The 72,089-nt window shown below is 41.4% G+C and overlaps 1 long non-coding RNA gene across 2 annotated transcripts; it reads right to left on the bottom strand.

Moving 5' to 3' along the window:
- Positions 1 to 18,823: 18,823 nt before the first annotated feature.
- Positions 18,824 to 45,150, bottom strand: LOC310872315. 2 transcript variants are annotated; one of them, XR_014570366.1, is made up of 3 exons: positions 44,943 to 45,150; positions 44,401 to 44,906; positions 18,824 to 19,002 (listed from the first exon to the last, which is right to left on the bottom strand). It is a non-coding gene; the product is annotated as an uncharacterized lncRNA (long non-coding RNA). The 2 variants fall into 2 exon arrangements; XR_014570367.1 differs by lacking the exon at positions 18,824 to 19,002 and having other exon boundaries at positions 44,398 to 44,906.
- Positions 45,151 to 72,089: the final 26,939 nt, after the last annotated feature.

The raw sequence follows: 72,089 nt of genomic DNA, 5'->3' as shown, positions 1-72,089 counted from the left end.
ATCGCACATCATCATTACCTTCATCTCGCTGGCTTGCCACTCTGAGAAGAATTTCTTTGATATTAAAATCACTGATGCTGATTTAAACCCACATGATTAGGATTTGACCTTGATGTGATTTGAACACGCAACCTTCTGATCTGGAGTCAGACGCGCTACCGTTGCACCATAAGGCCTACTGATCACACATCATCATTACCTTCATCTCGCTGGCTTGCCACTCTGAGAAGAATTTCTTTGATATTAAAATCACTGATGCTGATATAAAACCACATAAAGAAGATCGTAAATGTCCGAGTAACAGCTATGGCTTACTTTGAGAATAGCTGGGGTGCATCTTCGAACATTAATGCTCTGACCTTGATGTGATTTGAACAGGCAACCTTCTGATCTGGAGTCAGACGCACTACCATTGCACCACAAGGCCTACTGATCTCACATCATCATTACCTTCATCTCGCTGGCTTGCCACTGAGAAGAATTTCTTTGATATTAAAATCACTGATGCTGATTTAAACCCACATGATTAAGATCTGACCTTGACATGATTTGAACACGCAACCTTCTGATCTGGAGTCAGACGCGCTACCGTTGCGCCACAAGGCCTACTGGACTCACATCATCATTACCTTCATCTCGCTGGCTTGCCACTCTGAGAATAATTTATTTGATATTAAAATCACTGATGCTGATTTAAACCCACATGATGAAGATCGTTAATGTCCGAGTAACAGCTATGCCTTACTTTGAAAATAGCTGGGGTGCATCTTCGCACATTAATGCTCTGACCTTGACGTGATTTGAACATGCAACCTTCTGATATGGAGTCAGGCGCGCTACCGTTGCACCATAAGGCCTACTGATCACACATCATCATTACCTTCATCTTGCTGGCTTGCCACTCTGAGAAGAATTTCTTTGATATTAAAATCACGGATGCTGATATAAAACCACATAAAGAAGATCGTTAATGTCCGAGGAACAGCTATGCCTTACTTTGAGTATAGCTGGGGTGCATCTTCCCACATTAATGCTCTGACCTTGACGTGATTTGAAGAGGCAACCTTCTGATCTGGAGTCAGACGCACTACCGTTGCACCACAAGGCCTACTGATCTCACATCATCATTACCTTCATCTCGCTGGCTTGCCACTCAGATGAATTTCTTTGATATTAAAATCACTGATGCTGATTTAAACCCACATGATTAAGATCTGACCTTGACGTGATTTGAACAGGCAACCTTCTGATCTGGAGTCAGACGCGCTACCGTTGCCCCACAAGGCCTACTGATCACACATCATCATTACCTTCATCTCGCTGGCTTGCCACTCTGAGAAGAATTTATTTTATATTAAAATCACTGATGCTGATTTAATTCCACATGATGAAGATCGTTAATGTCCGAGTAACAGCTATGCCTTACTTTGAAAATATCTGGGGTGCATTTTCGCATGTTAATGCTCTGACCTTGACGTGATTTGAACACGCAACCTTCTGATCTGGAGTAAGACGCGCTACAGTTGCGCCACAAGGCCTACTGATCACACATCATCATGACCTTCATCTCGCTGGCTTGCCACTGAGAAGAATTTCTTTGATATTAAAAACACTGATGCTGATTTAAACCCACATGATTAAGATCTGACCTTGACGTGATTTGAACACGCAACCTTCTGATCTGGAGTCAGACGCGCTACCGTTGCGCCACAAGGCCTACTGATCACACATCATCATTACCTTCATCTCGCTGGCTTGACACTGAGAAGAATTTCTTTGATATTAAAATCACTGATGCTGATTTAAACCCACATGATTAAGATCTGACCTTGATGTGATTTGAACACGCAACCTTCTGATCTGGAGTCAGACGCGCTACCGTTGTGCCACAAGGCCTACTGATCTCACATCATCATTACCTTCATCTCGCTGGCTTGCCACTCTGAGAAGAATTTATTTTATATTAAAATCACTGATGCTGATTTAATTCCACATGATGAAGATCGTTAATGTCCGAGTAACAGCTATGCCTTACTTTGAAAATATCTGGGGTGCATTTTCGCACGTTAATGCTCTGACCTTGACGTGATTTGAACACGCAACCTTCTGATCTGGAGTCAGACGCCCTACCGTTGTGCCACAAGGCCTACTGATCGCACATCATCATTACCTTCATCTCGCTGGCTTGCCACTCTGAGAAGAATTTCTTTGATATTAAAATCACTGATGCTGATTTAAACCCACATGATTAGGATTTGACCTTGATGTGATTTGAACACGCAACCTTCTGATCTGGAGTCAGACGCGCTACCGTTGCACCATAAGGCCTACTGATCACACATCATCATTACCTTCATCTCGCTGGCTTGCCACTCTGAGAAGAATTTCTTTGATATTAAAATCACTGATGCTGATATAAAACCACATAAAGAAGATCGTAAATGTCCGAGTAACAGCTATGGCTTACTTTGAGAATAGCTGGGGTGCATCTTCGAACATTAATGCTCTGACCTTGATGTGATTTGAACAGGCAACCTTCTGATCTGGAGTCAGACGCACTACCATTGCACCACAAGGCCTACTGATCTCACATCATCATTACCTTCATCTCGCTGGCTTGCCACTGAGAAGAATTTCTTTGATATTAAAATCACTGATGCTGATTTAAACCCACATGATTAAGATCTGACCTTGACATGATTTGAACACGCAACCTTCTGATCTGGAGTCAGACGCGCTACCGTTGCGCCACAAGGCCTACTGGACTCACATCATCATTACCTTCATCTCGCTGGCTTGCCACTCTGAGAATAATTTATTTGATATTAAAATCACTGATGCTGATTTAAACCCACATGATGAAGATCGTTAATGTCCGAGTAACAGCTATGCCTTACTTTGAAAATAGCTGGGGTGCATCTTCGCACATTAATGCTCTGACCTTGACGTGATTTGAACATGCAACCTTCTGATATGGAGTCAGGCGCGCTACCGTTGCACCATAAGGCCTACTGATCACACATCATCATTACCTTCATCTTGCTGGCTTGCCACTCTGAGAAGAATTTCTTTGATATTAAAATCACGGATGCTGATATAAAACCACATAAAGAAGATCGTTAATGTCCGAGGAACAGCTATGCCTTACTTTGAGTATAGCTGGGGTGCATCTTCCCACATTAATGCTCTGACCTTGACGTGATTTGAAGAGGCAACCTTCTGATCTGGAGTCAGACGCACTACCGTTGCACCACAAGGCCTACTGATCTCACATCATCATTACCTTCATCTCGCTGGCTTGCCACTCAGATGAATTTCTTTGATATTAAAATCACTGATGCTGATTTAAACCCACATGATTAAGATCTGACCTTGACGTGATTTGAACAGGCAACCTTCTGATCTGGAGTCAGACGCGCTACCGTTGCCCCACAAGGCCTACTGATCACACATCATCATTACCTTCATCTCGCTGGCTTGCCACTCTGAGAAGAATTTATTTTATATTAAAATCACTGATGCTGATTTAATTCCACATGATGAAGATCGTTAATGTCCGAGTAACAGCTATGCCTTACTTTGAAAATATCTGGGGTGCATTTTCGCATGTTAATGCTCTGACCTTGACGTGATTTGAACACGCAACCTTCTGATCTGGAGTAAGACGCGCTACAGTTGCGCCACAAGGCCTACTGATCACACATCATCATGACCTTCATCTCGCTGGCTTGCCACTGAGAAGAATTTCTTTGATATTAAAAACACTGATGCTGATTTAAACCCACATGATTAAGATCTGACCTTGACGTGATTTGAACACGCAACCTTCTGATCTGGAGTCAGACGCGCTACCGTTGCGCCACAAGGCCTACTGATCACACATCATCATTACCTTCATCTCGCTGGCTTGACACTGAGAAGAATTTCTTTGATATTAAAATCACTGATGCTGATTTAAACCCACATGATTAAGATCTGACCTTGATGTGATTTGAACACGCAACCTTCTGATCTGGAGTCAGACGCGCTACCGTTGTGCCACAAGGCCTACTGATCTCACATCATCATTACCTTCATCTCGCTGGCTTGCCACTCTGAGAAGAATTTATTTTATATTAAAATCACTGATGCTGATTTAATTCCACATGATGAAGATCGTTAATGTCCGAGTAACAGCTATGCCTTACTTTGAAATTATCTGGGGTGCATTTTCGCACGTTAATGCTCTGACCTTGACGTGATTTGAACACGCAACCTTCTGATCTGGAGTCAGACGCCCTACCGTTGTGCCACAAGGCCTACTGATCGCACATCATCATTACCTTCATCTCGCTGGCTTGCCACTCTGAGAAGAATTTCTTTGATATTAAAATCACTGATGCTGATTTAAACCCACATGATTAAGATCTGACCTTGACGTGATTTGAACACGCAACCTTCTGATCTGGAGTCAGACGCGCTACCGTTGCGCCACAAGGCCTAATATACTCACATCATCATTACCTTCATCTCGCTGGCTTGCCACTCTGAGAATGATTTATTTGATATTAAAATCACTGATGCTGATTTAAACCCATATGATGAAGATCGTTAATGTCCGAGTAACAGCTATGCCTTACTTTGAAAATAGCTGGGGTGCATTTTCGCACGTTAAAGCTCTGACCTTGACGTGATTTGAACACGCAACCTTCTGATCTGGAGTCAGACGCGCTACCGTTGCACCATAAGGCCTACTGATCACACATCATCATTACCTTTATCTTGCTGGTTTGCCACTCTGAGAAGAATTTCTTTGATATTAAAATCACTGATGCTGATATAAAACCACATAAAGAAGATCGTTAATGTCCGAGTAACAGCTATGCCTTACTTTGAGAATAGCTAGGGTGCATCTTCCCACATTAATGCTCTGACCTTGACGTGATTTGAACAGGCAACCTTCTGATCTGGAGTCAGACGCGCTACCGTTGTGCCACAAGGCCTACTGATCTCACATCATCATTACCTTCATCTCGCTGGCTTGCCACTCTGAGAAGAATTTATTTTATATTAAAATCACTGATGCTGATTTAATTCCACATGATGAAGATCGTTAATGTCCGAGTAACAGCTATGCCTTACTTTGAAAATATCTGGGGTGCATTTTCGCACGTTAATGCTCTGACCTTGACGTGATTTGAACACGCAACCTTCTGATCTGGAGTCAGACGCCCTACCGTTGTGCCACAAGGCCTACTGATCGCACATCATCATTACCTTCATCTCGCTGGCTTGCCACTCTGAGAAGAAATTCTTTGATATTAAAATCACTGATGCTGATTTAAACCCACATGATTAGGATTTGACCTTGATGTGATTTGAACACGCAACCTTCTGATCTGGAGTCAGACGCGCTACCGTTGCACCATAAGGCCTACTGATCACACATCATCATTACCTTCATCTCGCTGGCTTGCCACTCTGAGAAGAATTTCTTTGATATTAAAATCACTGATGCTGATATAAAACCACATAAAGAAGATCGTAAATGTCCGAGTAACAGCTATGGCTTACTTTGAGAATAGCTGGGGTGCATCTTCGAACATTAATGCTCTGACCTTGATGTGATTTGAACAGGCAACCTTCTGATCTGGAGTCAGACGCACTACCATTGCACCACAAGGCCTACTGATCTCACATCATCATTACCTTCATCTCGCTGGCTTGCCACTGAGAAGAATTTCTTTGATATTAAAATCACTGATGCTGATTTAAACCCACATGATTAAGATCTGACCTTGACGTGATTTGAACACGCAACCTTCTGATCTGGAGTCAGACGCGCTACCGTTGCGCCACAAGGCCTACTGGACTCACATCATCATTACCTTCATCTCGCTGGCTTGCCACTCTGAGAATAATTTATTTGATATTAAAATCACTGATGCTGATTTAAACCCACATGATGAAGATCGTTAATGTCCGAGTAACAGCTATGCCTTACTTTGAAAATAGCTGGGGTGCATCTTCGCACATTAATGCTCTGACCTTGACGTGATTTGAACATGCAACCTTCTGATATGGAGTCAGGCGCGCTACCGTTGCACCATAAGGCCTACTGATCACACATCATCATTACCTTCATCTTGCTGGCTTGCCACTCTGAGAAGAATTTCTTTGATATTAAAATCACGGATGCTGATATAAAACCACATAAAGAAGATCGTTAATGTCCGAGGAACAGCTATGCCTTACTTTGAGTATAGCTGGGGTGCATCTTCCCACATTAATGCTCTGACCTTGACGTGATTTGAAGAGGCAACCTTCTGATCTGGAGTCAGACGCACTACCGTTGCACCACAAGGCCTACTGATCTCACATCATCATTACCTTCATCTCGCTGGCTTGCCACTCAGATGAATTTCTTTGATATTAAAATCACTGATGCTGATTTAAACCCACATGATTAAGATCTGACCTTGATGTGATTTGAACAGGCAACCTTCTGATCTGGAGTCAGACGCGCTACCGTTGCCCCACAAGGCCTACTGATCACACATCATCATTACCTTCATCTCGCTGGCTTGCCACTCTGAGAAGAATTTATTTTATATTAAAATCACTGATGCTGATTTAATTCCACATGATGAAGATCGTTAATGTCCGAGTAACAGCTATGCCTTACTTTGAAAATATCTGGGGTGCATTTTCGCATGTTAATGCTCTGACCTTGACGTGATTTGAACACGCAACCTTCTGATCTGGAGTAAGACGCGCTACAGTTGCGCCACAAGGCCTACTGATCACACATCATCATGACCTTCATCTCGCTGGCTTGCCACTGAGAAGAATTTCTTTGATATTAAAAACACTGATGCTGATTTAAACCCACATGATTAAGATCTGACCTTGACGTGATTTGAACACGCAACCTTCTGATCTGGAGTCAGACGCGCTACCGTTGCACCACAAGGCCTACTGATCACACATCATCATTACCTTCATCTCGCTGGCTTGACACTGAGAAGAATTTCTTTGATATTAAAATCACTGATGCTGATTTAAACCCACATGATTAAGATCTGACCTTGATGTGATTTGAACACGCAACCTTCTGATCTGGAGTCAGACGCGCTACCGTTGTGCCACAAGGCCTACTGATCTCACATCATCATTACCTTCATCTCGCTGGCTTGCCACTCTGAGAAGAATTTATTTTATATTAAAATCACTGATGCTGATTTAATTCCACATGATGAAGATCGTTAATGTCCGAGTAACAGCTATGCCTTACTTTGAAATTATCTGGGGTGCATTTTCGCACGTTAATGCTCTGACCTTGACGTGATTTGAACACGCAACCTTCTGATCTGGAGTCAGACGCCCTACCGTTGTGCCACAAGGCCTACTGATCGCACATCATCATTACCTTCATCTCGCTGGCTTGCCACTCTGAGAAGAATTTCTTTGATATTAAAATCACTGATGCTGATTTAAACCCACATGATTAAGATCTGACCTTGATGTGATTTGAACACGCAACCTTCTGATCTGGAGTCAGACGCGCTACCGTTGCGCCACAAGGCCTAATATACTCACATCATCATTACCTTCATCTCGCTGGCTTGCCACTCTGAGAATGATTTATTTGATATTAAAATCACTGATGCTGATTTAAACCCATATGATGAAGATCGTTAATGTCCGAGTAACAGCTATGCCTTACTTTGAAAATAGCTGGGGTGCATTTTCGCACGTTAAAGCTCTGACCTTGACGTCATTTGAACACGCAACCTTCTGATCTGGAGTCAGACGCGCTACCGTTGCACCATAAGGACTACTGATCACACATCATCATTACCTTTATCTTGCTGGTTTGCCACTCTGAGAAGAATTTCTTTGATATTAAAATCACTGATGCTGATATAAAACCACATAAAGAAGATCGTTAATGTCCGAGTAACAGCTATGCCTTACTTTGAGAATAGCTAGGGTGCATCTTCCCACATTAATGCTCTGACCTTGACGTGATTTGAACAGGCAACCTTCTGATCTGGAGTCAGACGCACTATCATTGCACCACAAGGCCTACTGATCTCACATCATCATTACCTTCATCTCACTGGCTTGCCACTCTGAGAAGAATTTCTTTGATATTAAAATCACTGATGCTGATTTAAACCCACATGATTAAGATCTGACCTTGACGTGATTTGAACAAGCAACATTCTGATCTGGAGTCAGACGCGCTACCGTTGCGCCACAAGGCCTACTGATCACACATCATCATTACCTTCATCTCGCTGGCTTGCCACTGAGAATAATTTATTTGATATTAAAATCACTGATGCTGATGTAAACCCACATGATGAAGATCGTTAATGTCCGAGTAACAGCTATGCCTTACTTTGAAAATAGCTGGGGTGCATTTTCGCACGTTAATGCTCTGACCTTGACGTGATTTGAACACGCAACCTTCTGATCTGGAGTAAGACGCGCTACAGTTGCGCCACAAGGCCTACTGATCACACATCATCATGACCTTCATCTCGCTGGCTTGCCACTGAGAAGAATTTCTTTGATATTAAAATCACTGATGCTGATTTAAACCCACATGATTAAGATCTGACCTTGACATGATTTGAACACGCAACCTTCTGAACTGGAGTCAGACGCGCTACCGTTGCGCCACAAGGCCTACTGATTGCACATCATCATTACCTTCATCTCGCTGGCTTGCCACTGAGAAGAATTTCTTTGATATTAAAATCACTGATGCTGATTTAAACCCACATGATTAAGATCTGACCTTGATGTGATTTGAACACGCAACCTTCTGATCTGGAGTCAGACGCGCTACCGTTGTGCCACAAGGCCTACTGATCTCACATCATCATTACCTTCATCTCGCTGGCTTGCCACTCTGAGAAGAATTTATTTTATATTAAATCACTGATGCTGATTTAATTCCACATGATGAAGATCGTTAATGTCCGAGTAACAGCTATGCCTTACTTTGAAAATATCTGGGGTGCATTTTCACACGTCAATGCTCTGACCTTGACGTGATTTGAACACGCAACCTTCTGATCTGGAGTCAGACGCTCTACCGTTGCGCCACAAGGCCTACTGATTGCACATCATCATTACCTTCATCTCGCTGGCTTGCCACTCTGAGAAGAATTTCTTTGATATTAAAATCACTGATGCTGATTTAAACCCACATGATTAAGATCTGACCTTGACGTGATTTGAACACGCAACCTTCTGATCTGGAGTCAGAAGCGCTACCAACGCGCCACACGGCCTACTGGACTCACATCATCATTACCTTCATCTCGCTGGCTTGCCACTCTGAGAATAATTTATTTGATATTAAAATCACTGATGCTGATTTAAACGCACATGATGAAGATCGTTAATGTCCGAGTAACAGCTATGGCTTACTTTGAGAATAGCTGGGGTGCATCTTCAAACATTAATGCTCTGACCTTGATGTGATTTGAACAGGCAACCTTCTGATCTGGAGTCAGACACACTACCGTTGCACCACAAGGCCTACTGATCTCACATCATCATTACCTTCATCTCGCTGGCTTGCCACTGAGAAGAATTTCTTTGATATTAAAATCACTGATGCTGATTTAAACCCACATGATTAAGATCTGACCTTGACGTGATTTGAACACGCAACCTTCTGATCTGGAGTCAGACGCGCTACCGTTGCGCCACAAGGCCTACTGGACTCACATCATCATTACCTTCATCTCGCTGGCTTGCCACTCTGAGAATAATTTATTTGATATTAAAATCACTGATGCTGATTTAAACCCACATGAAGAAGATCGTTAATGTCCGAGTAACAGCTATGCCTTACTTTGAAAATAGCTGGGGTGCATCTTCGCACATTAATGCTCTGACCTTGACGTGATTTGAACATGCAACCTTCTGATCTGGAGTCAGGCGCGCTACCGTTGCACCATAAGGCCTACTGATCACACATCATCATTACCTTCATCTTGCTGGCTTGCCACTCTGAGAAGAATTTCTTTGATATTAAAATCACGGATGCTGATATAAAACCACATAAAGAAGATCGTTAATGTCCGAGGAACAGCTATGCCTTACTTTGAGAATAGCTGGGGTGCATCTTCCCCCATTAATGCTCTGACCTTGACGTGATTTGAAGAGGCAACCTTCTGATCTGGAGTCAGACGCACTACCGTTGCACCACAAGGCCTACTGATCTCACATCATCATTACCTTCATCTCGCTGGCTTGCCACTCTGAGAAGAATTTATTTTATATTATAATCACTGATGCTGATTTAATTCCACATGATGAAGATCGTTAATGTCCGAGTAACAGCTATGCCTTACTTTGAAAATAGCTGGGGTGCATTTTCGCATGTTAATGCTCTGACCTTGACGTGATTTGAACACGCAACCTTCTGATCTGGAGTAAGACGCGCTACAGTTGCGCCACAAGGCCTACTGATCACACATCATCATGACCTTCATCTCGCTGGCTTGCCACTGAGAAGAATTTCTTTGATATTAAAAACACTGATGCTGATTTAAACCCACATGATTAAGATCTGACCTTGACGTGATTTGAACACGCAACCTTCTGATCTGGAGTCAGACGCGCTACCGTTGCTCCACAAGGCCTACTATACTCACATCATCATTACCTTCATCTCGCTGGCTTGCCACTCTGAGAATGATTTATTTGATATTAAAATCACTGATGCTGATTTAAACCCATATGATGAAGATCGTTAATGTCCGAGTAACAGCTATGCCTTACTTTGAAAATAGCTGGGGTGACTTTTCGCACGTTAATGCTCTGACCTTGACGTGATTTGAACACGCAACCTTCTGATCTGGAGTCAGACACGCTACCGTTGCACCATAAGGCCTACTGATCACACAACATCATTACCTTTATCTTGCTGGTTTGCCACTCTGAGAAGAATTTCTTTGATATTAAAATCACTGATGCTGATATAAAACCACATAAAGAAGATCGTTAATGTCCGAGTAACAGCTATGCCTTACTTTGAGAATAGCTGGGGTGCATCTTCCCACATTAATGCTCTGACCTTGACGTGATTTGAACAGGCAACCTTCTGATCTGGAGTCAGACGCGCTACCGTTGCGCCACAAGGCCTACTGGACTAACATCATCATTACCTTCATCTCGCTGGCTTGCCACTCTGAGAATAATTTATTTGATATTAAAATCACTGCTGCTGATTTAAACCCACATGATGAAGATCGTTAATGTCCGAGTAACAGCTATGCCTTACTTTGAAAAAATAGCTGGGGTGCATCTTCGGACATTAATGCTCTGACCTTGACGTGATTTGAACACGCAACCTTCTGATCTGGAGTCAGACGCGCTACCGTTGAGCCACAAGACCTACTGATCACACATAATCATTACCTTCATCTCACTGGCTTGCCACTCTGAGAATAATTAATTTTATATTAAAATCACTGATGCTGATATAAAACCACATAAAGAAGATCGTTAATATCCGAGTAACAGCTATGCCTTACTTTGAAACTAGCTGGGGTGCATCTTCGAACATTAATGCTCTGACCTTGACTTGATTTGAACATGCAACCTTCTGATCTGGAGTCAGACTCGCTATCGTTGCACCATAAGGCCTACTGATCACACATCATCATTACCTTCATCTCGCTGGCTTGCCACTCTGAGAAGAATTCCTTTGATATTAAAATCACTGATGCTGATATAAAACCACATAAAGAAGATCGTTAATGTCCGAGTAACAGCTATGCCTTACTTTGAGAATAGCTGGGGTGCATCTTCCCACATTAATGCTCTGACCTTGACGTGATTTGAACAGGCAACCTTCTGATCTGGAGTCAGACGTGCTACCGTTGTGCCACAAGGCCTACTGATCTCACATCATCATTACCTTCATCTCACTGGCTTGCCACTCTGAGAAGAATTTCTTTGATATTAAAATCACTGATGCTGATTTAAAGCCACATGATGAAGATCGTTAATGTCCGAGGAACAGCTATGCCTTACTTTGAAAATAGTTGTGGTGCATTTTCGCACGTTAATGCTCTGACCTTGACGTGATTTGAACACGCAACCTTCTGATCTGGAGTCAGACGCGCTACCGTTGCGCCACAAGGCCTACTGATTGCACATCATCATTACCTTCATCTCGCTGGCTTGCCACTCTGAGAAGAATTTCTTTGATATTAAAATCACTGATGCTGATTTAAACCCACATGATTAAGATCTGACCTTGACGTGATTTGAACACGCAACGTTCTGATCTGGAGTCAGACGCGCTACCGTTGCGCCACAAGGCCTACTGGACTCACATCATCATTACCTTCATCTCGCTGGCTTGCCACTCTGAGAATAATTTATTTGATATTAAAATCACTGCTGCTGATTTAAACCCACATGATGAAGATCGTTAATGTCCGAGTAACAGCTATGCCTTACTTTGAAAAAATAGCTGGGGTGCATCTTCGCACATTAATGCTCTGACCTTGACGTGATTTGAACACGCAACCTTCTGATCTGGAGTCAGACGCGCTACCGTTGCGCCACAAGACCTACTGATCACACATAATCATTACCTTCATCTCACTGGGTTGCCACTCTGAGAAGAATTAATTTTATATTAAAATCACTGATGCTGATATAAAACCACATAAAGAAGATCGTTAATGTCCGAGTAACAGCTATGCCTTACTTTGAAAATAGATGGGGTGCATCTTCGAACATTAATGCTCTGACCTTGACGTGATTTGAACATGCAACCTTCTGATCTGGAGTCAGACTTGCTACCGTTGCACCATAAGGCCTACTGATCACACATCATCATTACCTTCATCTTGCTGGCTTGCCACTGAGAATAATTTCTTTGATATTAAAATCACTGATGCTGATTTAAACCCACATGATGAAGATCGTTAATGTCCGAGTAACAGATATGCCTTACTTTGAAAATAGCTGGGGTGCATTTTCGCACGTCAATGCTCTGACCTTGACGTGATTTGAACACGCAACCTTCTGATCTGGAGTCAGACGCGCTACCGTTGCGCCACAAGGCCTACTGATCTCACATCATCATTACCTTCATCTCACTGGCTTGCCACTCTGAGAAGAATTTCTTTGATATTAAAATCACTGATGCTGATTTAAACTCACATGATTAAGATCTGACCTTGACGTGATTTGAACACGCAACCTTCTGATCTGGAGTCAGACGCGCTACCGTTGTGCCACAAGGCCTACTGATCTCACATCATCATTACCTTCATCTCGCTGGCTTGCCAGTCTGAGAAGAATTTCTTTGATATAAAAATCACTGATGCTGATTTAAACCCACATGATTAAGATCGGACCTTGACGTGATTTGAACACGGAACCTTCTGATCTGGAGTCAGACATGCTACCGTTGCGCCACAAGGCCTACTGATCTCACATCATCATTACCTTCATCTCGCTGGCTTGCCACTCTGAGAAGAATTTCTTTGATATTAAAATCACTGATGCTGATATAAAACCACATAAAGAAGATCGTTAATGTCTGAGTAACAGCTATGCCTTACTTTGAAAATAGCTGGGGTGCATTTTCGCATGTTAAAGCTCTGACCGTGACGTCATTTGAACACGCAACCTTCTGATCTGGAGTCAGACGCGCTACCGTTGCGCCACAAAGCGTACTGATCTCACATCATCATTACCTTCATCTCGCTGGCTTGCCACTCTGAGAAGAATTTCTTTGATATTAAAATCACTGATGCTGATTTAAACTCACATGATTAAGATCTGACCTTGACGTGATTTGAACACGCAACCTTCTGATCTGGAGTCAGACGCGCTACCATTGCGCCACAAGGCCTACTGATCTCACATCATCATTACCTTCATCTCGCTGGCTTGTCAGTCCGAGAAGAATTTCTTTGATATTAAAATCACTGATGCTGATATAAAACCTCATAAAGAAGATTGTTAATGTCCGAGTAACAGCTATGCCTTACTTTGAAATATCTTCGCACAATAATGCTCTGACCTTGACGTGATTTGAACACGCAACCTTCTGATCTGGAGTCAGACGGGCTACCGTTGCGCCACAAGGCCTACTGATCTCACATCATCATTACCTTCATCTCCCTGGCTTGCCACTATGAGAAGAATTTCTTTGATATTAAAATCACTGATGCTCATTTAAACCCACATGATGAAGATCTGACCTTGAAGTGATTTGATCACGCAACCTTCTGATCTGGAGTCAGACGCGCTACCGTTGCGCCACAAAGCGTACTGATCTCACATCATCATTACCTTCATCTCGCTGGCTTGCCACTCTGAGAAGAATTTCTTTGATATTAAAATCACTGATGCTGATTTAAACTCACATGATTAAGATCTGACCTTGACGTGATTTGAACATGCAACCTTCTGATCTGGAGTCAGACGCGCTACCGTTGCGCCACAAGGCCTACTGATCTCACATCATCATTACCTTCATCTTGCTGGCTTGCCAGTCTGAGAAGAATTTCTTTGATATTAAAATCACTGATGCTGATATAAAACCTCATAAAGAAGATCGTTAATGCCTTACTCTGAAAATAGCTGGGGTGCATTTTCGCACGTTAATGCTCTGACCTTGACGTGATTTTAACACGCAACCTTCTGATCTGGAGTCAGACGCGCTACCATTGCGCCACAAAGTAAACCATCTCAGTCTGGCCTCTCTGGCTTTATCTCCAAAACATCTTAACATCCACTGTCCCTCTGATGTAATTCCCAATCCTATCCATCTTTGTTACTCCAAGAGAGAACCTCAAAATGTTAGTCTCTGCTACCTCCAACTCGGTTTCCTGCCTTCTCCTCAGTGAGGCCCTGATTCATCAATTGAGTGTAAAATCTGCCCCAAATTCGAGTGCAGGTTTTGTAGTACACCCACGTCGCCACGGCATTTATAAAGTGATCGCAAATAGCTTATCCTTCCTTAATTTCGTTCTGACGTTAATAAATGTGACGGCTTAAATCTATCTGGCACGCCCTATGAAATCAAGCCTCGCCCTCGTTTTTGCGACATGAACAACTGCAATACGTTTCCTGAAACCATGGTTACAGGGGGAAAAAAAGTTTCTCCCGTGCCTTGCTGCCCACCTCACCCCCCTCTCTCATACACACACACAGACGCACAGCACGCACACGCAACTTGCAAGCCCAACTAACTGGTGTGTTGTTAAATAAATAAAGAACACCTGCATGAATTAAATAAAGTTGTAGGCCTGTAGTTGTAGGTCTGTTTCCCTCTCACCTCGCTTGCCTTGCTGTCATGCACTCACGCACGCACCTACATGACACATCAACATCGCATCGCCATGAATGGAATACGTTTGTAGGCTGGCCTATATTAATTTTACCCATTCGTGCGCAGTGCACGGCGAAGGCGTGAGACGCACTGATGATGTGATAAGTCCTATCTGTGGGTGAGTGATCATGAGAGATAGGCTATCATGTCGTCAAGGCAGTCATAATCAACGTTTATGTAGTGATTTGATCATTGATGAACGAATCATAAACATATGAATGAAGGCTTGCCGCTTGCATGTGTGCTGGTAGGCTATGTGTTGGCGACGCACGCCGCGGTCCCGTCCTCCCGTCCCCCGAAAATGATCTTGCTTTTATCTGAACTGTCAAAGCACTAAATGGTGAATGATTAAGCCCCTTACGCCTATAGCCTGCTACAATTGCAAATAGGCAAGCTGTTTGTTTGTCATTGTCACTTGGAAATAGAGGCGTGCAGTCCATTTATGCCTTTTTTTTATAATATCACAGTAGGCTACAGTGATATAGGCATCTGATGTCATGCCGCATGCGCTCCCAAATCATTTCACAAGTGCACTCGCATAACAAGGCCAGTAAAGCACTGTTAGATTAAGCACAAACTAATACATTGTAAACATGTTATATTGTTTTTAATTGCACAAATTTAATTACTTGTAAAGTTGGAAATCTCTCTTTTTCTATTTCTTTTTTTTTACCTGTATATACATAGTTTCATATTAGATGCCTGTGACAGCGTGTCAGCAGTTCAGGCAATGCTGCTCCGCTTGTGTACGACAGAAAAACAGCCGAGGACAAAGCGTACGACAGCTCCCGACCAGACGTGACTTTTTGTCCTACTCAAGTTCAATTTCAAGCTTTGGCGGAAATGGTAAATGCCGACAATTGCGGGAATTTCGGCGTGCACCCATATTTTGACGTACGCACGGTTGATAAATGAGGGCCTGAGTGTCTAAACCAGTGTTGTTTTTGGCAGAAAATTGTTTTTTCATAGTCTCTTGAATAATTGTAATCACATTTTAGTCACCTGGAATGTTTTAGTGTTTTCATTTTGCTTGGGCAAAAATAATTAATAGTGCTAAAAAAATAAATGGTTTTGGACATTCATCATTCAGCAATGATGTGTCTTCTTATAGCTATTCTAGGCTTCATACATTTTTCAATAGTGCATAATGAGACGATTTACAAACCAGTATGGACACAATGGATGCTTAATAGCAGGCATTGTATTGAACTGTACTTTACTGTGCTTGTCTTTGGAAACTCTTAAAGTACGTAATCCAAAACCAATATTATGATAGAATCAATCCGTCATCTTCAGACACATGAGGTGTCTGCTGATGGACACTAGATGGCGTCCAAACAGCAGCTGATGTACACAGTGTTCCATCACTACAGTTCACACAACTTATTTAACTAATCACATGAAGGTAGCACACACATTTGCATGCCTATTACTTTCAATTACTCAAGTGAAGTACTTTTTGTGCCCTTTGTTTTTGAGAAATCTGTCGCTATGATAACGCAGAACACCAAGAAGTACACAAGAAACAAAACTGCAATTTATTTTCAAATGTAATTAAGACCTGATCAACATTCAAAGAGTGCTGTGACCATTCAAAAGGTGAGAAACAAAACCAAACAAAAATCACGTTTTACTGATTCACTATTTGCCACTATTGGGCTAACCAGACAATAAAACAATACAATTCACCAATTGCATTCTAAAGCAACATTTTGACAATTTTGATTTGTTACTGGGTTTGGTACAGGATATCAAAAGCGCTGAGATTTTCTCCTTGGAAATGTTTAGGGAAATGGTTTTCCACTCAACCAAAACTAAACCCAATTGTGAATGTTTAGTAATTTTCAGCATATCTTTGGCTCGGGAATTGAAAGAAATTAGGAATTTCTGAAAAGGTTTGTGAGAGAAAGTCCTTGTTGGCAAGAGAAGTTGGTTCATTGGTTAAGATCTGTACCCCAATGATTGTTACCAGGCAATAGGCATTATTGAATACTCATTACTCGTGTCATCTCATGAATATGTAAAAATATGCAGCTTTGCACATTGACCATAGAAACTTCAAAATAGCAAAGTATTGACAAAGTAGCCTGAATGTATATAAATGCTGTCCATGTGGACAGTAAAAACATGTATGTGTTTTATGTTGGCTGAAGCAACACTGAAGGCACACTTATACAATGCCTAGAATAGTTCTGGTTCTCAACCTGGGGGATCGGGACTCTTCAGAGGGTCATGCTAATTTATGAAATCTGAATATATATATATATATATATATGTCTAATATACAAATGTATTGTAGTGGCTATTTGTCAACAACAATAAAACTCAAAAGGCCACTGAGACACCGGGTATAGTGGATCTTACACAGGGATAAATGAGTCGATGTCCAAACAGCTCTTGCAGGTTGGTGATATTTAATTATTCCATTTCTTTCACAGACAAATATGACGAACATGATGGAAATAACTGCTTTGCTAGTTTGCTTTGACCCTGTCACCCTGTTAAAAACTTGTGCACCTTCCCAGTGCCAAACTGAAATCTGAATGAGTGCCTGTCTGATGACAGTTAAATAGATTCACCAGTGCACACCAAATTTCCCAATACCTTCAAAATAAAAGCCTTTAACAGGAACACAAATAAACTGAAATAATGCATACAATAATTCTACCAAACAAATGTGAAATACAAAATAGTGAATAGCGTATTATAAAACGTATTATCTTCATATCTGACTGAGAAATACAGGTAGCCTATATGCCCTCAGACATTGTGGGTAAATTAAACAGTTGTAGCTTCTACTGTAGGTGTTTAAATAATATTCAAGCAACTTAGAAATAATTCTCATGTGATGTAACAATTTCACTGTTCTGCGTCTGTATAGTTACCCAGTGATATTTACAGGAATGACGATGATGGCAATATCTGCTCTCTGTGAGTACACATTCAATCCTCAGTCTTAAATTAACTAAAAAAAGAGGACTCAAATGAATGAAAAGGGTCCGTTTTGGTGAATTTTCAGCTACACAGTAACTGAGGCTTGTATTGTGTATTTAAATGTAGGCTATGTCAAAATAATCCACAATGGTATATCTCAACAGACAGTTAGCTAAAACATTGTATACACAATACACTATGAATTAAATTTAAGTTAAATTACAAAAAAATAATTGTGATTTAGATTCAACCTAGAACTTTCCTCAACCACATATCCTGGGCAGCATTCCATTTTTGGTTTATAAGTAGCCGATCTACAAGAGCGAATACAGGATGTCGCTGTAGCATGCTGCAAGCTGGATTTGTACTCTGCTACCAGGGAAACTCTATTTAGGAGTATATGATATTTATCTGTACTCTGCTACCAGGGAAATTCTTTTTAGGAGTATATGATGATATTTATCTGTACTCTGCTACCAGGGAAACTCTATTTAGGAGTATAATGATAATATTTATCTGTACTCTGCTACCAGGGAAACTCTTTTTAGGAGTATATGATGATATTTAACTGTGGCGACTCCAACCAAGATCTGAATCCACACACTCAAATCAACAGATGACTTCATGAATAGAATGTACAGTATGAATGTATTCCTTTTAATATACAAACCTAGTAGAACAACAAGAACCACAGCGACCTTAATTGACAACATTTATTTTAAATTATGTTTTTATCTTAATTGTCCAGTACAAACATTTTGAATCATATTGTACATTACATGTTATGTAACAGGTGTGAATTTATCAAAAACATGCGTCATGTTATGACTTCTCCTGGTCAGATGCTCATCGATATATTTCCAGTACTCAATCATGACCAAAGTGTCAACATTTTATTTTCATTCAAAGTGCAAAAAAATAAATAACATACAGCTTTTTAGAAAAGAAAGACTAGGGAGGCGCTTTCACATAATTACACTTGTTTGATTTTTTTCTTCCTGAGTTCTAAGTGAGTAAGACAGTTTTTATATTTTGTAAATATCATGAGTTCTCTCAATCCATTTTTCAACTGTAGGCTGCTGTGGTTGTAGCCACGTTCTCGTGATAGCCTTCTTGCTACCCACCAGGAGGAACAGAATTATATTTTTTTATCATTGCAGTCCAGTAAGTCATAATCATGGGAGGTTGCCTATATATAAAGTATCAAACTGGAGGGGGGTGATAATTCCAAATACAGCTTCCAAATGTTTGTGAATTTCCTTCCAATATGGATTCAGGACTGAATGAAAGTGGCAAAAACTATCCCAATTTTCAAAGCTGGCAATTTAACAGCATTTCACTAACTACAGACCAATTTCTCTGCTACCACCAACTCTCAAACATATTAGAAAAGATACTTTTGGTCAGTCTGGATGATTTCATCAAAAGAATACAAACTGTTGTCTGAAAATCAGTATGGCTTCTGAGCAAACAGATCACCTTCATTGGCACTAATCAATAACAGAAGACATAACAGACTACATAGATAAATAAAATCTAAATCTAAAACTACACAATTGGAGTATTCAATGACCTTAAAAAAGCTTTTGTCACCATACACCACAACATACTCAGCAACAAGCTGGAGCAGCATCTAAATGGCTGAGGAACAGACAACAGTATGTACAACTGGGAGAATGTAAATCAAATCTTCAAAATATCACGTGTGGGGTACCGCAGGGATCAATTCTGGGACCGAAACCATTGATCATGTACATCAATGACCTCTGTACAGTATCAAATATATATTTTTTAAAGTACTTTGTGACACAAACATCTTGTGTACCAGAGAGGATATCCAGCAGCATATGCAAACCATAATAGCATTGAGTAAATATAAGCAGTGGTTTGAAAACAATAAATCTTTAAACTTAACAAAGACAAAGTTCATGGTCTTTGGCAACCTTGCAATCGCTACAGAACTCAAGCTTAAGATAGACCACAAGAACGTGTTTACGAAAAAATGGTGTTTACTTGCACCACAAAATCTACTGGAGACCTCACATAAGGCATGTGGGAGTCAAGATATCAAAGAGCATTTCTGTTATTAACAAGGCAAAACACATCCTCAATCCCAAATCACTACATATCCTGTACTGCACCATGATATTACCATACCTCTCCTATTGTGTAGAAATATGGGACAGCAATTCACTCACTTTCCATCCTACAAAAAAAGAGCCGTACGAGTCAGACAATACTGGATAACCTGAACACACAAAACATTCTCTTCTATAATTCTCGCACCCTAAAGTTACCAGATCTAGTAGAATTCAAAACAGCCCAAATCATGAGCAGAGCAAAATATAAATGACTTCCATCCACTGTACAAAATAGATTTCCAGATACTATGACCTAAGAAACCCATTGGACTTTGGGCTGGTCTGAACTACCCTCAAATTAATGTGGGTTTTCTTGCAGTGTCACTGTGGAGCGAGCAGGCTGAGGATGTAGATAATGTAGATCTCATCTAAAATAATTATATAGATTATACCACTAGTATTATACAATGTATTATTCTAGCATTATTCATTAATTCCATACATATCTAATTATCGTATAGATTAAATTACTATGGTATTACATCATTGTAGCTATGTCTATACCAATTATTATACCATTAGCAACAGTAAGACGCCTGAGAAGGTTGACAAAATCAACACTGGTAGTTCATTTCTGTGAATGAATCAACACGTCGCAGGCAACACTGAGCTTGTAGAGTGGCTATTTTGGGTGTTTTGTTGGTATTTTGGGTAATTTCAATGTAGATGCCTAAATATTACATGGTATTTGTCATTGCATAGGATATAGCCATGTCCACTAACTAATCACTGGTTGTGAAAGATTATTCAGCCCAGCACCGCACTAGGCCCCAGCACCGCACCACGCCCCAGCAAATCAGGACGCAATTTCACCACAAGAAGCCATCCCCTCCCGCCCCCTTCAAAGATTGGGGACCCACATAGGCCAGGCCTCTCTGGTCAGCCATTGCTGTGCATTGGAGTGTACTGTACCATACTGTTCTACTCACACAGAACCATATTGTGTACTTTCTTCCTCAGGCATCCCCCCACCCCCCCCTTCAAAAACTGGGGACCCACACAGGCCAGGCCTCTCTGGTCAGCCAACCAGCCAGGCCTGACCTGTGTGTGTAGGAACCAGCTGAGGATTGCCTTGGAGGAGAAGACGGCGCTTTGCACCAAGAAAAGCACCGTCATAAAGGAGAAAAGCGCCGTCATAAAGGAGAAGGAGGAGAATGAGAAGGAACTCATTCGAAAACACAAGGTGAGGCACAAACACAACCCCTCCAGGATCTCAGGAAGGAGAGAAATTGGGCAATTGCCAAAAGGAATTCAAATAAGGCAAGATTGGGGACGGCCTTGACAAAGGTACTTTTGTTTCATGGTTGTCTCACTGTATTTCAAGCAATACTACCACATATCTTGCTAATCCAGCCTGTGCACATGTTGTGTACTAGGCAGCACCATTTTAGACATCAGAATGCACTGGTGCAATTTGGCAGCAAAAACCTGATGGTGACGCATGATTTGGAATCCCACCGCTGTTCCAGGATCCCACCGCCGTTCCAGGACGGTCCGGAACCGTGTTTCTGATTGGCTCCCGGGCAGGCATGTTTTACTGAGGTTATAGGGTTAGGTTTCTGGTTTAAGGACTTCAGTGTTCTGTACCATACAATTGTATAGGCCTAAGTACAGAATAAAGAATGTTTGCTTTCGCGATTTATGTTTTAGTCTTACTAGAATTACTAAAAGTTTCTAAATCTTAGATTTAGTCTGGCTTAATCTAGTCACTTAGAAGATTTGAGAACGGATTTTATCGCATTTGAAATATCAGTTTTGCTGATTAGACAGTTTCATCAGAGCAGCAGCAACATTGGCTCGAGAATGGAACAAAAAAAAACAATTAAAATAATAAATGTCATTTTCCTCCTGTGTTAATAGCTGAATAGGATGGGGCAGGTCTACGCTCCCCTATTTGTATAATAATCAGTTGGTGGTACATGGAGAGCCAGATATATTCTGTAGTGGTACTTGGTATAAAAAGGTTGAAAACCCCTGCCCTGGAGTATCCATCTCCTGTAATTGAGAGCAATTTAGAGGTTTAAGTTTAGGTTTAGGCATAGTTGCAAAAACGAGAACTGTCAATCACAGCGACTACTGGCCAATCACAGTAGGGGTTCCTGGAGCTGAGGTGATTCCAAATCACGCAGTGGTGACTCATTGCGAGTTGGGCCAGATATCATTATGCAGTGCTCATGTCTATGCCGACCACACTGAAAATCCTAGACGGCTGTGGGGGGTTGCACTGACACTTTTGTTTTGCTTTTGTTTCAGAATAGAATTTTAATACAACAAGCTGGACAGAGAAAATCAGGTACGCCATAGCCACTCCTGTAAGAAACAAGCATCTTACTCTGGAGCCAAGTCTGATGTGTGTGTGTGTGTGTGTGTGTGTGTGTGTAGGAACCAGCTGAGGCGAGCATTGGAGGAGAAGAGCCAAGCATTGGAGGAGAAGAGCCAAGCATTGTAGGAGTTGGAGGCGCGTTTCAGCAAGCAAAGCGCCGTCTTGGAGAAGAGGACGGCGCTTTGCACCAAGCAAAGCGCCATCATAAAGAAGAAGGAGAACGAAAAAGAACTCCTTCGAAAACATAAGGTGAGGCACAAACACGTGCTCCGAAAACCTACTCTGGTTGTGCAAGACTGTGATTGGCCAGTAGCCACTTGGCTACTGGCCATAGAGTCCATAGAGTAATATATTTAGGTCTAGTCCGTAGAGTAATATATTTAGGTCTAGTCTATAGAGTAATATATTTAGGTCTAGTCTGTAGAGTAATATATTTAGGTCTAGTCCGTAGAGTAATATATTTAGGTCTAGTCTGTAGAGTAATATATGTAGGTCTAGTCTATCCACACTTTCCCTGGGCTGTGTGTGCTCCAGTTCCTGTTGATTTCATAGGATATCATTGGTCATCTGACCAGTTTCATTTCCTCTCTGGTCAGCCATTGCTGTGCATTGGAGTGTACTGTACCATACTGTTCTACTCACACAGAACCATATTGTGTACTTTCTTCCTCAGGCATCCCCCCCCCCCCCTTCAAAAACTGGGGACCCACACAGGCCAGGCCTCTCTGGTCAGCCAACCAGCCAGGCCTGGCCTGTGTGTGTAGGAACCAGCTGAGGATTGCCTTGGAGGAGAAGAAGGAATTGGAGGCCGCCTTGGAGGAGAAGACGGCGCTTTGCACCAAGAAAAGCGCCGTCATAAAGGAGAAAAGCGCCGTCATAAAGGAGAAGGAGGAGAATGAGAAGGAACTCATTCGAAAACACAAGGTGAGGCACAAACACAACCCCTCCAGGATCTCAGGAAGGAGAGAAATTGGGCAATTGCCAAAAGGAATTCAAATAAGGCAAGATTGGGGACGGCCTTGACAAAGGTACTTTTGTTTCATGGTTGTCTCACTGTATTTCAAGCAATACTACCACATATCTTGCTAATCCAGCCTGTGCACATTTTGTGTACTTAGACATCAGAATGCACTGGTGCAATTTGGCAGCAAAAACCTGATGGTGACGCATGATTTGGAATCCCACCGCTGTTCCAGGATCCCACCGCCGTTCCAGGGCGGTCCGGAACCGCCTTACCGTGTTTCTGATTGGCTCCCGGGCAGGCATGTTTTACTGAGGTTATAGGGTTAGGTTTCTGGTTTAAGGACTTCAGTGTTCTGTACCATACAATTGTATAGGCCTAAGTACAGAATAAAGAATGTTTGCTTTCGCGATTTATGTTTTAGTCTTACTAGAATTACTAAAAGTTTCTAAATCTTAGATTTAGTCTGGCTTAATCTAGTCACTTAGAAGATTTGAGAACGGATTTTATCGCATTTGAAATATCAGTTTTGCTGATTAGACAGTTTCATCAGAGCAGCAGCAACATTGGCTCGAGAATGGAACAAAAAAAAACAATTAAAATAATAAATGACATTTTCCTCCTGTGTTAATAGCTGAATAGGATGGGGCAGGTCTACGCTCCCCTATTTGTATAATAATCAGTTGGTGGTACATGGAGAGCCAGATATATTCTGTAGTGGTACTTGGTATAAAAAGGTTGAAAACCCCTGCCCTGGAGTATCCATCTCCTGTAATTGAGAGCAATTTAGAGGTTTCTAAGTTTAGGTTTAGGCATAGTTGCAAAAACGAGAACTGTCAATCACAGCGACTACTGGCCAATCACAGTAGGGGTTCCTGGAGCTGAGGTGATTCCAAATCACGCAGTGGTGACTCATTGCGAGTTGGGCCAGATATCATTATGCAGTGCTCATGTCTATGCCGACCACACTGAAAATCCTAGACGGCTGTGGGGGGTTGCACTGACACTTTTGTTTTGCTTTTGTTTCAGAATAGAATTTTAATACAACAAGCTGGACAGAGAAAATCAGGTACGCCATAGCCACTCCTGTAAGAAACAAGCATCTTACTCTGGAGCCAAGTCTGATGTGTGTGTGTGTGTGTGTGTGTGTGTGTGTGTGTGTGTGTGTGTGTAGGAACCAGCTGAGGCGAGCATTGGAGGAGAAGAGCCAATTGGAGGAGTTGGAGGCGCGTTTCAGCAAGCAAAGCGCCGTCTTGGAGAAGAGGACGGCGCTTTGCACCAAGCAAAGCGACGTCATAAAGGAGAAGACGAAGATCATAAAGAAGAAGAACGACGAAGAAAAAGAAATCCTTCGAAAAAATAAGGTGAGGCACAAACACGTGCTCCGAAAACCTACTCTGGTTGTGCAAGACTGTGATTGGCCAGTAGCCACTTGGCTACTGGCCATAGAGTCCATAGAGTAATATATTTAGGTCTAGTCCGTAGAGTAATATATTTAGGTCTAGTCTATAGAGTAATATATTTAGGTCTAGTCCGTAGAGTAATATATGTAGGTCTAGTCTGTAGAGTAATATATTTAGGTCTAGGCCGTAGAGTAATATATTTAGGGCTAGTCCGTAGAGTAATATATTTAGGGCTAGTCCGTAGAGTAATATATTTAGGTCTACTATAAGATGGATTGGTCACTCTACTTATGTTCACACTTAAAGTCACTCTGGAGCCAAGTCTGATGTGTGTGTGTGTGTGTGTGTGTGTGTGTGTGTGTGTGTGTGTGTGTGTGTGTGTGTGTAGGAACCAGCTGAGGCGAGCATTGGAGGAGAAGAGCCAATTGGAGGAGTTGGAGGCGCGTTTCAGCAAGCAAAGCGCCGTCTTGGAGAAGAGGACGGCGCTTTGCACCAAGCAAAGCGACGTCATAAAGGAGAAGACGAAGATCATAAAGAAGAAGAACGACGAAGAAAAAGAAATCCTTCGAAAAAATAAGGTGAGGCACAAACACGTGCTCCGAAAACCTACTCTGGTTGTGCAAGACTGTGATTGGCCAGTAGCCACTTGGCTACTGGCCATAGAGTCCATAGAGTAATATATTTAGGTCTAGTCCGTAGAGTAATATATTTAGGTCTAGTCTATAGAGTAATATATTTAGGTCTAGTCCGTAGAGTAATATATGTAGGTCTAGTCTGTAGAGTAATATATTTAGGTCTAGGCCGTAGAGTAATATATTTAGGGCTAGTCCGTAGAGTAATATATTTAGGGCTAGTCCGTAGAGTAATATATTTAGGTCTACTATAAGATGGATTGGTCACTCTACTTATGTTCACACTTAAAGTCACTCTGGAGCCAAGTCTGATGTGTGTGTGTGTGTGTGTGTGTGTGTGTGTGTGTGTGTGTGTGTGTGTGTGTAGGAACCAGCTGAGGCGAGCATTGGAGGAGAAGAGCCAAGCATTGGAGGAGTTGGAGGCGCGTTTCAGCAAGCAAAGCGCCGTCTTGGAGAAGAGGACGGCGCTTTGCACCGAGCAAAGCACCATCATAAAGAAGAAGGAGAACGACGAAAAGGAACTCCTTCGAAAACATAAGGTGAGGCACAAACACGTGCTCCGAAAACCTACTCTGGTTGTGCAAGGCTGTGATTGGCCAGTAGCCACTTGGCTACTACTGGCCATAGAGTCCATAGAGTAATATATTTAGGTCTAGTCCGTAGAGTAATATATGTAGGTCTAGTCTATCCACACTTTCCCTGGGCTGTGTGTGCTCCAGTTCCTGTTGATTTCATTGGTCATCTGACCAGTTTCATTGGATCAAATCGACAGGACCTGGAGCACACACAGCCCAGGAAAAGTGTGGATAGAGTAATATATTTAGGTCTAGTCTATAGAGTAATATATTTAGGTCTAGTCCGCAGACTCTCGCCTCGTTGGAGGCGAGAGGCTGAGAGGTGAGAGGAACTTCCGAAACGGCCACATAGGGGCGTGGTTATAAGCACAATCCGGGTGGGATTTCAAATGTCGCGGCACAAACACGTGTTGGCACACATACACAGGTGTGAAGTTGTGCACCATGCAGGGTCCTTATTTTAGGCAAACTATATTGTAAACATTTTCAGATATAGATCAAATAACCGATCTTGTAGGTAGACTATTTCTTATATATATATATATATATAAATAATACTTTAAATATTAATTTACATGAACATTAACAGTGATGAGGAGCAATTTTATGTTGCATCAGGGGAACAGTACAAAGTATATTGGCAAATATGTTGAATATGAAGGTCATATTTGTGCATCCAGGTAGTAGCAGCAAATGCAAAGTGTGTGAGGTAGGCTAAATACTGGGCAACAGCAACAATGTACAAAAATAAAATCACACCCATGTGAAGTGAGCGCTGCAACTATACGTACTGTACTACTGAAATAGAAATGCATGGAGACATACAGAGGGGCACACATTGCTGTGCATTGGAGTGTACTGTACCATATTGTTCTACTCACACTGAACCATATTGTGTACTTTCTTCCCCAGGCATTGGCCAGTAGCCACTTGGATCAATTCTGGGACTGAAACTATTGATCATGTATATTAATGACCTTTGTACAGTATCAAATATATCAAAATGTGTACTTAGATTATACCACTAGTATTATACAATGTGATATTATTTGAGTACTATATAGATCATACTACTAGTATTATACAATATGATATTATTGGAGTACTATAGATCATACCACTAGTATTATAAAATATATTATTGTAGCATTATTCAACATATTATCTAATTATCCTATACATTACAATTATGTAATACCATAGTAATTTAACCTCTTTCTATACCCATTATTATTAAACCATTATTATACCTTCAGTGAGACCTGCCGCCCATTCCACAGTGACACCCGTGTGTCAGACTCTCCTTATTCTCTCTCCTACTCTCAGGTTCTTGAGATGGATTTGATTTGATTCTTTATTTTGAACCTTCAGGTAAAACAGTAAAATAAAATAATAATAAACAATGGTGTAATGCTGCATGAGTTGTATCAAGTACTTTTACGATACACGTGTGCTTTTTTTGCTGCCCTTCCAGGTAGACAGAGGAAGTGTAGCGCCCAGGATTACATTCTATAATTCTTGACACTGGGTTGCAAAATCGTGGGAAAGGTTTCAGAAGATAACGAAAAAAACAAAGGCCTCTCGCTGAAGCCAAAACCCCAGGCCCTTTCTGAAACCAGTCCCTTGACTTGAAGTGCTCTCGGGAGGTTCCCTCATCAGGAAGTGCCCCTCCAGCTGAATCAAGTTCCCTTGATTAGGGTGCTGGGTTTAAAAAACTGTTTGGATACACTCGCCCTCCTTGTGAAGAAACAGGAAACAGACACTATTCGTTGCCATGGTTACCATCATGCAATTGTGTTACCTGTAATTTTGTTTGTACAGTTATATTGCATTTCATCGTGTATGTTTGTCTGACATGTGGATTTCATTAATATGGAAAAAGGAAATACAGCATGACTGTCAAAAATGACATACATCCATGGTGTTTATAAATCATTGTGTTAAAAGTTGTTTTGTTTGTGTGGTTTCATTTATAGTTTTTCACGGTGGGGTAAATAAAGAGCCCTTGTGAACATCAGTTGGAGCGTTGTCTATTCTGCATCAGATGAAGCTTGTTTAGGAGGAGTTTATTTATCATTTATTTGTAGTGGTACTTCCATTTGTAGGTCCCGGTTTCCATGCGGACAGAAAGCAGGGCTGCACAAGGCAATCAAGTCTAGATCGGCACAGACTCGCTCTTGAGGGCTTAATAAGCCACTTCCACTCAAGGCTGCTTGGTTTCGGACAACACTTAATATGGCGCAGCCTCGCGTGAACGCGCATATCGAGGGCAAGTGTGTAGGGCGAGTGGCGAGGAGCTGGTTTCAGAAAGGGGGCCAGATTAGAGTTCTCAAACTCTGCCCGAACCCGACCAGGCCCGGCCCGACCTGACATTTTAGGGCCGGGCCGGGCCTAAAATGTATGCTAATCAGTAGGGCTGGGCCGGGCCTGGGGCTCCATGAAAAAATATATATATTTTGAATTTGTTTAGAATAATAAAAATAATAGTTCTGTTCTGTCTGTGTATTTATCTATTATGAAGATGGTGCTGACTGGCGTTTCACTTTTACTCTGTGTAGAGTTCTCAAATTCTGCACAAACCCGACCAGGCCCGACCCGACCCGACATTTTAGGGCCGGGTCGGGCCTAAAATCTATGCTAATTAGTCGGGCCGGGCCGGGCCTAGGGCCGATCAGTTAGGGCCCAGTTAGGGCCGGGCCTTAATTTTCGGGCCCGATGAGAACTCTAGGCCAGATTGCAACCCAAGTCACAGGTTCTGTTGCTTCGGCACCACCTGTGTCCACACACGGACAACGGTGACGCTCAACCAGAACTTGTCCTCAACTTGGCTTATCCTCAAATCGAGAAATTCTCCAAATACTGCACCATTGTCGAGATGGTTGTCGAAGGTTGCTGCAGGCCACCATCTCCTGCTGTAGGCCTCCATCTCCTGCTGCAGGCCTCCATCTCCTGCTCCAGCTGACCATCGAGAGCGATGACTTCTGGGCCTTGCTGCTCAAGAGACACTTGCAGAGCCTGGGGAGGAGAGGGTCATTTATCAGTGGGGTAGAGGGTACCTATAGAATAGAACCACAGCCTGGGGAGGGGAGGGTCATTTATCAGTGGGGTACAGGTACATATAATAGAACCACAGCCTGGGGAAGGGAGGGTATGGTTGTGAGAATATGAATATCTACCAGGGTGGGGGGAGTGGTTGCCTGTGTGATTTCCCTAATCCTCCGCAGGTCGACTGATTGATGATTGACACTTAGAGAAGCTGGCCCGTCTGTCAGGGAGTGATCGGCCCTGACTGGCTGTCGGTCTAGAGTGGGAGTGCTCCTGATCATGGCTCTCCCTACTCACCTACTATTATGAGTCAGTCTGTTCCTCGAAGGCGGGGGGGAGACAGGCCGGAATCCTCTCTCTCCCAGCCACCACACTGACTGTGGACTTTTGCTTATAGTTATTCCTTAGTTTGTTCCCTTCGGAAAGGAACTAGTTTGTTTTCAGTTGTAGTGCTAATTTGTGTCTGTTTGTTAAGTATTTTCTTTTGAGTTTGATCTGTATTCTGTAACACATCCGTTCTTTCATTATTTAATTCATCTTTATATAAATAAATGTTCGCATTTTGAAGCTGGTGTCCTGTCGATCCATTAAATGTTACACTTAATTACCCCTAGACTAATTGTGTCGTAACAGAGGACTATTGCAACTCTGTATCTGGCTAACATCAATGTATCAATTATAATATTTTGAGGGCATTACTAATGCTACCCAGTGAATCATTTTCTTCCAGACCACACCAGCAGATAAACATACTGTAATTCAGTCTGACAACATTTCTTACATGAGTGGCTTAATGAGTGCCACATGTGTTCTAGTCCTGTACAAACAGTTACTGCTAATGAAATGTAGTCAGCACTGATTTCTATACGAGCTCGAAAGTATTCCTTACTACCGGTTAACACATTCCATGCTAGCCAACTAGTGGGGAGTGTTGTGCAGGTGCCAGAGAAAAAAGAAAAAAAAAAAAAAGGACAAATAAACGTGCACGTCATTTGACATGTCACATGCTAATTGAAGCATAATTCAATCATTCATCATTCAGACATTGACTGAATTATAGTATGATATGATGATGATGATGATGACCCTAAGGATCACGATCACTATTGCAATTTCTTTTGAGTTAAATCATAGATTGACTGGCCTATTTATGTCATGTTTGTTAGTATTTTTTCTTTTTCTTGATCCATTTGGATCGACAAACTTAATTTTTTGTGCACAATCTTGATGATTTTGGCTGAATTCCCTCCCAGCTATAAGTGGTCCTCTTTGGTGGGCTGTAGTGTGGACAGTTGTTCAGAGACCTGCCTAGATTACCTACCAACGACATCACAACAGGGATGTCGAGCTAATAGAAATTACAAATATTTTACTGGAAAGTTAAATATCCGTTGTGCATTGGTTCGAGTGTAGGATAGCGTTATGCAGTATTAATCCTCATCTTTGTCCTGTGTACTAAAACCAGCAAAGTCCTCTTCTTCAGTATCGGAAACGAACAGCCTCAGGGTGGCTTCGACAGCCGCACGCCCTCCTTCGTTGTCGCTCTCAAAACCAAGGAACTCCTCTTCGTCATCGTCACTGTCGGATTCGAACATCCTCTGAAGGGCCTCGTCAGCCGTGGCGGCGTCCTCCTCTTCATTGCGCAGCAGTCCAGCCTTTCAAAACCCGTTGATCGTGGTTGTTTTCACACCTCTCCATGCTGTTAGGATCCACTGGCAGACTTGCGCAAAAGTTGCTTTTCGCATCCGACCCATTTTGGTGAATGATTTCTCGCCGCTCGTCATCCATGCCTCCCACTGAATGCGTAGTCCCACTTTGAACGCACGATTCACACTGATGTCGAGTGGCTGCAGATGCTTGGTTGTGCCCCCAGGTATGACAGCTGGAATGGAGTTTGTTGCCTTGATGGCTGCTTTCACAGACTGTTATATGGGCCCTCATGCTGTCCAAAACGAGCAATGCTTTTTTTTGGCGAAAGAATCCCCCGGGCCGCTTCCCGTAGCACTCTACCTGCCACTCATTCATTACGCTTGTGATGGCTCTGCGTTAGCTGTAAAAATCCATAGATAAGCCGCACCGGCTATAAGCCATAGAAGCCACTGTTGAGTTTATACAATCTAGTAGAACAAGTTAGAAATATTATTCAATAATGCCAGTTTTCGAGTGGTCCACAGCCCTGCCTTTTGACACAGGCAAGTAGAAGGAGACGGGTACCAATTATAGGTCGACAGGTTAAAAATGGGTGAGGTGGTCCAGGCAGAATCTAAAAAGGCCTTCTAAAGGCTCATACATAGTCTGGATTTACGGTGGTGGGGTGACCACCGAACTACAACATGACGTCACGAGCCGCGGTGAAGAGCAAACCACCGCCACCGCTCCAGCCCTTCTGTTTTTACTCACCACCGCTCAACGTTATTTCAGCTCCGGTGGTCAGCTCACCACCGGAGCGGTGGTCACCTTACCACCGAAAATCCAGACTATGAATAGGCCTTAAATCCCAACCCTTTAGTTTTCTGAAAAACTAATATTTACCCATATTGCACTTTGTGCAAAGAATATATTCTAGAAAAGGTATGAAAGTTTGACCTTTTTTTGTAATTCACAGGAAATTAATAATTAATATGAATTATGAAGGTAATGTTACCTCAGGAGAAAGCTGGGGCACGGTGACTGCAGGCCGCTTAGGGCCTCTGGGGCTCTCCTGGTGAGAGGAAGCAGCAGCACTGGCGCTAGGAGGTCCCATGTGCGAGGCTAGGGGGTCCTACAGCTGGCCTGGCATCAGGGCGCTAGGAGGTCTCATGTGTGAGGCTAGGGGGTCCTACAGCTGGCCTGGCATCAGGGTCGCCCGCCTCATCATCTCCAGAGGGTCTCCCGTGCGAAGCTCCTCGTCCGAGACTGTAAAGTCTTGACCGAGGCTAGGCTGGAGGGGAAGAGAAAAACAAAAACTGGGTTTAACTAAAGGGATAAAAACGAGCGGGGTGGAGTTTAGCAAGAGGGTCCCAAAACAATTTGTCAAATCTCTAAAGATTTTAATATAAATATAAAAGGCAATGGTATTTTTTTTCTTTAAACTCTTTCATGTTAGTTCCATTGATCCAAGCCGGGACACAATTATTTGATCAAATAATACGGACAAAAATATTTCCTTTGTGTAAACTTTTGAAGACTTTTAAAACATTTAACCAAATATTTTCGGACGTGGCTCCACGGCCAAGTACATATTGACTTGAATGTCCTTGAAAAGGTTAGAGATCCAGTTCTTCACTCACCTGGGGCTCCAGAGGGTACTGGAGGTGCACTTGAGGTGAGGTAGCTGAGTCTCGTTCCTCGCCTGCAGCTCGGCGATCCTCTCCACCCCGTCGTACAGAGAACCTGGAGGAGGAATAGTAGAGAAATTAGTTATCAGAGCTCATATAATTAAGCTAAATCAAACCTCATGAGGGAAAATGTAATCTGCCGTTTGTGAAACAGCATGAAACAAGCAGGGTCGCTTTTCACCCAACCCCAAACCACTTCTTCCTTGTTGAACTTGGCCCACGATGTCACTGTGGTGGAGAGCAGACTTTGCCTGCTCTACCGCGTTCCTAACAGTCCACTTCCTTCCTGTTGCCAGCGTTGGGGCAGTAGCTCGGATTACGGTGTCCTTTGATTCTGTCAGGGTCATCTCTAATCTCACTTTTGTGCATTTGAACTCCTCAGTGAGGCTAGAGAGGGGCAGCTGGAGTAGCCCCTGGCCATACAGGGCTACACTACTTAGGCATCGAGGGGCCCCTAACCACTTTCTCAGATGAGAGCTAATCATTCTCTCCATCTTCTCAACTCTTGTGAGTGTGATGTCATACATGGTTAGTGGCCACATAAGGCGGGGTAGTAGGCCGAACTGCAGGCACCAGATTTTCAGCTTGCCAGGCAGCATGGATTTGTCAATGGTCTCCAGGCCTTTGATGAGTTCTTGCCTGAGTTCCTGTGCCTGATCAGAGTCTTTAAGCTTTGAGTCATACCATCTTCCGAGACTTTTGATTGGCTTTTCAGTGACCGTTGGGATAGGTTCTTCATCGATGAAGAACCTTTGTTCCATCAGTTTGCCTTTAACTATGGAGATGCTCCTTGATTTGGATGGCTTGAATTTCATTCTGGCCCCAGTGATGTTCTGTTGGAGCTTTCCTAGGAGGCGCCTGGTACAAGGTACTGTGTTTGTCATGGTTGTCATGTCATCCATATAGGCCCTGATGGGCGGTAGCCGGATTCCAGACGTTAGCCGCTCACCGCCCACCACCCACTTGGAGGCTCTTATGATGACTTCCATCGCCATGGTGAATGCCAATGGGGAAATGGTACATCCTGCCATTATGCCAATCTCCATGTGATGCCATGTGGTGGTAAAGTCTGGCGTGGTGAAACAGAGCTGAAGGTCTTGAAAATAGGACTTGACCAGGTGCTTGATGGTCTCGGGTATCCTAAAGAAGTCAAAGGATGCCCAGATGAAACTGTGGGGGACTGATCCGAACGCATTAGCGAGGTCAAGAAAAACAACATGGAGATCCCTCTTCTCTTTCTTAGCAGACTGAATTTGGTGCCAAATCATGCTGGTGTGTTCAAGGCATCCAGAAAATCCTGGGATGCCTGCTTTTTGGACTGATGTATCCACAAGGTTGTTTCTCTCCAGATAGCTGGACACCCTCTGAGCTATGACGCTGAAGAAAATCTTACCCTCTACATTAAGCAGACTGATCGGTCGGAATTGGCTGATATCCATGGATTCCTTCTCTTTTGGAATCAGGACTCCTACTGCCCTGCGCCATGCTTTAGGTACGATTCCCTTCTCCCAGGCCACTCTCATTAGTCTCCACAAGAAACGAAGAACATCTGGAGCATTCTTGTAGACTCTGTACGGAACTCCATTTGGCCCTGGGGCTGATGAAGCCCTCGCCCGCTTCACTGCGTGTTCCACCTCCCTCCACTTGGGAGGATTAATGTCCATTTGATGTTCAGGTTCCTCGATTGGTGGAATGTCAGATGGAATAGCTATCTGTTCGTGCCTCTTGTCATCCGCATACATCGTTTCCAGATAGGTTTCCAGCTCCTGCCTTGATGTTTTTAGGTTTCCTCCCTTCTCTTTGGTGAATAGTGTTTTCACGAACTTGAAGGGGTCTTTGAAAAAGCGTGATCTTGCACGTTCTCTCTTTTTCCGTGATTTTCTCAAGTTCTCTGCTCGTCTCAGAGTTGTTAGCCGACTTTTGATGTTTCCCTGGAGGATGTTGATGCCCTCCTTCTCAACATCAGAAGCCTTCCTCCACAGCTTCTTGAGTTGCCTTCTCTCCCGGATGAGCCGATCGATCTCCTGTTGTCGTCTGGACTTGCTCTCTAGTGCTGGTAGCTTTGCCTGTTTGCTCCTTACTTCATACCGTTCTGCTCCGTATGAGTAGATGATGTCTCCCATCTTGTCAAGCTTTCTTTCAACTGTGCCGCTCATGCTTTGTAGAACACTGGTCAGGTCCCTGTTTATTGTCTCCCATTGTTTCTTCTCCGAGGCTGCAGGCCATTTCACCTGGGGTTTGTTTCCACTGATCTTCCTCTCCATTACTGGTTTTGGCTGGATGGGCTCCATACATTCCTCCGCCTCCGCCGCTGTGCTTGAGTTTCCTTCTTCAGGGAGGCTGATATCCTGCGAACTTTGGTGAGATTCCGGTCGCTGAACTTCATTCGACTGACTTGATCGACTTCTCAAGAAGTACGAATCAATGCGAGGTCCCTGTTTTCCTTCCTTCAAGCACTTCTTTTTCCCTTGATGTATTTTCAGGCCCGTTGAAGATGTCACCTTCCTCCAGCCGCAGGGACAGACCTGAAGCGTTTTCTCGGATGATGATGATGCGCATGTCTTCCTCGTAGTCTTTTCCGTTCCAGGGTCTAAAGCCGAGTTATCCGTCTGTGAGTCTTCTTCCGCCCCCACTCTCGCAGACTCTAGGGGTATTTCTTCTTGTATTCTATTCGTAGCAATTTGCGGGTGTCTCCAAAATACTAACTAGCATTGGATCCTGCCGATATGGGTAGCTAGCCCATACCTGCCCCAGTGGGGTCTATTTCCTCCTGTCAGCTGTCTTTCCAGCAGCCACATGGTCTTTCCCTTGTTGTCAGCCATTCTATTCAAGGCAGTCACTGGATGAATCCAGAGTGAATGATTTCGAAAACACAGGACATGATGATAAGTCCAAAGTGCCTAGGGACTCTGCAAGGCAGGGGCGTCCTACTCCCTGAGCCAGGCTTGCACTTGACCGCATACCTAAAGGTCGAAGACTTGAGCACTGTGATGTTGAGACAGCTGGACAGACACTTCACAGGGGTTGTCAAGTGTATATATATATATATATATATATATATATGTCTAATTTGTATTGTAGTGGCTATTTGTCAAAAAAAATTGGCAGAAAAGTATCTTGCCACTAACAAATTAATGTACGAGTTCCAATCTGGTTTCAGAACATCCCACTCCACTGACACATGCCTCCTCTATTTGAGCGACCACATCAAACACGAGGTGGATGCTGGCAAATACTGCGGCATGGTCAAGCTGGACCCAAGGTTATAATAGTTAACTAAAACTAACTAAAAAACTAAAACTAGAATTAAAAAAACATTTTAGTTAACTGAAACTAAATAAAAAATTAATTAAAAACGATAACTAAACTGAAACTGTATTGTGAGTTCACAAAACTAACTAAAACTAACTGAAATTATAGAAAAAATACCCTTAGTTATAGTTTTTATCAATATTTATATGCATTTCGGAAATTCATAATATAAACCTTTTAAATTAATTAGATTAATTTCCTCATTTCTCCAACAAGTTTTACGGCTGTTTTCAGCACCGTACGGCAGCATGTAGCCACACTTTACATTGCTTGTTTACATTCTGCACTGCCTGAAACTGACTGCATGTTACTTGGAAAATCAAACCCGTCTTAAGTGAGTGGTACTGTACTGTACTGTACTGTACTGTACTGTACTGTACTGTACTGTACTGTACTGTACTGTACTGTACTGTACTGTACTGTACTGTACTGTACTGTACTGTACTGTACTGTACTGTACTGTAAGCCCTCCTCCCTGTCCTGTGTGTGTCTGTGTGTTAGGCTGTGCAACAGTGACACTTGGTGGTGAACAAACGCTATTTTCGTGCTCGGACACTGCCAGGAAAAGTTGGAAGAAAGAGACAGTCCAATATGGGAGAGAGACGCAAGGAAGTGCCTTGTGGAAAAGGACGATAGTAAAATATGCGGAGCACTTCGGAAGGGTATAGGCCTATTATATAAGGCTCAGGCATTTGTGGAATGAGCAACACAGCTAAATGTGTGGGTAGCACACATTTGCCAAAATGGCAAGTGGTTGGTATTTATTCACCCTTGCCACAACAGCTTGGTTTGGTATGGAACAGTATCTCTCTCACGGGCAAGACAGAACTTGTCATCATTAAAGGCAATCTCAATGCAGTGAGATTCTGAAGCCAGTGGCGATCCCATATCTTTAGAATCTTGGACCTAACGCCATCCTCCAGGATGCCAACGCTCGCCCCGTAGAGCCAGGATCACAGAGTACCTCCAAAATGTAGGAGTGGAAATGCTGTGAGTCTAGACCTCAACCCAATTCAGCTTGGGTGTGCTGTACGAGTGCATGTGCTGTACATGCAACCAACAGAACCAAGTGTTGTTTTTTCCTTATTACTGTGGGAGAGTGCAATCATCCAATCCACTAAGCAACTCAAAGCAAGGGTTGGTATACCAACCATTTGCAATTTTGACACATTTTTTGGGGGCGCTACCCACACGTTTAGCTGTGTTGCTCATTCCACGAATGCCCGATTCTTACAATCTATACAGACTATACCTCGTTGTACAGGTGACAACGATCAACGATTAAAATGATATAAAACACAATACCAAATGGTATCATCAAAGTGGATAAATAAAGGACCAAAGTTACGTTTCTGAACTTTTAGAGTTTATATTTAAATGGTATATCTTTTAGGTTTTATTACACAATACTTATTGATCTTTTTTAATCCTATACCTGACAAATAAACCAAAGTACGAAAAAAAAACTAAAACTAAACTATAACTAAACTAAAACTAAGCATTTCAACAAAATAAAAACAAAATAAAAACTAGCAAACCCGCTCTAAAAACTAACTAAAACTAACTGAATTAGAAAAAACAAGTCAAAACTAACTAAAACTAAACTATAATGAAAAAAACAAAACTATTATAACCCAAAAGGCTTTTGACACTGTGAACCACTCCATACTGGTTAACAAGCTAAAAGCTATTGGTTTTGATAGCACATCAGTGAGCTGGATGCAATCCTACCTGGAGGGGAGAGAACAGATGGTGGAGGTGAACGGAACACTGTCCCCCCCCCCCCTCCCAGTGAGCTGTGGCGTTCCACAAGGAAGCATACTAGGGCCTTTACTTTTCCTGATATATGTAAACGACATGAGATCAGCTTGTAACTGCAACTTGTTCCTGTTCGCAGATGACCCAGCACTGCTGGTCTCGGACAGGAACAAACTGCAGGTTGAAAAGACCCTCAGCTCTGAAATCGGTAGAATCTGCACCTGGCTCGCTGATAACTATCCTTACACCTGGGGAAAAACTGAATCCATTCTCTTCGGATCAAATAGTAATCTCAGCAAGGCAGATCGCTTCTTGGTTAGAGTGGGTGATAATATTATCACACGAAAAGATGAAATAACCTACCTAGGTTCAATCCTGGAGGCCAATCTTTCCGTTGATAAAATGGCCACCAACGTAATCAAAAAAGTCAATCAAATAACAAGATTCCTTTACAGGATCTCCTCACTGGTCAACAAAAACACCTTGAAGACCTTATAACAGGAGCCCTCGTACAAGGTTTCTTTGACTATGCATGCACCTCTTGGTACCAAAGCACCTCAAAGGCCCTTAAAACAAGGCTCCAGACCTCCCAAAACAAACTGGTCAGGCTCCTACTTGGCCTGACCCCCCGAACCCACCTCACGCCTGCCCACTTTGACAGGCTGGGATGGCTTAGGGTCGACGACAGAGTACAGCATCTTGCAATGGGTCTGGTCCACAAGATTCGATACACCACCAAGATACCCATGTACCAGTCTAAATACTTCCTTAATGTAAACGAAGTCCACACCCAAAACACCAGAGGGGGTGCAACAAACCATGTACAACCCAGATTCGGCACAAACAAGGGACTAAATTATTTTCGCTCCTATGCCAACAAAATGTGGAACGCCCTACCAACAGTCATTAAAGGATCACTTCGCCACTATTACATGGCCTTTGTCATGCTTTAGTATGATATCCGTTCATGAAAACAAAAATAATTTTTAGATTTGATAAAACCGCTGCGGAGAACAAGTCATGTAATGAGCCGAGGCACGGTAATATAATTTCCTACAATACCCACAGTGCATTGCGCGACAGACAGACCGGCACTGGGAGACAGTGAGGCAGCCCCTTAGGGGCAGCCACCCAGGAGGAACCTGAAAGTTTCTCGTGTTTGTTGTTGAAAGCGATAGAAGTAATAATAATAGCTAATATTTAGCGGTAGTAATAGTAACAGCAGTAGTGGTGGTATAGTAGAACTATGAAGTACAGATGCAATCCCAGCTGTACTCGAACCACTTTGAGTGTGCAGTGAACATTTCACCAACGCAGATATCTTCCAGTTCGACCGCAATCTAATGGAATAATTGACGCGGAACATCATCATCGAAGCATAAGTTGCAGAACAGAGGTATGTCGTAATAAACTAAATAAGCTACAATGCTGTGTACACCAGACACTGAATGAATGGCGATTGCAATGCATTACAGGAGACCACATGCATTTCCTTTCAAAATACATGGTTGTTGTTACACGTGGTTGTTGTGATGTTTATAAATTAATTTGACATACCGAGTGTCTGATGCTTACAGCTAAAGAGCTTTTTTGCTTCCACCATTTTACTAGCTTGTACATTTGCTATTTAAAAAAAATTGCTAAAATGAAAAACCTTATTGTTTACCATATTGTCTCATGATTGGTCAGAGGCCCATAATTGCATAATACTTTATTTGATGCAGGAGCTGGTGGCTGTCTTCGACTCAAGAGATGAAGAAGTGTCTTTCAAGGAACTCCCAAGTATACAGTATATTATATAGATATACAATTTACTTTGTATGTTGCTATTGAACACAATCTGTATTGATAAATCAATGTGATCTCATTTTCAAATATTAGACATGTACTACTCCTAAGCTTACCAATATGGTTGTGCTTTTACTGAAGTACATTTTTAATTCTGGACTTTTACTTGTAACAGAATATTTCTATATAGCAATATTATGTTGATCCTTTTTATTCTGGGATTCTTGCACACTGTCCGATTTTTGTAATCTGAGTAGGAGGACAAACTTTGCCTGTGTGGCCTTGTTTTTTAAACCCTATGTTACAGTACAATAAAACACATTCACTGACAAAGTCACACTTATTTCCATTGTGGTCTGGTTTGTATAAACAGACATCTGAATGATTTGTATCACGTGGCCCTTGATTCAATATCATGACAGTTTGAGCCTCATAGAGTATTAGGAATTGGTCAAAATGTATAAATACAATAGGCCTACATGAGAAAAAATAAAACAAACTTGACATCAAATCAACTATCTTTTAATAGTACTGATTTACATAAATCTATTATATATAAAAACAGGGGTCTATGGTTGAACTGGAAACTAACAAACTACATGTACAATGATACAAGTGCATTAGTCAGAGGTCACAGGGCAGGTGGTTCTGCATGATGACATGTCGCTGGAGAAGCTTCTGGCCAGGACAGGAGACACACATGCTGTGGCAAGAGAAGACAAGAGTCAGTAATGGTGAAAGCACTAAATGATTACTGGAATGGACAACTGAGTGTGTAGGCTATGTACAGTATGTTTCATGTGATGTACACTTTGGTATTGGACTGTTAAGTTTACCGACCAAATTAGTAGGTAGGCTACAACCGAGTATAAAATATCAATCATAATAATAAGCAGACTTGGCAACCTGTAGTATTCACACAATCATGTTACCAAAGATTGCCTTTTTTTACATTTAGAAATATTGCTTGAATCAGCCTGTCAGTCATTAGATGATGCAAAAACACTGATCCATGCCTTTGTTTTTTCTGGGCTTGATTATTGCAATTCTGGACTGCAGAATACTGCCAAAGAAAACAACTGAATCTGTGACCTTCCAACCTACATGACTGCCTTCTATTTCAATGTTTTATGCCTTGCGTTTTTCTCTCCATTGCTCTGTAAAGCACTTTGAGCTGCATTGCATGTCATGAAAGGCGCTATACAAATAGTTTGATTATGAATCCGTGCAAGGCACTTTGCTTGAGTAATTTGTACAATGTTATCATCAGTTTTATAGTATAGTTTGTTGATTACTTTTGATGCAGTAATGATATATTCTTTCTTTTGAGATATTACAAAAGGTTAAGTCAATTCACTGTCATCTGGGGGCAATGCCATGCTAGTGTGATTTAACAGATACAATTCAATACTACAGTGTGAAACAGTCTGTGTGAGACATATTTACTACATTTTACAGGACCTTGGTTGACCACTGGTCTTTGTAAAAGCATATATAAATATAGCTCTGATCGATAGCACTAATGTGTTAAATGCAACGCATTAGAGCTATGGACCAGAGATAATATAACTATGGGAACCTTTATAGAAAATGATATTCCCTTGTCATCTAGTTTTCTAGGCGGTCAAACAAAATACAGTAAATACATTAATGTGCTGTGTGTATAAAGTTTGAGTTGAGTATGTATGTATGGCTCACCATCAGTCCGGGTCTTCAGCTTCATCAGCATTCTGTACCCATATGGGCTGACCTAGTGAATGGACACAGGTATAACACTTGAATGTTTACATTGCTAGTCCTGACACATACGAACGCTCAGAATGTGTAGGGAGGAGGGCACATATGGGGCTCGCTAGAGCGTCATGTGAGCCATGCCCATGGCTAATACATCGCTTCAGATGGCATGCCATACAGTTTTTAATTGAATGGTTGAATGAACACCGAAAATGTGTAAACTGAAGCAGTGCCTAGCCTCTGACAATTATGTAAACAATACGGTGTGGCGATACGCACAAAACAAATACATTGAACACTTACTTCAATCTGAATGTCCCTCTTGGTCCATCGGGCTCCGGTTGCAACTTCCAGTTTGAGGCATCCTGAACGCATGTCCCCACTTCTCAGTAAAACAGTCCATGTCCTCACTTCTCAGTAAAACAGTCAACACTATCAGTATCTAGGCAGAAAAGTTTGTGTGCGACGCTACTAGCTAGGTCGCTCCAGCACTAGCAGGCATCATTCAGCAGCACACAGCCACAGCAACTAGCAGTTGCCCCCGTCAATGCATTCCTTCCTCCGTATATTTCTGGTTCATAATATAACGACCCTAACGCAGATTCTGCCAATATGTATTTAAAATTATCTCGTCCAAAAACTCCCATAGAGTAGCCATATACTGACTCGTTGTTTTCGTTTGTTGTGTATAGCGAGGGACCGTGTCCTTCGCGGCTAGGCTAGCTACGGCAAGCCTACCTGTCCAGTCCCTTGTAGTTTCTGATAGCCTACCGAGGGTCTATCACCTACGTCACTTTGGGACAAATACGTAGGTGGTAGACAGCTTTGAAAGTGCCCCCACGGAGCTACAGACCACCAATGATAATATACCGGGGTGTTTTAGCATATATGCTAATGATAAAAAACACACAGAAAAAGTTTAATAGTGGCGAAGTGGTCCTTTAAGACATGTGAATCCCTTGACTCCTTCAAAACCGCTCTCAAAGGGCACCTACGGACGGCTGCAATTCAAAACTGGGCCCCGTAAAATCTGAATCCCCCCCAACCCCCCTTTTCCCCTAACTGTATATTTTTCTTTTCCCTTTTTGCTTCCTTTATGATGAATTCCTGTTTTGTAACAACTAAGTGTCTATTTGTACGTCTCTAAATGTTTTGATTAATTGAACATGGTGGACCCTGTTGTAAACAAGTGTAATGCTTAATTGGGTCGTCCACTCAGTTAACAGTCTTTGTATTGAGTTTGTGCTTGAAATGTACTGTAATTCTGCAAACTGTTAATAAATATTTCAATCAAACAACAATAAAACTCAAAAGGCCACCGAGACACCGGGTATAGTAGATCTTACACAGGGATAAATTAGTCGATGTCCAAACAGCTCTTGCAGGTTGGTGATATTTTATTCCATTTCCTTCACAGACAAATATGACGAACATGATGGAAATAACTGCTTTGCTAGTTTGCTTTGACCCGGTCACCCTGGTAAAAACTTGTGCACCTTCCCAGTGCCAAACTGAAATCTGAATGAGTGCCTGTCTGATGACAGTTAAATAAATTCACCTGTGCACACCCAATTGCCCAATACCTTCAAAATAAAAGCCTTTAACTGGAACACAAATAAACTGGTGGAATTATTGTATGCATTATTATTTCAAACAAATCAACAAATAAATGTGAAATACAAAATAGTGAATAGCTCCAACATGTATTATCTTCATATCTGACTGAGAATTAATTAATGCAACTTAGAAATAAGAATCTCATGTGATGTCACAATTTCACTGTTCTGTGTTTGTATAGCTATGGAAAAAGTTTGAAGAGCAACAGCGAGAAGAGTCAGACGTCCCAGGAGCTTACGGAACCAACATCATACACTTATGGATAGTTTGGTCTACATTAAAATTAAACTACAAATAGATCTGCAATGTTACCCAGTGATATTTACAGGAATGACGATGGCAATATCTGCGCTCTGTGAGTACACATTAAATCCTCAGTCTTAAATTAACTCGAAAAGGACTCAAATTAATGAAAAGGGTCCGTTTTGGTGAATTTTCAGTTACACAGTAACTGAGGCTTGTATTGTGTATTTAAATGTAGGCTATGTCAAAATAATCCACAATGGTATATCTCTTGACAGACATAATTATCTAAAACATTGTATACACAATACACTATGAATTAAGTTTAAGTTAAATTACACAAAAATAATTGTGCGTTAGATTCAACCTAGAACCCGCCACTTTCCTCAACCACCTAGCCTGGGCAGCATTCCATTTTGGGTTTATAACACTTTAATCTTAAAAGTAGCTGATCTACAAGAGCGAATACAGGATGTCGCTGTAGCATGCTGCAAGCTGGATTTGTACTCTGCTACCAGGGAAACTATTTAGGAGTATATGATATTTATCTGGATTTGTACTCTGCTACCAGGGAAACTCTTTTTAGTAGTATATGATAATATTTATCTGTGGCGACTTCAACCAAGATCTGAATCCACACACTCAAATCAACAGATGACTTCATGAATAGAATGTTTAGTTTTTAGTTTAGTTTATTTCGCACAATAAACAGTACAAAAAGGTAACATCAATAAAAGAGAAGTGTGTGCAGGTGAGAAAAGAAACCCAGGGAGGGCTTACATGTGGTTCTCACCAAAGTTAATATACAATTTAACAAATAGTAATATACAAATAGTAAGACAAAGTAATCAAACATAGGTATGGAAAATAACAAAAACAAAAACAAGAAATACATTATTTACACTTGTGAAGTGTGTGTGTTCGCGTGTGTGCGCTCACGTGTGTATGCGCTACATTACGTTAGAATAAATTGGAGAGGGTAACTTCAAGAGGCTGGCCCTCAATCTATGTTTAAAGATACAGAGTGAAGATGCAGAGTTGGCAATAAGTATGTGTGAATTCCAGAGTAAAGAACCTCTGACTTTTATGGAGAACTGGCTAAGAGTGGTACGGCTGAAGGGAGGATGAATATTGTCGGATTGTCTAGTATTATAATCATGAACTTGAGAGTTGGTCTTAAAATATTCTTTGAATGTACAGTATGAATGTATTCCTTTTAATATCCAAACAACATGAACCACAGCGACCTTAATTGACATTTATTTTAAATTATGTTTTTATCATAATTGTCCAGTACAAAAATGTTGCATCATATGGTACATTACATGTTATGATTGTTAAGTCTAACAGGTGTGAATTTATCAAAAACATGCGTCATGTTATGACTCCTCAGATGCTCATCGATATATTTCCAGTAGTCAATCATGACCAAAGTGTCAAAAAATGTTCTTCATTCAAAGGGGAAAAAAATAAATAAAATACAGCATTTTGGAAAAGACTAAGGAGGCGCTTTCACATAATTACACTTGTTTGAAAACAGATACAAGGTCAACAATGAGCAAGACACCAAAAAAAAAAAAAAAAAAGAAAAAGAGAGTACTTTTTAAATTCGCATATTCAGTCCATTTAGTCCAAATCCATTAGATTTGTTCATCCTGAGTTCTAAGTGAGTAAAACAGTTTTTATATTTTGTAAATATCATGAGTTCTCAATCCATTTTTCAACTGTAGGCTGCTGTGGTTGTAGCCACTTTCTCGTGAAAGCCTTCTTGCTAACCTCCAGGAGGAACAGAATGATAGCCTTCTTTCTCCCCACCAGGAGGAACAGAATTATGTTTTTATCATTGCAGTCCAGTAAGTCATATGAGAGGTTGCCCATGTATATAAAGTATCAAACTGGAAGGGGGTGATAATTCCAAATACAGCTTCCAAATGTTTGTGAATTTCCTTCCAGTATGGATTCAGGACTGAATGAAAGTGGCAAAAACTATCCCAATTTTCAAATCCGGCAATTTAACAGCATTTCACTAACTACAGACCAATTTCTCTGCTACCACCAACTCTCAAAAGTATTAGAAAATATACTTTTGGTCAGTCTGGATGATTTCATCAAAAGAATACAAACTGTTGTCTGAAAATCAGTATGGCTTCTGAGCAAACAGGGGCCTGTTTCACGAAACTTGGATTAACTAATCCAGGATTTAGGCCAAAGCCAGGCTTTTTAAAGCCTGATCTTTACAGCCTGGTTTATTCCGTTCCACTAAAGCCAAGCGAGGCTCAGAATTGGTGGATTTGGCGAGCCGGGATCAGCAAGCCTGGCTTAATAGACAGTCTGGCTTTTTGTCTCTAGACCCATTCTGTAGAACACAGATTTACAGATCCTTCTTCTTCATGGGGTATTAAGGCAGTTTGCATCCTTAATAGTTGCATTACAGCCCCCTTCTGTATATCTCATTATCTTTACTAATCTATTCAAGACTTACTGATACAAGGACTTAAGCTTCTAAAATAAATACTGCTGCTGTAATTAAAGAGAGAACATACTCTCAATAGTGGATAGACTGAATGATTAACTACCCCAAAAATATAGTTTACATTTTACCACAACTTAAAACAGAATTCTTAATATTGTAAGCATAATGATATTGTCACATTGTGATATTTGGCCATAACTCCCTCCTCTGAGGGAGCTACCTTTGGGGAAGGGGGTTGTTGTCCAGACAGGGGCCAGACTGGTGAGGGTCATGGGTTCATGTAGCATGCCAAAGTTTGTGCTATTGCCATTGAGAATGCATTGGGCGTTTAAGTTAAATAACTCAGAAACTACAAAACATTTCAAAGTAAAAAGTTCCAGCATGTGTCTCCACAGTAAGCTGAATTTTACAATGTGTGTTTCTAGGTGAGAGTGATTTTTTGAAGTGCTGCCTATAAATGTCTCAAATTTGAAAGCACTATATTTCTAAAACTATGAAACATTTCAAAGATTCCTTTTCAGGTCCACCGTAGGATGAACCTAAATAGGTTTGAATGGGGTTTCTAGGTGTAAGTATGTAGGACTAGTAGTGGGTGAAACGTTAAAATGGTAATATGTTGTAAAACAATGAGTAATGGTAATATTTAGTGGTTTTCACTTTTACAAAAAAAATATATATATAATAATTCTTCTTAACCGTGCACTGCACTTGCACGACAGCAAACCTATTCATGGGGAACATTCACCAAAAGCAGCTGATCTACAAGCTCACAAGCTGTCATGATGTTGTGCAGCCTATATATTTTGGTTATTTGATTTTATATAGTACTTAAATTAGTCCTTTAATGCAGACCTATACAAGTAAGGCAACATAAACCCATAATTGAATAAATCTGGAAAACATCATTGGTTTGTGATCAGTTTGACTGCTTAATGAACAGTAAAGACATCAGGATTAGGTTAAACCTGGCATTAGTTTCCATGGTAACTAATGTAGCATCACTTTCATGAAACCAAATCAAGCCTCAACATATCCAGGTTAACTGGGTAAGTTAATCTGGCGAGATCAACCAGCTTTCATGAAACCGGTTAATCACTGATCCAGGATATATTAAGCCAGGATATGTGTTAAAGCCCGGCTTAATCTCTAATCCAAGTTTCGTGGAACGGGCCCCAGATCACCTTCATTGGCACTCATCAATAACAGAAGACATAACAGACTACATAGATAAATTTAAAAAACTACACAATTGGAGTATTCAATGACCTTAAAAAAGCTTTTGTCACCATACACCACAACATACTCAGCACCAAGCTGGAGCAGCATCTAAATGGCTGAGGAGCTACATTGACAACAGACAACAGTATGTACAACTGGGAGAATGCAAATCAAATCTTCAAAATATCCCGCGTGGGGTACCGCAGGGATCAATTCTGGGACCGGAACTATTGATCATGTACATCAATGACCTGTGTAGTGTGTACAGTATCAAATATTTAAAAAAAATTGTGACACAAACATCTTGTGTACCAGAGAGCATATCCAGCTGCATATGCAAACCATAAGTAAATATAAACAGTGGTTCGACAACAATAAATATTTAAACTTAACAAAAACAAAGTTCATGGTCTTTGGCAACCTTGCAATCGCTACAGAAAAAGCGTTTACGAAAAAATGTGGTGTTTTCTTGAACCACAACATCTACTGGAGACCTCACATAAGGCATGTGGGAGTCAAGATATCAAAGAGCATTTCGGTTATTAACAAGGCAAAACATATCCTCAATCCCAAATCACTACATATCCTGTACTGCACCATGATATTACCATAACCATACCACTCCTATTGTGTAGAAGTATGGGGAAATACAAGACAGCAATTCACTCACTTTCCATCCTACAAAAAAAGAGCCGTACGAGTCAGACAATACTGGTTAACCTGAAGTTCCCATATCTAGTAGAATTCAAAACAGCCCAAATCATGAGCAGAGAAAAATATAAATGACTTCCATCCAATGTATGAAACAGATTTCCAGATACCATGACCTAAGAAACCCTTTGGACTTTGGGCTGAACTACCCTCAAATTAATGTGGGTGTTTCTTGCAGTGTCACTGTGGAGCGAGCAGGATGAGGATGTAGATCTCATCTAAAATAATTATATAGATTATACCACTAGTATTATACAATGTATTATTCTAGCATTATTCATTCATTCCATAAATATTATCTAATCATCGTATAGATTAAATTACTATGGTATTACATAATTGTAGCCATGTCTATACCAATTATACCATTAGCAACAGTAAGACGCCTGAGAAGGTTGACAAAATCAACACTGGTACAACAATAAATCTTTAAAAAAGAACTCAAGCTTAAGATCAACAGAGCGCGTTTACGAAAAAATGTGGTACATATTATCGAATGATGATGACCATTTGCATTCCTTTCGTCTTGTTTTTCTTTAGAAGCCTACATGGAAAGTGAGGGGGGGGGGGGGGGGGGGACATTGGATTGACCCTCCAACAGATATATTCTTATATATGTGAAAAGTTCCCTGAGCATCGGGGCAAGAACATCAAGGTAGTTATCAGGGTTGAGTTTGACAACACATTTTGATGTGGTGTCAAACTAGTAGTCTTTTGAATAAAATTCCTTTGAGTTTGTCATATTTTAGTTGACTAAAAAAAAAACAATAGGATTTTAGAATCGCAATGGCAGATTGTACACTTGCATGCTGAAAATAGCCGATCCGATCTGCTATATTCAGAACGCAACACCTGAGCGCAACCAAACATAAAATTACTGACTTTTAGTGCTACTGGATCTCTTCTCTACTAGTCCGACCTCTAACATTTTAGTCTAGTTTATTTTTGACGAAATTGTCAATATATTTACTCTTAGTTTTAGTCACCATAGTCTTATAGCTTATAGTATTATATAGATTATAACACAAGTATTATATAGATCATACCACTAGTATTATATAGATCATACCACTAGTATTATATAGATCATACCACTAGTATTATATTGTAGCATTATATAGATCATGCGGCAGTAAGCAGTGTCCTGGCCAGGGGAACAAAACATATTTCCACAGAACCCCCGGGCCCACTTTTCGTCACACGGGGAAGTGGAACCTTACACAGTTGGGTTTTTGTCGACAAAATCAACACCGGTAGTTCATTTCTGGGAAATAATCAGTTTGTAATCAACACCACACATTATATCTTCATTTGACCTGACTTCAACCACAGCAGAATTGACTCCATGTTAGAATCACCCTCACAGGGAACGAAAACAAACAAAATAAGTTGTTCCTTGTTTCTTGTACTGTGACAGGTGGCGGTATCGAATGTGCTCTGCAAGAACAAAGAAGATTTCTTTCACACGAATCTGGTGTGGAGACTGAAACAGGTGGGTACGACACAGTAGTTATATATAATATAATTATATATAACAAAATAAGTTGTTCCTTGTTTCTTGTACTGTGACAGGCCTCGATAAGTAGAGAACTGACCAGACACAAAGAAGATTTCAGACGGATCCATGGGGTGTGGAGCCTAAAGGTACTGTGACAGGCCACGCTTAGCAACTACTGAGCACAAATAAAGAGGATTTCTTGGGAACCAAGGGGGTGTGGAGCCTAAAGGTGGAGGCGACGGTGAGTAGTTATTTTATTTCATCCCTGGACATGTGACGGGGGAAGAAACTCAGGGTTCCCATTACTGGAAATATGTTGACCCTAACCCTAACCATTATATAGATCATAACACTAGTATTATACAGATTATACACTAGTATTATACAATATATTATTGTAGTATTATATAGATTATACACTAGTATTATACAATATATTAATATAGTATTATATAGATCATACACCTAGTATTATACAATATATTGAAGTATTATATAGATTATACACTAGTATTATACTGTAATATATTAATATAGTATTATATAGATCATACCACTAGTAGTATACAATATGTTGAAGTATTATATAGATTATACTCTAGTATTATACAATATATTAATGTAGTATTATATAGAAAATGAGTCTGAACAAACTACTCCAAATGAAACAAATGGATTGTCACCTTCGAATTTGGGGACATGGGGGTGAGAACGAGGTATGGGTGGCGCAAACAGACTAATTATTACACTGAATGATGATAAACCATTTGCATTCCTTTTGTCTCGTTTTTCTTTAGCCAACATGGAAGGAGATCACAAAAGAAGCGCTAGGCAACCATGCCATGACGTTGAGGCAACTTGACGTGTATGTCTTCGATAAATATCCAGACAGGAGACATTTAAACATTAAGGTAGTTATCAGTGTTGAGTTTGACACCACATTTTGATGTAGTTTTAGTCAGTCTTTTGAATAAAATTCCTTTGAGTTTTAGTCATAAGATTTTAGAATGGCCATGATGTCATCGCAATGGCAGATTGTAAACTTGGTTGCATTCATGGCATTCATAGCCTTCATGGAAAGACCACATTTCCGCGGCATTGGAGTAAAGTGAGGGGGGGTTGACCCTCCAAGAGATATATGAATATATATGTGAGAAGTAGGCTTTTCATTTGATTGAAATTTATTTGACAAACATTTGCGATTTACAAGGCCTATATTGTTTGAGAGCAGCAGTTTCAGGTTTCATTCGACATCATGGCAACAAGTCAGCAGTGAAAAAGAATAAGCAATGGAGAGCACAGATAATATCTGCACTGGAGAGTGAGGGCCCCTTAAACCTCGCACAGATATTTGTATACATCTGTCGGATGTTCCCCGAGCGGCGTCAGGGCAAGGACATCAAGCCCAAGATAAGCAGTGCCGTGACCAGGAACAAAAAACATTTCCACCATGGCCCTGGTCCGATGGGGACCATGGTGTGGAGCCTAAAACAGGTGGGGACGACGATTATTCAGCCCAGCACCGCACCAGCAGCAGCAGCACCAACCTACACGGCACCACCCCCCAGCACAGCCGGAAGAAATTTTACCACGAGAAGAGCTGCGCCTGGACGCCCCAAGAATGTATTTGCACCACAGTTCACCACAGGACACCCCAGCACCTCCGGAGACCCCAGCACCGCACCAGGCCCAAGCACCACACCAGGACCCAGCACCACACCAGGACCCAGCACCACACCAGGACCCAGCACCACACCAGGACCCAGCACCACACCCCAGCACCACTGAAATCGAGCTGAGGAAAGCATTGGAGGAAAATACGGAGCTTTGCACCAAGCAAAGCGCCGTCATACAGAAACTAAAAAAAGAACAAGAAGGATCTCAGGAAGCTGAGGACGGAGACGCACAGCTTAATGCGGGGGCAGCAGGCGAGGATCGGAACACTGAAAGTGAAGAATAAAATACTGCTACAGCAGAAGGCACGTCTAAGGAGTTTGAGACGGAGATCAGGTACGCCATAGCCACCCCTGTAAGAAACAAGCATCTTAAAGGACAACTTTTTTTTTTGATCATACCACTAGTATTATACAATATATTGTAGTACGATATAGATTACACTAGCATTATACAATATATTATTGTAGTATTATATAGATTATACACTAGTATTATACAATATATTATTGTAGTATTATATAGATTATACACTAGTATTATACAATATATTATTGTAGTATTATATAGATTATACACTAGTATTATACAATATATTAATATATCATTATATAGATCATACCACTAGTATTATACAATATATTGAAGTATTATATAGATTATACTCTAGTATTATACAATATATTAATGTAGTATTATATATTATATAGAAATAATACTCCAAATGAAACAAATGGATTGTCACCTTCGAATTGGGGACGTGGGGGTGAGATAGAGGTATGTGCGGCGCACACAGACTCATTATTACACTGAATGATGATAAACCATTTGCATTCCTTTCGTCTTGTTTTTCTTTAGGTAACATGGAAGGAGATCGCCATGGAGGCGTTGAGTCATGGGAAGGGGTTGACGATAGGGGAGATGGATGCTTATGTCTGGACAAAATATCCAGAAAAGAGAGAATTAAATATTAAGGTAGTTATCAGTGTTGAGTTTGACACCACATTTTGATGTAGTTTTTCTTTTGAATAAAATTAACCTGGTGAATCACATCTTGATGATGTCATCAAGATGTACACCATGTTAATGATTTTTTTTTTTTATTATATAACAGCTTTAAGGTATATTAATGACAGTAACATGTTGAAAATATGTCTGAACAAACCACTCCAAATGAAACATGTATTGTCAACTTCATATTTGGGGACGTGGGGGTGAGAACGAGGTATGTTCGGCGCACACACTCATTATTACACTGAATGATGATAAACCATTTGCATTCCTTTCGTCTTGTTTTTCTTTAGGTAACATGGGTAACATGGAAGGAGATCACCATGGAGGCGTTGAGCCACGGAAAGGGGATGACGTTACAGGAGATCGACACCTATGTCTGGTGTAAATATCCAGACAAGAGAAAATTTAATATTAAGGTAGTTATCAGTGTTGAGTTTGACACCACATTTTGATGTAGTTTTTCTTTTGAATAAAATTAACCTGGTGAATCACATCTTGATGTCATCAAGATGTACACCATGTTAATGATTTTCTTTTAATTATATAACAGCTTTAAGGTATATTAATGACAGTAACATGTTGAAAATATGTCTGAACAAACCACTCCAAATGAAACATGTATTGTCAACTTCATATTTGGGGACGTGGGGGTGAGAACGAGGTATGTTCGGCGCACACAGACTCATTATTACACTGAATGATGATAAACCATTTGCATTCCTTTCGTCTTGTTTTTCTTTAGGTGAAATGGAAGGTGATCGCAAAGGAGGCGTTGAGCCACGGAAAGGGGATGACCATAGGGGAAATCGACACTTATGTCTGGATGAAATATCCAGACAAGAGAAAGTTAAATATTAAGGTAGTTATCAGTGTTGAGTTTGACACCACATTTTGATGTAGTTTTAGAATAAAAGTCATATTTTAGTTGACTAAATAATACCATAAGATTTTAGAATGGCCATGATGGGCATAGCAATGGCAGATTGTACACTTGGTCAGGGCTAGTGCTACAGGCCATGATGGAGTCTGAAGAGGTGGGTTTTCAGACTACGGTGGAGGGTTGGGAGTGAGGCTGCAGTTCTGACTGCAATGGGAAGTGCATTCCATAGTTTTGGAGCCATGAAGGGAGAAGAGTTTGTCCCGGCGCTTATAGTGACTTTGTTGTTAATGATCAAGTTGATTGATTGTAGCCGTTACTACTGGAGTTTAAATCTGCTATTTTGCTTTTAACAAACCACACAAACAGGCCAGGCCTCTCTGGTCAGCCAACCAGCCAATTGGTGAATTGTATTGTTTTATTGTCTGGTTAGCCCAACAGTGGCAAATAGTGAAACAGTAAAAAGTGATTTTAGTTTGGTTTTGTTTCTCACCTTTTGAATGGTCACAGCTGTTAGATAATTTATGTCTTATCCGTTTACAAACTAATGCCCAGTGGTCAATGTCCCATATCCTCCTGAACTTTGGCCCATGTCATATAAGTCATTCATATTACACCCAGCAGAACCTCCGGCGGTGACGAGGAACACCTGCCCGCGCACCGCTATTCAATCGCAGAGTGAGTTCCACCAACTGCTAAGGGGATCTGCCCCATCCCCCTCTTTGGGGTGGTGCTTTCATAATGAGAAACACTGGTCTGATAAGAAGACTGCAAAGGGCAAACATGGTGGGGCACAAACCAGTGCTCCGAAAACCTACTCTGGTTGTGCAAGGCTGCGATTGGCCAGTAGCCACTTGGATCAATTCTGGGACTGAAACTATTGATCATGTATATCAATGACCTTTGTACAGTATCAAATATATCAAAATGTGTACTTAGATTATACCACTAGTATTATACAATAGGATATTATTGTAGCATTATTCAACATATTATCTAATTATCCTAATGTATCTAATGTTCACAACAGGACACCCCAGCACCTCCGGAGACCCCAGCACCGCACCAGGCCCAAGCACCACACCAGGACCCAGCACCACACCAGGACCCAGCACCACACCCCAGCACCACTGAAATCGAGCTGAGGAAAGCATTGGAGGAAAATACGGAGCTTTGCACCAAGCAAAGCGCCGTCATACAGAAACTAAAAAAAGAACAAGAAGGATCTCAGGAAGCTGAGGACGGAGACGCACAGCTTAATGCGGGGGCAGCAGGCGAGGATCGGAACACTGAAAGTGAAGAATAAAATACTGCTACAGCAGAAGGCACGTCTAAGGAGTTTGAGACGGAGATCAGGTACGCCATAGCCACCCCTGTAAGAAACAAGCATCTTAAAGGACAACTTTTTTTTTTGATCATACCACTAGTATTATACAATATATTGTAGTACGATATAGATTACACTAGCATTATACAATATATTATTGTAGTATTATATAGATTATACACTAGTATTATACAATATATTATTGTAGTATTATATAGATTATACACTAGTATTATACAATATATTATTGTAGTATTATATAGATTATACACTAGTATTATACAATATATTATTGTAGTATTATATAGATTATACACTAGTATTATACAATATATTATTGTAGTATTATATAGATTATACACTAGTATTATACAATATATTAATATATCATTATATAGATCATACCACTAGTATTATACAATATATTGAAGTATTATATAGATTATACTCTAGTATTATACAATATATTAATGTAGTATTATATATTATATAGAAATAATACTCCAAATGAAACAAATGGATTGTCACCTTCGAATTGGGGACGTGGGGGTGAGATAGAGGTATGTGCGGCGCACACAGACTCATTATTACACTGAATGATGATAAACCATTTGCATTCCTTTCGTCTTGTTTTTCTTTAGGTAACATGGAAGGAGATCGCCATGGAGGCGTTGAGTCATGGGAAGGGGTTGACGATAGGGGAGATGGATGCTTATGTCTGGACAAAATATCCAGAAAAGAGAGAATTAAATATTAAGGTAGTTATCAGTGTTGAGTTTGACACCACATTTTGATGTAGTTTTTCTTTTGAATAAAATTAACCTGGTGAATCACATCTTGATGATGTCATCAAGATGTACACCATGTTAATGATTTTTTTTAAATTATATAACAGCTTTAAGGTATATTAATGACAGTAACATGTTGAAAATATGTCTGAACAAACCACTCCAAATGAAACATGTATTGTCAACTTCATATTTGGGGACGTGGGGGTGAGAACGAGGTATGTTCGGCGCACACACTCATTATTACACTGAATGATGATAAACCATTTGCATTCCTTTCGTCTTGTTTTTCTTTAGGTAACATGGGTAACATGGAAGGAGATCACCATGGAGGCGTTGAGCCACGGAAAGGGGATGACGTTACAGGAGATCGACACCTATGTCTGGTGTAAATATCCAGACAAGAGAAAATTTAATATTAAGGTAGTTATCAGTGTTGAGTTTGACACCACATTTTGATGTAGTTTTTCTTTTGAATAAAATTAACCTGGTGAATCACATCTTGATGTCATCAAGATGTACACCATGTTAATGATTTTCTTTTAATTATATAACAGCTTTAAGGTATATTAATGACAGTAACATGTTGAAAATATGTCTGAACAAACCACTCCAAATGAAACATGTATTGTCAACTTCATATTTGGGGACGTGGGGGTGAGAACGAGGTATGTTCGGCGCACACAGACTCATTATTACACTGAATGATGATAAACCATTTGCATTCCTTTCGTCTTGTTTTTCTTTAGGTGAAATGGAAGGTGATCGCAAAGGAGGCGTTGAGCCACGGAAAGGGGATGACCATAGGGGAAATCGACACTTATGTCTGGATGAAATATCCAGACAAGAGAAAGTTAAATATTAAGGTAGTTATCAGTGTTGAGTTTGACACCACATTTTGATGTAGTTTTAGAATAAAAGTCATATTTTAGTTGACTAAATAATACCATAAGATTTTAGAATGGCCATGATGGGCATAGCAATGGCAGATTGTACACTTGGTCAGGGCTAGGGCAAGTGCTACAGGCCATGATGGAGTCTGAAGAGGTGGGTTTTCAGACTACGGTGGAGGGTTGGGAGTGAGGCTGCAGTTCTGACTGCAATGGGAAGTGCATTCCATAGTTTTGGAGCCATGAAGGGAGAAGAGTTTGTCCCGGCGCTTATAGTGACTTTGTTGTTAATGATCAAGTTGATTGATTGTAGCCGTTACTACTGGAGTTTAAATCTGCTATTTTGCTTTTAACAAACCACACAAACAGGCCAGGCCTCTCTGGTCAGCCAACCAGCCAATTGGTGAATTGTATTGTTTTATTGTCTGGTTAGCCCAACAGTGGCAAATAGTGAAACAGTAAAAAGTGATTTTAGTTTGGTTTTGTTTCTCACCTTTTGAATGGTCACAGCTGTTAGATAATTTATGTCTTATCCGTTTACAAACTAATGCCCAGTGGTCAATGTCCCATATCCTCCTGAACTTTGGCCCATGTCATATAAGTCATTCATATTACACCCAGCAGAACCTCCGGCGGTGACGAGGAACACCTGCCCGCGCACCGCTATTCAATCGCAGAGTGAGTTCCACCAACTGCTAAGGGGATCTGCCCCATCCCCCTCTTTGGGGTGGTGCTTTCATAATGAGAAACACTGGTCTGATAAGAAGACTGCAAAGGGCAAACATGGTGGGGCACAAACCAGTGCTCCGAAAACCTACTCTGGTTGTGCAAGGCTGCGATTGGCCAGTAGCCACTTGGATCAATTCTGGGACTGAAACTATTGATCATGTATATCAATGACCTTTGTACAGTATCAAATATATCAAAATGTGTACTTAGATTATACCACTAGTATTATACAATAGGATATTATTGTAGCATTATTCAACATATTATCTAATTATCCTATACATTACAATTATGTAATACCATAGTAATTTAACCTCTTTCTATACCCATTTTTATTAAACCATTATTATACCTTCAGTGAGACCTGCCGCCCATTCCACAGCGACACCCGTGTGTCAGACTCCTTATTCTCTCTCCTACTCAGGTTCTTGAGATGGATTTGATTTGATTCTTTATTTTGAACCTTCAGGTAAAACAGTGAAATAAAATAATAATAAACAATGGTGTAATGCTGCATGAGTTGTATCAAGTACTTTTATGATACAGGTGTGCTTTTTTGCTGCCCCCCCCCCCCCCCCCCCCCCCCCCCCCCACGGTAGACAGAGGAAGTGTAGCGCCCAGGATTACATTCTATAATTCTTGATACTGGGTTGCACAATCGTTGGAAAAGTTTAAGAAGAAAACAAAAAAAAACAAAGGCCTCTCGCTGAAGCCAAAACCCCAGATTGCAACCCAAGTCACGGGTTCTGTTGCTTCGGCGCCACCTGTGTCCACACACGGACCACGGTGACGCTCAACCAGAACTTGTCCTCAACTTGGCTTATCCTCGAATCGAGAAATTCTCCAAATACTGCACCATTGTTGAGATGGTTGCTGCAGGCCTCCATCTCCTGCTGCAGGCCTCCATCTCCTGCTGCAGGCCACCATCTCCTGCTCCAGCTGACCATCGAGAGCGATGACTTCTGGGCCTTGCTGCTCAAGAGACACTTGCAGAGCCTGGGGAGGAGAGGGTCATTTATCAGTGGGGTACAGGTACATATAGAATAGAACCACTAATTTGACATTTGTCACATGCTACTTGAAGCATAATTCAAATGTTTTATATTTGGAAAGTTAGCGTGCTGAAATAGAAGCCACTGTTCTTGAGTTTAAACAATAGAACAAGGAGACAGGTACCAATTATATGGTTGACAGGTTCAAAATGGGTGAGGTGGTCCAGGCAGATTCTAAAAAGGCCTTCTAAATCCCAACCCTTTAGTTTTCTGAAAAACGAATATTTACCCATATTGCACTTTGTGCAAAGAATATATTCTAGAAAAGGTATATGAAAGTTTGACCTTTTTTTGTAATTCACAGGAAATTAATAATTAATATGAATTATGAAGGTAATGTTACCTCAGGAGAAAGCTGGGGCACGGTGACTGCAGGCCGCTTAGGGCCTCTGGGGCTCTCCTGGTGAGAGGAAGCAGCAGCACTGGCGCTAGGAGGTCCCATGTGCGAGGCTAGGGGGTCCTACAGCTGGCCTGGCATCAGGGCGCTAGGAGGTCCCATGTGGGAGGCCAGGGGGATCCTGCAGCTGGCATGGCATCAGGGTCGCCCGCCTCATCTCCAGAGGGTCTCTCGAGGCTAGGCTGGAGGGGAAGAGAAAAACAAAAACTGGGTTTAACTAAAGGGATAAAAACGAGCGGGCCGGGGTGGGGTGGAGTTTAGCAAGAGGGTCCCAAAACAATTTGTCAAAAGATTTTAGTGTAAAAATAAAAGGCAATTTCAAATTTCTTTCATGTCAGTTCCATTGATCCAAGCCGGGGCACAATTATTTGATACGGACAAAAATATTTCCTTTGTGTAAACTTTTGAAGACTTTTAAAACATTTAACCAAATATTTTCGGACGTGGCTCCACGGCCAAGTACATATTGACTTGGGTGTCCTTGAAAAGGTTAGAGATCCAGTTCTTCACTCACCTGGGGCTCCAGAGGGTACTGGAGGTGCACTTGAGGTGAGGTAGCTGAGTCTCGTTCCTCGCCTGCAGCTCGGCGATCCTCTCCACCCCGTTGTACAGAGAACCTGGAGGAGGAATAGTAGAAGAATTTGTTGACATCAGAGCTCATAGAATGAAGTAATGTAATCTGCCATTTGTGAAACAGCATGAAAGGAGCTCCCCACTAGTGATCAGATCCTAAACAATATAGCACAATATGTAGAATAAGGTATTATCACGTTTTTAAAACTATGTTCTATTTCTACATTTCAGATTGAGGCTTTTAACCTTTGCACCTTGGTTTTAATGGAAGATGATTCCGAACATGCATTATTCTATCCTTTGAATACTATCAAGCATCCCATTAGAATGCCAAACGCTCAGTGTGTCTCAATGTGACGCTTGTAGATGGGATTAGTCTTTGAAAGATCTCCATATACGGAGCTGACCTGTTCTAACATGTCACAACAGGTTGCTTCTCGCCCTCAGGGCGTCTTACTGTGTATACTTGACTAATCCAGCGTCACAGCACCATCTGATGGAGGGCTCTCGCCACCATAAATGCATTGTGAATCAGCAATACTTTTAACTTGAAAGCCGTTTTGGATCTGATAAATATTCTGATTTGAGCAGTTTGTGGAACTCACTGCGATTGGACGGCGGTGCGCGGGCAGGTGTTCCTCGCCTCTGCCGGGTGTAGCGAAGAGCTCTGTGGCCACGCCCATGACTCTTAAAGGGGGAGGTGTCTTGTAGCTGCAGCACGGCCAATCCCTGATTGTCCTAGTGGTTAGGAAGGGGGGGGGGGGGGGGGGGACCCAGGCCAGGCCTGGCTGGTTGGCTGACCAGAGAGGCCTGGCCTGTGTGGGTCCCCAGTTTTTGAAGAGGGGGGGGGGGGATGCCTGACAATTGCCTGACAATTACGGGTTTCTTTTTACTTTAAATCAAGCAACATGTGGTCAAATAAAACAGGTGTTTGCAACACAACAGACATTCAGAATAGTAGGCCTACAGCAAGGCATCATATTGTGGGAACTATGGGAACATTGTGTGAAAAGCAAAATAGCAGATTTAACAATCAATCAACTTTATCATTAACAACAAAGTCACTAAAAACGCCGGGACAAACTCTTCTCCGTTCATGGCTCCAAAACTTCCCATTGCAGTCAGAACTGCAGCCTCACTCCCAACCTTCCGCCGTAGTCTGAAAACCCACCTCTTCAGACTCAATCATGGCCCGTAGCACTTGTCCTAGCCCTGACCAAGTGTACTATCTGCCATTGCTATGCCCATCATGGCCATTCTAAAATCTTACGGTATTATTTAGTAAACTAAAATATGACTAAAACTCAAAGGAATTTTATTCAAAAGACTATGACTAAAACTACATCAAAATGTGGTGTCAAACACCTCACTTTCCTCCAATGCCGCAGAAATTAGGTCTTTCCATGTAGGCTTCTAAAGAAAAACAAGACAAGTAAATAGAAACAGGGCAAGTGTGTCACCTTGGAGAATGCCAGCTGGTGAATTCCGCCAGGGTCGATTCTCAGTACAGTTGGGACCAACCAATCCTTTTGCCAAGATTCCAGCTGACCAGGTGATCAAAGAAACGGTCAACAGGGACACTCAAGACTGCTGGACGAACCAAAGGCTTCAGCTTGAAGCCAGCTGCTATTTCAAAGTATTATTTGTCAGCAGAGTTCCGGAGCGTTGCACTTCAAGAGATGCGAAGCTTTGTGAATAGTCCCAAGTCACAAATTCAGCATGCTGATCTTCAGCATACAAGGATTGTAAAGGACAATGCTGATGTAACATCTATCATCAATACACTTGAAAATGAAAGGGTAAATCCAATGGGGTGGAGGATGTTGGTATGGTGTATCAACTGGACGTCTGGCATCATAATAAGTAATCCGTGATCTGTCGAGAGCACATGACTTGGGTGAAAGATCATATCAGAAGTTCCGATCAGAAAGGCTAGAAAGTTCAGATTCTGGTGTAAAATTCCATGACAGACTACCCAACAAGCTGAAAACATTCTCTGCCATGAGTAAAAAGGTCCAAATCAAGACCAAGGGGAAGGATACCGTTCTCCATGTGGACAGAAAGTCATATGATTTTAGCAGCACAGAAGATAACTTGAAATATCTTGTGTCCAGTGCTCTGGTGCTACAGATGGATCTCCACGGAAAACAAACAAGTCAGCCCTTACTAAATACCTGGTGCAAAATGTGCCAGTTGCTGATGATATCCCATCACCCTCAGCATGTATGGTGGATGGAATGAGTCTGCTCCAGAAGATAAAGGCAGAACGCAAGACATTTGCAGAACTATCCGAGCAGGTCATGATCACAGCTTTACGGGAGGGTTCGCAGAGTCAAAGATTAGACATAGTATTTGATGTCTACAAGTCCTCGTCAATCAAGAATGTTGAAAGACAAAGACGAGGAACAGATGAGGGCATCATATACGGAAATATACACAGGGGACAGACCATACACCAATGGCGAACATTCCCCTCACGTGATGAAAAAAATCAAGTTCCTGGTCGATGAGTGGAGATCACCATCTTTCCAGCAGAAATATGGAGACAAAGTTATCTATGTCACCAGTCGCTCAGAATTTTTTCATGTAACGAGGGAAATCACTGAAGTTGTACCAGAATTGGCATCGGAGCATGAAGAGGCAGATACCAGGGTTCTGCTTAGCTTTGGTCCATAGCTCTAATGCGCTGCCTTTAGAGCTATGTTACTCTCAACTCCCGCCGCTCGCATGAATGCAGACCAGCCTCTCCTTTTTAGCGTAGATAAAAATAACATTTTTGCTACTCACCAAAACAAAGGCAGGTTGTGTCATTAGAAAGCCTACTTTTCTTATTGGACGCACTCTGAGCCCCCCACCACACGTATAAACTGCCAAAAGGGGAGCGGCGGAAGTTGAGAGTAGCTCTAAATGAAACGCATTAGAGCTATGGACCAGAGCTAGGTTCTGCTTCATTCCAAGTATGCAGCAGACCAAGGCTATAAGGCAGTAATCATAGCTGCAGATGATACAGACATACTTATCATGGCATTAAGCATTGGTCACAATTTACAGTGCCCCATTTATCAACGAATAGGAACATCAGCACGCTGTCAATATATAGATATCAGGGGAGTTGCGAGTCAACATGGGATTGACTTATGCACCTCCCTCATTGGCATTCATGCTTTTACAGGCTGTGACTCCGTTAGTGCCTTTGCTGGGAAACGGAAAGTGAAACCTTAAATACCATTCCAACCGAATTGGAATGGTACTTTGTCGGCGACTGGTGACGTATCACAAGTACGTAAGTGCAGACAAGTTCGGGTATTGAGAAACAGCCAAACATTAAACCCGTGTATAGGAGAGGCTAGCGCCCATCAAAAATGCTCAAGGGATATCTCTGGGCACCCTTTTGAATTCTTACGGTGACCCCAAGCTACTAGTTATCTGACGAAACCATGTTCACCCCCACGGCTCCCGGACTATAAGATATGGTGACTAAAACTAAGAGTAAATAGACAATTTCGTCAACAAATATAAAACTAGACTAAAATGTTAGAGAGGGACTAGTGGATAAGAGATCCAGTAGCATTAAAAGTAAGTCATTTTATGTTTGGTTGCCCTCGGCTGTTGTGTTCTGAATATAGCAGATCTACAAGATTGTGAGCTTGTAGATCGGCAATTTTCAGCATGCAACCAAGTTTACAATCTGCCATTGCGATGCCATCATGGCCATTCTAAAATCTTATGACTAAAACTCAAAGGAATTTTATTCAAAAGACTGACTAAAACTACATCAAAATGTGGTGTCAAACTCAACACTGATAACTACCTTAATGTTTAAATGTCTCCTGTCTGGATATTTATCGAAGACATACACGTCAAGTTGCCTCAACGTCATGGCATGGTTGCCTAGCGCTTCTTTTGTGATCTCCTTCCATGTTGGCTAAAGAAAAACGAGACAAAAGGAATGCAAATGGTTTATCATCATTCAGTGTAATAATTAGTCTGTTTGCGCCGAACATACCTCGTTCTCACCTCCACATCCCCAAATATGAAGTTGACAATACATTTGTTTCATTTGGAGTGGTTTGTTCAGACATATTTTCAACATTTTACTGTCATTAAAATACCTTAATCAGACCAGTGTGTGTCCAGTGGAAACCTCGTATGAATCTGATCTCAGGTCAGAATGGGTTAAAGCTGTTGTGTGGTAATAATAAAAAAGTTCCCCCATAAAGATTTTTTTCATACCGCCAGTTCTAGGAAACACAGAATGGGGGGACTTTATACAGCTCTAAAGTATATTAATGAAATAGTAAAATGTTGAAAATGAGTGGAATGCCCCCTTAAGTGAAGTGCTATTTCAAAAATGTAGTGAGGATCCAAGATGGCCGCAGCACCAGGAGGGGGTGGGGTGGAGGTGAGCGGGCGGGGTCGACATATGCCCTTACTGGGCTGCATTAACAAATGCAAGACACCTGTCTTGCGTTTGTCTTGTGTCTGTGTTTAATGGCCGCTCCAATGCATTTCCAGTTCGTTTGACCAAACATTGTTTGATGGGGAGGGTGGACAGAACACATCCATCAAAGCTGTGTTCAGACACAAGTCAGGTGTCAGACAATTGTTGCTTTGGCAACAGTTACAATCCTGTGCACTTTTATATCTGTTGGAACATTATGAATACTTGTGATGGTGATGTTCTTCAGTGTGTCATGCAGTCACGCTGGGTGCGCGCAGGGCTGTAACCTGTCATAGTCAGTGTCCAGGCTTTCCTGGTTTAAAGTCACTGTTTTTGTGCGTTAACTGGACCCCTGCAAAAATACTTTATAATAAATATTGTTTACTTAAAAACTATGAATTTCTAGGACTAAAGCATGTAAACAGAGTAACTAGAATTGAACATGGATACTTACTTTCACTTTCTTTTTCTTTCCTGCTGCCCACTGCTGCCCACTGCTTTACGATGAGAAAACAGAAAGATATATTATACTGGGTTCACCTCAGTATAATTCTTGAGATAGTTCTACTACCGCGTGCGTTATAGGAACTTTCATTTTTACATTAACCACTCGGACCCTCACGTCCCTGTTCTTGTGGGGACACTAGCCCGAAATAGACCATCTACAAGCTCACGAGTCGTTGAGCTTCCTTGTAGATTGGCTATTTTTGGAAAAGATCGGTTTCGGTTTACAGAGGGGGGGGGGGGGGGAGCAGACCAAGTACCGCTGAGCCAAATAGAGCGCCAAAGTCCTGACGTCACTCGCTCATCTTTGATTGATTGAAATATTTATTAACAGTTTACAGAATTACAGTACATTTCAAGCACAAACTCAATACAAAGACTGTTAACTGTGAGTGGAATTGAATTGAAGTGAATTAAGCATTACACTTGTTTACAACAGGGTCCACCTTGTTCAATTAATCCCCTCGATTCCCCTGGTTCACAGAAGTAATTTCTATATGGAGAATAACATGGGCTCATCTTAAAATCGTTTCATATAAGCGTTGTGGTCCAAAAATAAACAAGCTGTCTCTGCATTATTGTCAGGGAGGTGTCCCTGTATCGTTTACGCCAGTCAACTCATATGATACAGTCTGTTTCTAGGGGAAATGTAACCAATTCAGCAGCAGTAACGATAGCATTTTCCCTCAGTCAGTTGATTCTTCATATCCATATGAGTGAAGCGGCCCGGGATGATTTGTTTATTTTTCAAATAGTTATTACATGAGGCGATCTAAAATCCGGGATTACAATGCAAATATAAAGTACATGAACCTGCGGATCTACCGATATTGACGTCAGACTTCGGTGCTCTATGGTCAAGAGTATTGAGGCTTTTGTAAGTGCTTAAATATCTGAAAATGCAAACATTGAACTACTACTACTACTGTTTCTTCTAAATCAGTGGTTCAAAATCAGTGGTTCACCTGATGTTGAATTTCAAAAATCACGAAAACATATCCTCTGGTTTAACTATTTTGGTTTAAAAGTTTAATTTGTCATCTCAATATATAACCCACAATGTACTATAATATACTCCACCAGTGTGTCAAAATTAAGTCCTAGCATCGTAAATATCAAGTTAAAGCAGTCGCAAGGTAGATGTGACTGTAACGTACAGGTACAAGCAAGTCAAGCTTTCTCTGAAGGTCATTCGTTTCATTTTCAATAAATCATTCAAAAACTGCATTCTCCCATAGAGAAGTCTATCAACTACATTGATTTGACTTGAATCTTTCAAATAATTAAGTAGTAAGTAAGTAGCCTTGCCGAGCCATGAGGCCCATAGGGCAGGAGCCTATCTCCTGTAGCGTGAGGCAGCTTGATGTACAAGTACACCCCCTGGGCATGACGCTACTATGTCGCAGGGACCCCCAATCCAACCCTTGATGCTGAGTGTCAAGCAGGGAGGCACTGGGTCCCATTTTTAGAGTCTTTGGTATGACCCGGGATTGAACCCCGACCTCCCAGTCTCAGGGCGGACACTCTAACCACAAGGCCACTGACCTTTTAGTTATTTGTGGGTCTACGTGCAATATCTAGTGACCCCATTTTTGTGCTGTATTTTTAACCTAATAAAGTATCTATCCATCCATCATGTCTCCCGGTTTTGTTGGGGAATAGAAGGGGGGGACCTTTCAGAGTTAAATCTCCCATAAAAAAAATCCCGGCACTCGTGAAATATAGTTTGAGAACAGACTTGATTTAGAAGACATCTGCATAATTGTCCTCGGGTGCTAAATGGGTTAAAAACATAAAAATTAAAAATAAATAAATAAATACCTCTTTCCCTCGGCCTTAGGCATGTCAATGATGTCACCTATAAACGTGCAAAACACAGAAGAAAAACTATTAGATTTATTTGTTCCTCTTTTAAAACAATGAAATTAATTATCTTTTGTCGTCATGTTAAAAGGTATGGCGGGTGTTATTCTTCAGTTGAAAGAAAGGGCTTTTCCACCTCGATCTTCCCCTATATTATGACACTGAGGTGTTCTCCTGCAACAACACCCTCCATTTGGCTCCCTCTGGTGTTTATATGCACTAGTGCCGGGTCAGGGGTTTTAAACTTTTAGCCAATGGCAGCGCGAGGCTGTGAAAAATACTTATAACTCGCACAAATAAATTGCATTAAACAGTCCTGCCGGGCAGGCTATGCGCAAACCTGTGCAAGTCGCTCCACCATACTATGAAAATTAATCTCGCAGACGCTGGTTCGCCGTGAATGATTGTTCATCATAGCGATTTTCTTTTTAAAATCATTGCACATGAACGATGCTGTAGTGGCGGGGGTATTTGAGGGGCAATATATTGTAACGATCCCAGGAACCGGAGGCAGAGACGTAGTGCACAGGTTGAGGTTCTCTATTTATTAGTAACAACTCAATTAATGTTCCTCGTAACTGTGTGTCACACACACACAAACACACAAGTTGGGGCAAGTTGGACGAGTTGGTAAAGGGAAAAGACAGACAGACAAGTTGACAACTCACCCCGGTGAGTTGTCTTCATTTTCTGACATTGCGGGGTGAGTTGTCTGTACTTTAACAGCAAAATCCGGTGTAACACTGTTGTAAGTAAGGAGTAGAGCGTCTCTCACTCACTCTCTATGCAGCATTGCACGTGGGGGGATCGTTTGCGCTTCAAAGGTACAGTCTCACGGCTGTACAAAGTTGCTAATTAAGACTGCACTCCCAACGCACGCATGATCAATCACAGTTCTAATAGGCCTACTTACTGACTGAATTACATCTGAATAGCAAAGCAATATTGACACACACACACACAGTGGAGCTATGCCGTAATTCAGTAAGTTAAGGTTGAATGAATCTAGAATAGATTATAGGATTGAAATAAAGGTATAGGGGAAAGGATAGGTGCTGGGGAAATAGTGTGTACTCGAGTGTCGGTCAGAACACTGGACGATGAGGCAAGAGTCCAACGGCAAGTCAACGGTTTTAATGGGAGTTAAGGTGGTAGCATGGACAGCATACAGATGCACAGGTATTTATATGCGTGTGATTTCTGCAGAATAAACCCAGAAAGGTACATGTCAGCTCTGTATACTGTACTAAAGATAATATTAACATTTAACACAGAAATAAACAGGTGAACATCAGATAAACACAATCAACCAAAATATACATATTCAGCACCGTGGTTACCTTCATAACTTACTAAACATACAGCAGTTAATAATGTGAAACACACGAGTTTCATTCCAAGCCACTGACGTCACTAAATGAACCATAGTTACTGGCTCGCTGATAACAAACTATCCTTACACCTGGGAAAAACTGAATCCATCCTCTTCGGATCAAATAGTAAACTCAGCAAGGCAGATGGCTTCTTGGTTAGAGTGGGTGACAATATTATCACACGAAAAGATCAAATTACCTACCTAGGTTCCATCCTGGAGGCCAATCTTTCCGGTGATAAAATGGCCACCAACGTAATCAAAAAAGTCAATCAAAGAACAAGATTCCTTTACAGGATCTCCTCACTGGTCAGCAAAAACACCTTGAAGACCTTAACAGGAGCCCTCGTACAAGGTTTCTTTGACTATGCATCCACCTCTTGGTACCACAGCACCTCAAAGGCCCTTAAAACAAGGCTCCAGACCTCCCAAAACAAACTGGTCAGGCTCCTACTTGGCCTCACCCCCCGAACCCACCTCACCCCTGCCCACTTTGACAGGCTGGGATGGCTTAGGGTCGACGACAGAGTACAGCATCTTGCAATGGGTCTGGTCCACAAGATTCGATACACCACCAAGATACCCATGTACCTGTCTAAATACTTCCTTAATGTAAACGAAGTCCACACCCACAACACCAGAGGGAGTGCAACAAACCATGTACAACCCAGATTCGGCACAAACAAGGGACTAAATTATTTTCGCTCCTATGCCACCAAAATGTGGAACGCCCTACCAACAGTCATTAAGACATGTGAATCCCTTGACTCCTTCAAAACCGCTCTCAAAGGGCACCTACGGATGGCTGCAATTCGAAACTGGCCTCTGTAAAATCTGAATCCCCCCCACCCCCCCATTTCCCCTCACTGTATATTGTATCTTTTCCCTTTTTTGCTTCCCATATGATGAATTCCTGTTCTGTACTTTAGCTACATAGAAATGTCTATTTGTATGTCTCTAAATGTTTGTATGTCTTTAAATGTTTTGATGCTTAATTGGGTCGTCCACTCACAGTTGACAGTCTTTGTATTGAGTTTGTGCTTAAAATGTACTGTAAATTCTACAAACTGTTAATAAATATTTCAATCAATCAATCAAACGTTTAGGTTACTAAACTAGAGCGCCGCGAGACGGCCACTGTAGCAGCAGTTGGCAATTATTGGCAATGATTAGATCACGGATGCAGCGCACTCGCGAATGTAAAGAGCGGGGAATAACATATACGGTTCCAAACAAACTGTAAACAATACACAACCCAGGTAAATGCTATGGAATTATCCAGGCAGGTAAACTAGGCTGCAATGTCAGGAAATAACCAAAGACAGCCTAAATAGCGTCATGTCCATATTGCAGATCAGCGCATGAGAACACTGACCGGGTCATATAAGTAAATGACAGAAAGAAAGTTACACTCAGGAATAAGTCAAACATCACAGCAACGTGCAACACAACTCACCACTGTTCAAATACGCACACAATTAAAGGAAATAAAACAAGAAGTCAAGAACCGGTATGTCCGTGCATGGTGAGTTTGTGAGCAGATAAACTCAGACGGGAGAAAGCACAGTCTCTTCACTTCGTTTGACTATACTAAATGAAAGGTGGGCGCACTCCCGCTACCTGCCTGCGGGGCGCGCTCATGCACGCGCTTTGGGAGCGTGCCTCTTGGTCTTTGTAACAGGGATAGCCTACAAGGGATAAAGTGATGTTTTTTCTAAAAAAAACGGATGTTTTTCTAAACAACTTTATTTACAATGTTGTGCTTGTTTCTTACATTACATTTGACCGTACATGTGACTCTTGTTGATATTCTTGTGAAATATTCAGTAAAGTATATAAAAGAGCTCAAAAGGTACATATTCACAGAAACAAACAGCCAAACACTCAAAGACAACTCACCCCGAAAGTGAAGACAACTCACCCCGAAAGTGAAGTAAGCTCACCCCCGAAAGTGAAGACAACTCACCAGTGACACACACACACACACACACACACTCCATCCCTTTAATTTATTCTGTTTCAATACTGAGCAACAACAACAAAACTATGAATTTGACTCTTATGTATTGGTAGCCTACAAGATGTAACAATGAAAATGTAGAATCTTGAAATATACAGAGCAGCACAAATCAGACTCACAGTCACACTCACGAGTAACCACTCACCAACCATATGTCATGATAAGAGATGATTATTGATTACAAACTGCAGCAAGCAGCAGCAATGTTAGCCTGGCCACTATCTCCAGCAACGACTTGTCATAGATCTCTGATCTCCACCGTGTTGCCGTGTTGTGGGACAAACTGAACCAGAGCTGAACGGTATGAATGACAATTCACAGAATACTGGACAACTCACCCCGGTGTCTGTACTTTCCGCTGGGGCAAGTTGGGGGAGTTGGTAAAGGGAAAGGACAGACAGCTCACCCCGAAAGTCTTCACTTGCTGACATTGCGGGGTGAGTTGTCTGTACTTTCCGTGGCACCCATTACAGTAATTCAATTTCGGATCTAACTATCGGTTCCTACAGACGTGCGCAGTCACGCGCTAATTCTTTATTTATTTAACAGTAAAATCCGGTGAAACACTGTTGTATGTAAGGAGTAGAGCGTCTCTCAGTCACTCTCTATGCAGCATCACAGCTGTACAAAGTTGCTAATTAGATGCAACGAACACAGTTCTAATAGGCCTACTTATTGACTGAATATAGCAACGCTATTGACACCCCCCCCCCCCAACAACGATGATGATGATGGCTATACTACTACTGGTTATATATTAGCATGTGAGAAATTACAAGTGACCTTAAATAATCATTCAGCCATCTTGAGTAAACAAATTAGGAGGGGTCCAGGTAATATTAACATATATGGCCAAATTGCCAACACATTTCTTCAGAAGTTTCACACACACACACACACACACACACAGTGGATCTATGCCGTAATTCAGGAAGATAAGGTTGAATGAATCTAGATTATATTAAGGATATTCAGTAAAGTATATAAAAGAGCTCAAAGGGTATACATATTCAGTCAGACAACTCACCCCAATAGTGAAGTCAACTCACCACGAAAGTTAGCCCCTTTCGGGACCCTACGTAAAACTTTTTTGATATTTTGTTTAGTTTTACGTTGGGTCCCTGCTCGCTAGTGTATTTTCGTATGGAAATTCCTAAATGCGGATGTGGAGATTCTCTCTAAAATAGGACCCGCGGCATGTGACGCCATTATTTTCCTTGAGTTATTCTGAATTCGGTAACTTTAAGTAGCTATACATCCCGGTGCGAATATCTCCTGTGGCGCGGAAGCCGTTAAGTATTTTTAATCTTTGTTTGACCGATTTGGTCGCTTTATTTCTTCTTGTTTGTTTACCGTTTATTGTACCGCCTCCCGGTGTGCGGTTGGCTTGTGAGGCTACGTCCCTGCCTCTGATCTGCTGTGTCATAGCTATAGCGCCACTAGCTAGCCAGATAGGCGGTACAATGAGGTGTCAATAAACAAGAAGAATCCAAGCTTCCAAATCGGGCAAACATATATTAAAAATACTTAACGGCTTCCGCGCCACAGGAGATATTCGCACCGGGATGTATAGCTACTTAAAGTTACCGAATTCAGAATAACTCAAGGAAAATAATGGCGTCACATGCCGCGGGGAGGCATTTTAACATGTAAACATGAGCCAGTAAATGTTTTAATCAGGTGGCATGGACGACGTGGAACAGGACCCAATGCACTGGGTCGAACAAATGTCAGAAACTTCAGTAGCATTTGGGTTCTGCTTGGAGGGCTACACGAAAGTGAAAAGGACAACTCACTTGGAGGTGCAAAAAGGGTGAGTTGTCTTGTTACCATTCACACGCTTTGCGTTTGTAAAATTTCTCATTTGCCGACTAAAGATTGAATGGAAAAGTAATGGAAATACGAGGCTTACCAACATATATAGACTACAGCTATTTACAACTGCTGCAACAACTGAACATTTGTTCAAAGATTGTTGGACAACAACTTCAGAAACTTTATACATCCACATAATATGTGGATGTTATCATATCATATTATGATAACAGCATCCTAAGGTTAGCAAGGAATATCACCTCTAATACTAAGCATGTGTTGTATGGAGAATATAGGTTGCTACCTTCAGGAAGGAGATGGTGTACCAGCATACAATAAAGTCAGACTAAAGAGGTCCTTTGTCTACCAGTCGACCTTGAGGCTTAATCAGGAGATGTAGTAGCCACAGGATAATCTAAGCGGTGGATATTGCTCATGTCTTTATGTATGTAAATTGTCTTGTTATTTGTGTTTTGTATATGTGTTTCTGCATACTTGGCTGCTGTGTCGCAAGACAAATTTCAGTGTGAACTGACAATAAAGTACTATATCATATCATATCATATATCAAACATCAGCTTTTACCTCTGTGGCGTCCAAACTGCACAACCGAGGTTAGGTTAGTCCGGCGAGATAAAAGTGTGTCGCAGCTGTCGCTACTCTACACTCTGAGTGAATTGATCCCAGGACCCACACTTTGTTTTTCAATCAAGGCTGATCATCTGCAGTCTGCACCACACACACACGTCACGTCACGCACGCACACTCCTGTGAGTAGCCTAGAAATTAGATGGCTATAGTGGTGAAACTTTTTATATTGAATTACATTATAATTCATAAAATAAAAGCTATAGATACATGATAGATATATAGATACATATAGCCCATATCCCATACATAAAAGTCTATCTATTTTTAGCTTGGGTAAAAAATAATTAATAATGCTAAAAATAAATGGTTTTGGACATTCATCATTCAGCAATGATGTGTCTTCTTATAGCTATTCTAGGCTTCATCTTCATCTGCTTGTCTTTGGAAACTCTTAAAGTAATCCAAAACCAATATGATAGAATCAACCCAACATCTTCAGACACATGTAGTATCTGCTGATGGACACTAGATGGCGTCCAAACAGCAGCTGATGTACACAGTGTTCCATCGCTACAGTTCACACAACTTATAACATTTTAAAAATAGTGAGGAATTTCTGAAAAGGTTTGTGAGACAAAGTCCTTGTTGGCAAGAGAAATTGGTACATTGGTTAAGATCTGTAACCCAATGACTGTTACCAGGCATTATTGAATGAATACTCATTACTCACGTTTGTTTGTTTGATTGATTGATTGATTGAAATATTTATTAACAGTTTGTAGAATTTACAGTACATTTTAAGCACAAACTCAATACAAAGACTGTTAACTGTGAGTGGACGACCCAATTAAGCATTACACTTGTTTACAACAGGGTCCACATTGTTCATCAAAACATTTAGAGACGTACAAATAGACACTTCTATGTAGTTAAAGAACAGAACAGGAATTCATCTCATGAATATGTAAAAATCACACCAGTGTGAACTGAGTGGTGCAACTCCCCCCCCCCCCCCCCCTCTCTCTCTCTCTCTCTCTCTCTCTCTCTCTCTCTCTCATTAGCAGGCAACAGTGCAGCACTGTCTCTCTCTGTATCTGGCACAACAACAC

The sequence above is a fragment of the Protomyctophum parallelum genome (assembly GCF_964188405.1).
Source record: "Protomyctophum parallelum genome assembly, chromosome: 15".
Taxonomy (NCBI): Eukaryota; Metazoa; Chordata; class Actinopteri; order Myctophiformes; family Myctophidae; genus Protomyctophum; species Protomyctophum parallelum.
Note: the sequence above shows the minus strand (reverse complement) of the source record. Positions and strands in the feature narration are given on the sequence as shown.